The sequence below is a fragment of the Myotis nattereri genome, assembly GCF_964212035.1.
Source record: "Myotis nattereri genome assembly, chromosome: 2".
NCBI classification, from domain to species: Eukaryota; Metazoa; Chordata; class Mammalia; order Chiroptera; family Vespertilionidae; genus Myotis; species Myotis nattereri.
This window is the reverse complement of record NC_138076.1, coordinates 207675808-207747587: the sequence shown is the minus strand read 5'-3', so window position 1 is coordinate 207747587 and position 71780 is coordinate 207675808. Positions and strand designations below refer to the sequence as shown.

Sequence of the window (71780 nt, the reverse complement as noted above, 5' to 3'; positions counted from 1 at the left end):
CCCATATCTTCCATGGTGGCATTTATAGCTCTAAGATCTTGCAAAAGTCTCCATTTGCCTGATTTCTTTTTTATTACAAATATAGGTGTGTTCCAGGGACTATTTGATGGCTCTATATGTCCCTCTGCTAATTGCTGATCAATTAATTGTCGGGCTGCTGATATTTTCTCAGATGTTAAGGGCCATTGCTCAACCCATACTGGCTGTGATGATTTCCAGACTATGGGATCAGCAGTCCTAGGGGCAATGACCCCAATTATAAATCCTGATATCCAAGTCCCTGTCGAGGAGTGTGAGGTATTACTTCTATAGGATATAGTCTTCCTTGCTCTTCTTTTCCTAATCCCTTTTCTGGATTAAATCCCATGTCTACCATCTGTGATGTTACTCTATCACTGGGGCTATATAACAGAACTCCCATTTGAGACAAGATATCTCTTCCCCATAATGTAAAGGGGATAGTCGTAATTACATAGGGACAGAATGTTCCTGAATGTTGATCTTCATCAGTCCAAGTTAGAATCTGAGAACTCTTTTTTACATTAGATGCCTTGCCTAGTCCTATTAGGGAAGTGGGGGTGATGTGCGTGGGCCACGAAGAGGGCCAATCCTTCTCTGCTATGCAGGAAACATCTGCTCCTGTATCCAATAGACCTTCAATTGGTTTTCCTTGAATTTGTAAAATTTTTGTAGGTTTAGCAGCATGGATTTCTTGTATCCAAAATGCTGCATCACTAGATCCAAAGCCTCTGGCCCCTCAGGCTTCCTGGGTAATAGCTGTCCCTATTTTATGTATTGGTAACAGGAGTAATTGGGCAATTCTCTGGTTGGGCTGAATCTGTATAGTTGTGGTGGGTGGGGAAAGTAAAATCTGTATTTCTCTTGTGAAGTCTGCATCAATAACTCCTGGGATGACTAAGATCCCCTGTAACGAGGTGGAGCTCCGTCCTAATATTCAACCTACAGTCCCTGCAGGCAGCGGCCCTGACACACCTGTAGGAATGGCTGCTACCAGCGATTCTGGGGTTATTATCGCGTGGGTGGTGGAATGGAGGTCCAATCCTGCACTGCCTGGGGTTGCCCTGAAGAGGTCACTGACTGACTGAAATTTGCAAAGGGGTTGAGGGTTGATGCCCCTATTATTGCAGGGGCCTGGGGCTGGCCCCCTCTCAAGTTTCCGATTGAGGTAATATGATAGAACCTCCTTGGGAGCAGTTTGTAGAATCTAAAAACTGACCATTTTTATTGTATTTTGATCTGCATTCCTTTGCCCAATGAAATCCTTTCTGACATCGGGGACAAATAGTTTTTGGAGGATTAATATTGTTCCCTGATGTATTTCCAGACTGTTGAGGAGCCTGAGTATTGTTTTTAGTTGGGCATTCTCTGCTAAAGTGTACAGATTGACCACAAGAGTAGCAGTTCATATTTCTTTTATTATCTGTATTATTGTTGGCTTGTCCTATACCCTGTATATATTGAGGGTATGTCTCCCCCTTGAGGGCTGCAGCTATAGCTACACCCTGTATAAATGCTGGACTTACATCAGCACACTATTTTATAAAATCATTTATAGTTCCTGTTTTGCGAATTGGCCTTAATAAAGCCTGACAGGAATTATTAGCATTTTCAAAAGCCAGCTGTTTTATTAGGATATCGGCTGCCTCTTCATTAGTGATTACTCTCTTGACTGCCTGTATGAGGCGAGAAAGGAAATCCTGATACGGTTCATCGACCGTCTGTTTAACCTCTGTAAGGGTGGTTGTTTTTCCTACTGTACAAGGTAGGGATTTCCAGGCATTTACCTCACAACTGTTTACTTTAGTAAGCGCCTCTTTGGGCATATACATTTGCTCCTGAGCCGTGATATAATCACCTTCTCCTAATATCATGTCTAGGGTTATTCCTTCTCTGGAATTTCTGCTAGTGGCTACAGCTCTCTTAGCAAGGTCATCATATTCAGTTTTCCATAATAAGTAATCGCCTCCTGAGAGACAGGCTTTACAAACCTGTGACCAATCATAAGGAGTCATCCATTTACTGGTTAGGGCTTCCACCAAGGTTTGTGTGTAAGGAGCTAGAGGTCCATATTCAGAGCAGGCCAATTTTAATTCTTTAAGTATTTTGTAAGGTATAGGCTCCCAGGTGGGGTTTTCATCCTCACCAAACTCATTCTCATATGCAACTGGGAAGCAGAGTGAGAATTCAAGATCTCCATTAGCTTCAGCTTCTCTTATCGCCCTTTGAAATTTAGACATGGAGCTCATAGGAGCCGGAGGACCTGGTTTAGGCTTCTTTTCTGATTTTGGGAGCCTGTTTTGAATGGGAGGGCTTTTCTCCTCTCTACTGACTGGAAAGGACCAAGGGTCATGTTTATGATATTTATTCTCCTTCCGATCAGTAGGCATAGCTAAATTGCTCTTAGATTGAACTGGAGACAATAATGATGTGTTCTCTCTAGGTGGAGCTGAGGGACTATTTACAGTTTGAGAAAGTTCAACCGTTTCTGCCTCTGGTGCCAAAGTGTTACGAATTAAATTCCAGAGGGAAAGGATATCTGCCGGGACCTTCTCAGATCCATGGTAGCTGTAATAATTTTTTTTAAAAATATATTTTCATTGATCTCAGAGAGGAAGGGAGAGGAAGAGAGAGACAGAAACATCAGTGATGAGAGGGAACCATCGATTGACCGCCTTCTGCACGTTGGACCGAGCCTGCAACCCAGGCATGCGCCCCTGACTAGAACTGAACCCGGGACCCTTTGGTCCACAGGCCGACGCTCTATCCACTGAGCCAAACCAGCCAGGCTGTAATAATTTTTTAATTGCTGTCCTACTTCAGTCCAGGTTTCTAAATTAATAGTTCCTTCCTCAGGAAACAATGAACAGACTTCTTGTATAAAACGTTCTGTCTGACTGTGAGTAACCTTAACTCCTCTGGTAGCAAACATATGTGTTAAAAGATCAATACAGAGTCTCCTTTCTTTAGCCTCAGTATGGCCCATCTTCTCAATTTAAGTTCTGTACTATCCACCCACTTACCCTACTTATCCTCTATAGGGGGGTCTGCAGCACCCTACAGTGGAGTCCTATCCGTCCCGAGTGCGGGGGCGGGGGGGGGGGGCTTACCTAGGGGAATCCTGTTCTGCGCCAAAATGCTGGGGTCCAGCCCCAGCGGGTCCAGGGGTTCCCAAAGGTGTGGACGGAGTCGGCGAGAAAGAAAGACATGGAGGCAGTGTTCAGGTGATCATCATAGCCAGGTTCCTCTTTTTATTGTCATCTAGCATCTGTATTTATACTATGTGGTCCCAATCCTATCCATTCTATACAAAAGGCCAGGGGGCTTCCCATCTCCATTCAAAGGTCACTCTATTGCTCCACTAAGCTACAAGGAAGTAACTGAAGGAGGTCACTCCAAGCAAAGATCAAAGCGACCAACCACCCTTCTGGGGAAACAACCTTTCTCAGGCAGGTGGTCCTGTTTAAACACATAGCTGTTAAGAGGGGAGCAAACATATTAAGAACAATATGCCATATATGCCAGGTCCCTTGAAACATCCCTGCAGGGACTGCCTCAAGCAGCCAGGGTGGATCGGCTTCCAACAGTGGACTGGTACACTGAGCCTTTCTGGTGTGGATTAGTGGGCTCACCTGGGCTCTGGGTGCCTGGCTTCCCTTCCCCATGAGCCTGTCCTCCAGGAACTCAGGGAGCAAATCTTCCATTGCTCCTCCTGCTTGCTCACTGGGCTCCCACTCTCCTGTCCAGTGAAGCCCCTGAGACCTCGGTGCCCCGTAAGCTCCACCAGGACACTCGGGGGAAGCTTCTGCACAGGTGGCTTGGGCTGAACACAGCTGGCTTCCTCTCCCGGCAGCTGGGGCCCCGGATCCACTGTAGGACATGAGGCTGATTAAGATCAGAAAGGCCTGTTTGCAGGGGTGACAGAGGGTCATCCGTAAACAGAGAGACACAGCAAAGATTTCTCCCAGCTACCCTCACATTTTCCCTCCTTCAAGAGCTTCCACACGTCTTCCTGTGTTTGCCCTTGTGGCACTGCCCCTGCCCTTGTCCACAGGGATTCAGAACAGCCCTTAGGAAACAGATCTTATCCAGCCCCTGCTTCCAGCTCCTCAAGGGCTCCCCATCACTCTGCACAAAAGCCTGAGGCCTCCACCAGCCAGAAGTGACCTGTTGGAACCTGGGGTCCCCCAAGGGCAGAGCTGAGACAAGGCTCACTGAGGGTTGATTTGGGAAGTGATTCCCCGCAGCTGGACTGAGGGACACTGCCCCCAGAGGAGCACTCATGGGCTTTGCCCTCCGTGGCCACAGCGAGGACCAGACCCGCACAGACAAGGAAACGCCGGCTCTCCGCGATAGGAGCCAGGTGAGTCACCAAGGAAAACAGAACAGGGGAGAAGGTTCTTTCCGGGACACTCAGGTCAGCACGACCTTGACCTCCCTGACCTCAGTGGGACAAGCTGGGAACACACCGAGGCTTCCTCACTAGGCCCAGTGTCCGACACCCTGTGGAGAGCACAGGATGTGTGAGCAGCCTGTGGGGCGAGGTGCCAGGTCTCAGGAGGCACATGAGGACTGTGCTTGCTCTTTGGAAAGGCTTTGACCCGTGGGTATCGATTCTTCTGGATCCTCCATCACTTCCTGCCAGCCCAGCATTAAGGAGGGAGCTCTTATATCGGGGGCTTGGCTTAGTGTGAGGAGTCAAGGAAGGCTTCCCTGAAGAGGGGGCACCAAGGGTTGAAGAGGATGGGAGGAGAGTGGGGGTGAGAGTATTTAGGGCAGGGGATCTCACCTGCAGGGGCTCTGGCTGGGAGGGGGGCCACGCTGAAAGGACCCTGATGGAACTGCAGTGTGGCCACGCGGCTTCCCTGCCAGGACTCCTGTGAGTAGGGCTGTGGTCGGAAAGCTGGGCGTTGGAACACTGGACACTGCCAGCAGCCTCTGCAGGATGGGAGGTGGTGTGGTTGGCACAGACACCACTGCTGCTGGAGCTATGTGCCTGCAGCCCTGGGACCTGGAGGACAATGGACAGAGCTGCTGCTTTTGAGGTCAGCAGTAACAGGAGACCCTAGAGCCAGAGGTCGGGGTTGGGTTTGGGAGCAGTGATGGCTGCACCAGGAAAGGGCCAGGGTGAGAGCACAGCTCACGCTGCCTGGGGCCCCTGAAACTGTGAGAAGAATCCAGTAGGTCCTGGAAACCAGCAGAGCAGGAAGGGTAGAGCCAGAGAAATACTTTGGCCCATCAGCTGGAGGCCAGGGCAGCAGGTCACATTCACGGTCACCATCCATACTGAGAGCAGGGACTCACCTCCTGGCAGCGCTGGCTGTTGGCCTCCAGAGCACAGTGGCCAGGATCAGTTGGGTCGGGTCCAGATGAGCAGGGGCAGAGGGCTCCTCCAGCCTCGGCCCTGCACACTGACTCAGATCTCACGCCATGCAGGCCCCTCTGTGTCCTCCTGGTCGCCCTCCGCCTCCTGCCCCTCCTGTTGTCTACCCCATCCCTCTGGGCTGGGCAGTGGTTCTCAAAAGCATTGTGGTAGTCACTATGGCTGTTGGTCACATTTTTCTGGTCCTTCCCTCCCCCTTCTAGACACATGGTAGGATTAAATTCCTTTCCTTCTAGTTGGGTGGGATGTGTAACCAGAGCTCTGACCACTGTCTTCTTTTGTTGTTGTTTATTTGTTTTTAAATATATTTTTATTGATTTCAGAGAGAAAGAGAGAAGGAGTGAGAGATAGGAACATCAATGACGAGAGAGAATCATAGATGGGCTACCTCCTGCGCATCCCCTACTGGGGATGGAGCTAGCAACCTGGGCATGTGCCCTGACCAATAATTGAACCATTATATCCTAGTTCATAGGTCAATGCTCAACCACTGAGCCGCGCCAGCCGCTGACCACTGACTTTTGAATGGAAATAATATGTGTCAATTCTAAGCCACAGCATCTAATGCTGATAGAAGACTCCTTTCCTCGGCCGGCAATGTTCCAGAGACTGGCTGCTCCAATGTCCTGGCTCTGGGAGGTAGGACTACAGGAGCAGACTGCATGATGATCAGGGGGTACCTTTGTGGCTCACGTGGAGAGTGTTTGTTACTGCAGCAAAACCTAGACTAGCCTGGCTGACACAATCAAAACCCCAGGAAACATGGTACTATTTGTAGAGCACTGTGAAAGGTGTATATCTTTAACATCTCATATAAACTAGAATAATTATTAAATAATAATGAATACCACTTATTGAGTGCTTAATATGCGTCAGGCATTATACGAGGTTCTTTGGCAAATGTTTTCTTATTAATCTCCACCACAGCCCTGTGTATTTGGTAACACAGACCTGTGTAGTATAATTAGTCTCATCAATAGAGATGAAGGTGTTGTATCGCAAATCAGCAAGCTAGATACCAGATGCCTTAACAAGCCAATTAGTTAGGAGTCTTTTAGTGCACGCAAGTTCAGAGCAGATTACCTCTGTCAAATTCTGAACAAACACAGGAAGGAGTATTTCCTTTTTATATCCTTCTAGTTCTTTGTGTAAGTTATTCTCGTAGACAGCTTGTAACCTTGAGTACATATCATATCTAGCAAACACCTGTCATATCTATACAGACAACTTGTAACCTTGAGTATCATATCTATACAGGCACCTGGCATCAATATCAGCATATCAGTCCCTTATGTTAGATGACTAGCTTGCAAGGTCAGACAATTAAGTTTATCTTATCTTTTCTTTTTTCCCCCAAGATATAATTACACTTTATTTTTTTTAATTAAATCTTTATTGTTCAGATTATTACATTTATTCCTTTCTCCCCCCATATCTCCCCTCCTCCCAGTTCCCACCCCACCCTCCGCCCTCACTCCCCACCCACTGTCCTCATCCATAGGTGAACAATTTTTGTCCAATCTCTTCCCGCATCCCCCACACCACTTTCCCACCCCCAAGAATAGTCAGTCCATTCCCTTTCTATGTCCCTGATTCTATTATAATCACCAGTTCATTCTGTTCATCAGATTATTTATTCACTTAATTCTTAGATTCACTTGTTGATAGATGCATATTTGTTGTTCATAATTTGTATCTTTACCTTTTTCTTCTTCTTCCTCTTCTTAAAGGATACCTTTCAGCATTTCATATAATCCTGGTTTGGTGGTGATGAACTCCTTTAGCTTTTCCTTATCTGTGAAGCTCTTTATCTGACCTTCAATTCTGAATGATAGCTTTGCTGGATAAAGTAATCTTGGTTGTAGGTTCTTGGTATTCATCACTTTGAATATTTCTTGCCACTCCCTTCTGGCCTGCAAAGTTTCTGTTGAGAAATCAGCTGACAGTCGTATGGGTATTCCCTTGTAGGTAACTGAGTTTCTTTCTCTTGCTGCTTTTAAGATTCTTTCGTTGTCGTTTGCTCTTGGCATTTTAATGATGATGTGTCTTGGTGTGGTCCTCTTTGGATTCCTTTTGTTTGTGGTCCTCTGCACTTCCTGGACTTGTAAGTCTATTTCTTTCACCAGAGAGGGGAAGTTTTCTTTCCTTATTTCTTCAAATAGGTTTTCAATATCTTGCTCTCTCTCATCTTCTGGCACCCCTATAATTCGGATGTTGGTACGCTTGAAGCTGTCCCAGAGGCTCCTTACACTATCTTCGTATTTTCGGATTCTTTTTTCATTTTGCTTTTCCGGTTGGGTGTTTTTTGCTTCTTCACATTTCAAATCTTTAACTTGATTCTTGTGCTCCTCTGGTCTGCTGTTGGGAGTCTGTATAATATTCTTTATTTCAGTCAGTGTATGCTTCATTTCTAGTTGGTCCTTTATCACAACATCGAGCATCTCATTAGATTTCTTGAGGATCTCACTATATTTATTGGGGGTCTCACCAGTCTTTTCGAGGGCCTTCCTAAATTTATCGGCGGCTTCTAGACAGTTCTTGAGAGACCTTAAAAGTGTTGTTTTGAGCTCTATATCCAGCATTTTGCCTTCCTCCATTTCTGTCCTGTTTCTTTGTCTCTGCTTTCTTGGTGCACCCCCTAGTGGTCTTTGTGCGTTGTCTTGTTGTAGTTAAGCCTTGATTGTTGTAGGTAACACTGGGGGGGATTTGACCTCCAGGCCAACTGGCTGTGAGTATCAGCTGTGTCTGCAGTGGGAGAACTTCTGTCCTCTAGGGAGGTGCTAATCTAGCCTTTGCCTTAGGCTAACCAGCAAATGCCTCTGTGCAGGGCTTGGGCAGGACGGGTCCCAGGGGATCAACAGGGCGGGCCGAGCGAGCAGTATGGCTGCTCTCAGTGCTGTCCCCAGAGGCTCTGCCTCTCAGTGTCCCAGCGACCGCTGCAAGTATCTCGGAGAGAAAGCTGCCCTCGAGTTCCGACCAATGCCAGACAGTCCCGCTTTTCCCGTTTGAGTCTGGGTCCCCAGAGACTCGCCTGGAACTGGAGCCCAGAGCCTGAGACTCCCTCCCAATTGAAAACAACAACCGCGCCCTCAGCCGCCAGCCCACTCCACACGCACCTCCACACCTTAATATTTTACTTCCGCACTGCGCCCTCTCTGAGTCTCGGTATGCTTTTCTCTTTCCTTCTAGGTGTAGAATTTCCCCTCAGCCAGCTTTATTGTGGTTTTACAGTCTAAAGATAACAGAGGGAAAAAATAGAAGAGAATTTCAAAACAGCAGAGAATTCTAAAACAGCAGTTTCAAACAGCAATAATAATCCAAAAGAGGGATTACTTTTATGCTTCAAAGGGACTGACACTAAGGGAGACTGAAGGTCAACACCAGAGCTAGTAAGTGGTAGAATTGAGATTAAAATACAGGGTCATTTGAGCCCCAGTCCTCAATCTTTCTACCACTAAACTAGGCAGAGGAAGGAAAAATAACCATGCATTCTAAAAAGAAATAATCTTGTAATAGGAAAAACATTAACATCTGCCTTTTCTTTTCTTTTTTTTAAATAAGTCTTTATTGTTCAGATTATTACAGTTGTTCCTCTTTTTTCTCCCCATAGTTCCCCTCCACCCAGTTCCCACCCCACCCCATGCCCTTACCCCCCCACCCCATTGTCCTCATCCATAGGTGTTCAATTTTTGTCCAGTCTCTTCACAAACCCCCCACATCCCTTTCCCCCTGAGAATTATCAGTCCACTTTCCTTTCTATGCCCCTGATTATATTATATTCACCAATTTATCTGTTCATCATATTTTTTACTCACTTGATTTTTAGATTCACTTGTTGATATATGTATTGGTTGTCATTTTGTTGTTCATAATTTTTATCTTTACCTTTTTCTTCTTCTTCCTCCTCTTAAAGAATACCCTTCAGCATTTCATACAATACTGGTTTGGCAGTGAAGAACACCTTTAGCTTGTTGTTATCTGTGAAGCTCTTTATCTGACATTCAATTCTAAATGATAGCTTTGCTGGGTAGAATAATCTTGGTTGTAGGTTCTTGCTGTTCATCACTTTGAATATTTCTTGCCACTCCCTTCTGGCCTGCATAGTTTCTGTTGAGAAATCAGCTGAGAAATCAATACGGAGGGCTGGACGCAGCGGTACTCCTGGTCCTGACCTGCGGCCACGACGGTGGCCGGGGTCCCTGGTTCGTGCGGCAGTAGGCTGCACTGGGTTTGTCTGTCTGGTATTTGTTTGTCTTGGTGTTTATTGTCAAAAAGTTGTCTGCTTCTGTGTACACCCTGCTGCAATGTTTTTTGAAAATTTTCAGGACTTCAAGGAGCGAGCTTCAGGTTCCGGGCAACCTTAGGTTGCATTTGGCTGGTTTGTTTTGTCTCTGATCTTTGTTGTCTTTGTCTTTGTCAAATGGGATAGGGTCAGTCATCTTCGTCGACCCCCTATCAGTCAGGCCCACTTCGAGTGAGTGGAAGGGGAGCTTGATCACCTCCCGGGAAGCTATAGAGCTTCCTCAGGAATTGGGAAATTGTTAGGAATTGGGTGGATTGTTTAAACTCTGAGTGAATGTCTGGTGAAAGTGTATGAGTGTGGAGGGAGGGGGCCTGCCCTCTCCTCTCCTTTGTGTGGCTCCATGACTTCGGTCAGGCGGGCATCTGCATGAGGATCTGTAAAAACAGGTCACCCCCTCCCTTGTCTGTCTCTCGCCACCAATCATCATGGGGTCGGGACAAAGTTTGTGTGGGACTAGCCAAATTACTACAGAGAAGGGGGACTGGATACAGCTCCAGCCTGGGCTGGTCTACTAAGAAAGTGTAAATCATTACTGTTCTGTGTGAAGTAAAAGCTACTTTGATTTATTCTACTTTCTATTGATACGCTTGGCTTAACGTTTGGGCTGGGCCCTTAATAGTCTTTCAAAAGCCTCTTGCAGCTGCGAGAATTATTTTTTTCTCAGAGTCTTTTGCTCACTATTAAAGGGGAATCAGCCCACTTAGCTAATAAAGATTTCTATCAGTTGCTCTTACCTGGGTTGTAATTTACTGTATTAAACTGAAGTTCTAGGGTAGATTTAAAGGTTATAATGTTAATGCTTTTGATTTACAGCGATTCTGTAAATGGGAGTGGCCCACTTTCCAGGAGGGGTGGCCGGATGCAGGGTCTTTTGATCTGACCACTGCCTACCGGGTCCATTATGTCATATACAGCAGCCCAGGGCATCCTGATCAAATTCCTTATATTCAGGTTTGGATTGACATATTGTCCAAGAAACCCCGGTAGATGAGGGCTTGCCTCCCGGGGGGAAAATTGGGACAGAGACAGACAATTTTTTGGCCGGGCCCAAGAAGGGAAAGGCTCCCCCGGTCCTTCAGGGAGAGCAGGAAGAACCCATTAGCTGGCTGCCCCACTATGGTCCCCAGGCACCGGATCTGGGTGAGCCCTGGCCTCAGGCCCAGGCCATGCCACCAGCTCTTGACCCGGAGCCCCTGCCTCCCCCATGCCAGTTGTCTTCCCTCCGCACCCACCGACGGGAGGGGTTTTGTTGTCCTTCAACCCCTTCAGTCCATCCCATACTAGACAGGGAGAGCGTATGGAGGGAGAGAGAGAGAGGGGGAGAACCTGCAGGACCCTGCGACATCTGCCAGTCCTGCAGTTCCTATGTTGCCACTACGGCAGGCCGGTCCTCTAGATCTGGGGCCAGACGGGCAGCCCTCTGGGGATGCAAGGCGGATCGAGACGCTATTCCCCAGCTCCAGACTAGATTGGGGAGTGAATGATCAAAGAAGGGGGGCTGGATGCCTGAGCTGCCTGCAGTGGCCCTGAAAAAAAAGCAGCAGCAGCAGCAAGAAAGTAGAGAACAGCAGAAATTTACCTGACATTAGAGCTGCCCTGCTGCTGCCCAGTAAAAAATGAATGTTTTACAACAAGCAATACAAGACTTGGGCCTTTGGCTTGCAGGCTACAGCAGTTAAGCCAGAAGCCAGTGACTAGTACTAGCCTTCCTACAGCCCCAGAAAGCGTAGCAAGCCTGAGATCTATGAAAGCTGCAGATAGAGCTAGTAAAAGCTCCCTGCTTGCAAATGTACTGAAAGGGTTTAGTACCTGTTGCTGCTGGAAGAGGACGGGCTGATATCCCCTTCCAGCACACTCCCTTCAAAGAGGCCTGGTCGCTGCTCTGCCATAAAGGGGACTGGTGGGAAGACAAGGAAAGCAGGGCCCTGTAACTAATAAACAGAGCTAAGAAAAGGGCACTCTCCCTGGACCTGGGAGCCATCAGGGCTTTGAAATTCTCCAAGAGAGGAGGAGTCTGACTCAGAGACTAGCCGAAACCTCGTTGGGTTAGGAGGACCGGAGGCTGCATATTGAACTTATAGACTGCAATTTGCTAGACAGAGGTCCAAGCCCAGTTGTATAGGGGTTAAGCTACCTGTATACTGTCTTACAGGCCTGTGTGACCATGCCCATGTCAGGGGTGGCACAAAACCTCAACTGTAAGAAACTGGGGAAGGCCTGTCTAGAACAGAGGGGGTTAGAAAGTAGTGAATACTGGCCCTCTGTTACAGGAATTACAGACCCTGTGAGGTCCTGTGACATGTAAGACCCTATAAGGAAATAAAGCTCCTTTAGTCCATTCTGAGAGAACAAGTCAAATAAGGGGAGCCCTACTACAGGGAACAGCTATAACTATCTATTTAATTATAGAGACATTGTGAATTTCTTCTTACCATTTAAAGATAGATTAAAGGCTATGTTTCCCTCCAGGCAACCCAACTGAAACCCCAATAGTGACAGGGGAAAGGAGGCTCTCGATCAGTATCGCCAGACTCTATTAGGGGGCATCCGAGCTGCTGCTTGGAGACCCACAAACCTCTCTAAAATGACAGAGACAGTCCAGGGGCCTAACCCTGATGCCCCAGAAAATCGGAGGGCTGTCAATGTTGCATTTGTTTCCCAGTCGACCCCAGATATTAAGAAATTACAGAAGTTAGAAGGCTTTGAGGAGAAATCAATCTCTGAGTTGGCTGAGGTGGCCCAGAAGGTTTTCAACAATCGGGAGGACCCGACGGCAGGTTTAAACACCCGGATGGCCAAGGTCCTCCTGGCCTTAAACAAACAAACAAAAAAGGCCCAAGAGGCCAGAGAAACAACAAGGGCCAAGAAAAGCCTTGCGGGAGAAAAGGAGTCCAACCCCAGCTTGGGAAAAATCAGTGTGCATTTTGCAGAAAGGACGGACATTGGAAACAAAAATGCCCTAAAAGTGTGAGGGAACCGACTCCCATGTTGGTGAAGGAGGTGGATTAGGGTTGTCAGGCCCCCAAGAACCCAGGATAACCTTGACAGTGGGGGGGCCAAAAGGTGGACTTCCTCGTGGAACTCATAGCACTCACTCAGGCCCTCTGGTGGGAAAAAGGAAAAAGAGTGAACATTTCAGCTTCCTGAAAACAGCTGCCTTGAACCCTGCCACACTCCTCCCTGACGTGGAGGCAGAGGCCCCTTTGCATGACTGCGAGGAGACACTGACTACCCTCACTTCCCTCCATGAGGACCTTGTGGACCAGCCCCTGCAGAATCCGGATGAAACCCTCTACACAGACATCACCCGGTATGCGGTATGCGGGGGCGGCAGTAGTGACATGAGGAGGAGCCAGGGGAGATCTAAGAAGCCCTGGTGAGCGCCCCGGCACTGGCCCTGCCAGACCTACCCAGGGACTGCAAGGATATATCTCCTTACACTGCCCTTACAGGAGGCCAAGGAATTGGCTAAAAGACCAGTAGGGCCCCTAGAAGTTCTCATAGCCCTGCCAGCACAAAGGCTCCCAGAGAAGCCTACTCATCTGCCAGAGGAGCAGAGGCTAGCTGAGAAACTAAGGGCCCGGGAAGGAGAGGCTGGATGGCTAATTCTGCCAGACGGAAGGCCTATAGTGACAGAAGCCCTGGGGCGAACCATCGCTTCCCAGACCCACCAGAGTACCCACCTTGGGGGAACAAAACTATCAGATTTGATTAGAAGGTGCCAAGTATGTGCCCGAGTAAATCAAGGGCCCCTTGTTGTGGCCATGCCGGGGCAGCGAGTCCGAGGTCAGAACTCCGGAGAACACTGGGAAGTGGACTTCACTGAGACACCAGGAGGACAAGGAAGGCAGAAGTACCTGCTGGTTTTCACTGATACCTTCTCTGGCTGGCCTGAGGCACACCCAACCAAGGCAGAGACAGCACAGGCCGTAGTTAGGAAACTCCTCACTGAAATTGTCCCCCAGTTTAGCCTACCACTATACATGGGGTCTGACGATGGCCCGGCGTTTATCGCCAAAGTTACACAATCCATAGTTAAGGCCCTGAGAGTTCCTTGGAAATTGCATTGTGTTTATAGGCCACAGAGTTCTGGACAGATAGAATAAATCGGACCTTAGAAAAACATTAACTAAGTTAAAATTAGAGACTGGCAAAAACTGGGTAAGTCTCCTTCCTTTTGCTCTCCTCAGAGCTAGGTGCATCCCATATGTTTGGCAGGTCGCCACCTCTCCTTCCCCGCCTAAGGGAGGAAGATCTTGCCCGGCTGTCTACCCGAAATTTGCTTAAGTCCTTACAGGCTTTGCAGAGCAGCGCCACGTCGGCACGACGGGTGGTGAGAGCCGTACAGGAGGAGGATGCACCGAGATCCAGTTCAACGCAGCCTGCCTTCTCTCCGGGAGATCTCATCTGGGTGAAACGTCATGACCCTGGCAGCCTGGAACCTAGATGGGGTGGACCCTACCAGGTGGTGCTGAGCACTCCAACCGCCATCAAAGTTGCAGGAAAGCGGCACTGGATTCATCGCACCCAAGTGAAGGCGGCTGACAGCCCCCGGAGGTGGAAAGTGAAACTAACCCAGTACCTGCATCATGATCTATCTACTGCTGTTTGCTGTCATGTGGAGGTTCGGTAAGCCCCTTTCCCACCAGGCCCCACATTATGCCTGGGAGGTGATCCGCACCACGGACGGGGTAGTACTGGCCCGAGAAACGGGCACCGGTGAACCGACTCTCTGGTTTGACCTGTGTAGCCTCTTTGGGGAGGATTGGAACCTGCCCCAGGACAGACCCAGGCTCATGAATTTGGGCCCATCCGGGTCGCAGCTGGGGATCCCCGGGGAATGGCTACACACAGGGCTGCAACCACCTATGGCTGCGGGACCTGAGGGACTGAGCAGCAACTTTGGCATACTCCCCTATATGTCTGCCTGCGCCAGCCCCGGATTCCCTTTCTGAAGTGTGGAGACCAGGAAAATTATTATTGTGGACAGTGGGGCTGTGAAACCTATGCCAAATGGCCCCCAAAGCTTCCGGACAGGGACATACGATTCACCCGACAGGTGCGGCCAGGGGCTCCGGAAAGGAACTGTACTGTTGGAAACTGCAACCCCATTGTCATCAAACCAGTGGCCTATTGGGCTAAAGACTGGACCGGGGGAAAGACATGGGGATTAAGGCTATATGTCTCTGGACCAGACTCTGGGGTACTATTTACTATCCCCAACCTCCTGATCGCCCTGCGGCTCTGTGTGTGACAGAGCAGGGCCGATTGGGGCGCCGCCCCCTGTCACACTCAAGGCAGGATCGATGAGGAGGGTGTGGCACCACCCCCTGTCACGCACAGAGCAGGGCCGATCAGGGGGTTGGGGAGCTCCCCTCTGTCACGCATAGAGCAGGGTCAATCAGGGGGTTGGGGAGCTCCCCCCTGTCACGCACAGAGCAGGGCCCATCAGTGGGTTGGGGAGCTCCCCCCTGACATGCACAGAGCAGGGCCCATCAGGGGGTTGGGGCGGCGCCCTCTATCACCCACAGAGCAGGGCTGATCAGGGGGTTGGGGCGCCGCCACTCTCACACTCAGGGCAGGGCCGATGGGGAGGTTATGGCTCTACCCTGTCACACACAGAGCTGCAGGGCGATCAGGAGGTTGGGGAGCTCCCCCCTATCAGGCACAGAGCAGGGCCGATCACGGGGTTGAGGCGCCTTCCCCTGTCAGGAAGAGAGCAGGGCCGATAGGGAGGTTGTGGCCCCGCCCCCTGTCACACACAGAGCTGCAAGGCGATCAGGGGGTTTGGGCGCTGCCCCCTGTCATGCTGATCCCTGTGCCGGGAGACCTCGCAGCTCCACTGATCCCGGTGCTGGGAGGCATATTACCCTTTTACTATATAGAATAGAGGCCTGGTGCATGGGTGGGGGCTGGCTGGTTTGCCCTGAAGGGTGTCCCGGATCAGGGTGGGGGTCCCCACTGGGGTGCCTGGCCAGCCTGGATTAGGGGATGATGGCTGTTTGCAGCTGGTCACACACCCTTCAGGGTGGGGGTCCCCACTGGGGTGCCTGGCCAGTCTGGGTGAGGGGCTGAGGGCTGTTTTCAGGCTGGGACTGAAGCTCCCAACTGCTCCTTTTTTTCTTTTTTTTTTCTTTTCTTTTTATTCTAAGCCAGCTTTAGCTCTGAGGCTCCAGCTCTTAGGCCTCCGCTCCTGAAAGCAGGTATCTGGTTTGTTTAGGTTCTACAATCGAAACTCTGTATCAACTCCAGGTCTGAGATCCCAGCTAGCTGAAAGCTGGTTTCTGGGGTTTTGTTTAGCTTCTATTTTTATAACTATGTTTCAAACTGCCAGCTCAGAGGCCGGCAAGGCAGGTGGGAACGTTGCAGTCCTCCATCTCTGAAGCAAGCAAGCCTCATGTTAGTTTCAAGCTGCCTGGCTGCCGGCCGCCATCTTGGCTGGCAGTTAATTTGCATATCTCCCTGATTAGCCAATGGGAAGGGTAGCGGTCGTACGCCAATTACCATGTTTCTCTTTTATTAGATAGGATTTTATTGATTTTTTTTACAGAGAGGAAGAGAGGGGAATAGAGAGTTAGGAACATCGATGAGAGAGAAACATCGATCAGTTGCCTCCTGCACATCCCCTATTGGGGATATGCCCACAACCAAGGTACATGCCCTTGACCAGAATCGAACCTTGAACCCTTCAGTCCGCAGGCTGATGCTCTATCCACTGAGCCAAACCAGCTAGGGCTGGTTTTCCTTCTTAAAACACCAACTGTGGACAGACTACAGCTGGAGGAGACTGAGCCCAGATCCCTGTGTCTATACAGCAGAGACACACCTGGGAGCTGCTGCCTTATTCACACCACATCCCTCCTTAGCCTCCAGCACCAGGAGGTGTGGCCTCTACTCTGCCCGCAGGGGCTGCCTGAAGCTGGGCAAGCCCCTTCCCTGAGAATGATTTCTTCCTGTGTCTCCCCACGTTTAAGAATTTGGGTTCAGTCTCACCAAGTTGATCTGTAGGCTCCTGTGTGCTGTGGACAGCGAGTCACCTGTGGTCCACGTACCTACTGCACACAGTGGCCCAGCCTTTCATGGTCTGACTTGGCTGATGGTAGCCTTTGCAGTTTGCAGTTTTGAAGAGGACAAGTCAATCAAAGTTTCCCTTTATGCTTCTGGAATTTGTGTCTTGAGTAGCAATGTTTCTGCAACTCAACATGAGTTTTGTGTTTTGTTTTAATAAATCTTTATTGTTCAGATTATTGCAGATGTCCCCCCCCCCCCCCCGCCCCATAGCTCCCCTCCACCTGGTCCCCACCCCACCCCATGCTCTTATCCCCTGCTACTGTCCTCATCCATAGGTGTAAGATTTTTGTCTAAACTCTTCCTGCACCTTCACACCCCCTACCCCCTGAGAATTGTCAGTCCACTCCCTTTCTATGTCCCGCTTCTATTATATTCACCAGTTTATTCTGTTCATCAGACTTTTTTTATTGACTTAATTTTTAGATTCACTTGTTGATAGATATGTATTTGTTGTCCCTTTGTTGTTCATAATTTTTATCTTTACCTTTTTCTTCTTCCTCTTCTTAAAATCTACCCTTCAGCATTTCATATAATCCTGGTTTGGTGGTGATGAACTCCTTTAGCTTTTTCTTGTCTATGAAGCTCTTTATCTGACTTTCAATTCTACATGATAGCTTTGCTGGGTAGAGTAATCTTGGTTGTAGGTTCTTGCTATTCATCACTTTGATATTTCTTACCACTCCCTTCTGGCCTGCATAGTTTCTGTTGAGAAATCAGCTGACAGTTATATGGGTACTCCCTTGTAGGTAACTGTTTTTCTCTTGCTGCTTTTAAGATTCTCTCTTTGTCTTTTGCCCTTGGCATTTTAATTATGATGTGTCTTGGTGTGGTCCTCTTTGGATTCCTCTTATTTGGGGTTCTCTTCACTTCCTGGACTTGTAAGTCTATTTCTTTCATCACGTAGGGGAAGTTTTCTGTCATTATTTCTTCAAATAGGCTTTCAATATCTTGCTCTCTCTCTTCTTCTGGCACCCCCAGAATTCGGATATTGGTATGTTTGAAATTGTCCCAGAGACTCCTTACACTATCTTCATATTTTTGGATTCTTTTTTCTTTTTTCTTTTCCTGTTGGGTGATTTTGCTTCTTTGTATTTCAAATCTTTGACTTGATTCTTGGGATCCTCTAGTCTTCTGTTGGATCTCTGTATATTATTCTTTATTTCAGTCAGTGTATGTTTAATTTCTGACTGGTCCTTTTCCATTTTTTTGGCATTCTCATTAAGATCCTTGAAGGTCTCACTAAGTTCCTCGGAGGTTTGTAGAAGATTCTGAGTAACCTTATAACTGTAGTTTTGAACTCTAAATCCAGTAATTTGCTTTCCTCCATCTTTCATTTGTGACATGTTTCTTTGTCTCTGCATTTTGGTGCTTCCCTGTGTTGATAGAGTAGCTTTGTGTGGTAGGTGTCCTATTGGGCCCAGTGGCTCAGCCTCCCCAATCACCAGAGGTGGACAGTCTTGGTGCACCCCATTGTGGGCTATGTGCACAGTCTTGTTGTAGTTAAGCCTTGATTGCTGTTGGTATCTCTGGGAGGAAATGACCTCCAGACCAATTGACTGCAAGGACCCACTGTGTCTATAGTGGAAGAACTGCTGTGCTGGAGACACCCTTAGGGGGCAGGACTTGCTTCAGTGGGGCTTTGGTGCTCACTGTGTCTGCCTCTTGAGTGTGTCACTTATGGATGTGAGGAGTTGAAATTTGTTATCTGACCACTGGGTACACTGGCTCCTGGATCTCCAAGGAGGTGCAAATTCAACCACTGTGTGAGTCTACCCAGCAGGAGCTACAGTGAGAGCTGCAGATTTCTCCTCTTTGTTTGGGGCTTGGAAATTTTGGAGCTCTCTGACCCAGCTGCAGTTTGTTAGGTTAGGCTGCAAAAGGACAGTCGATTCATTTGTGCCGCTGCACACAGCTTGGGTGGGTTGTAAATTGAGTGGGGTGAGGTCTCAGAGAATCACTGGGGCAGAGCAAACAGTGATGGTTGTCATCAGCTGTCTCCAGATCTCAGAGTCTCTGCGTCCCCGAGTCCCCGAGTCCCACACCCTCACAGTAACAATGATCCCTGCGAGCAGTTCTGCAAGAAAGCCACCCTCGCTTTCTGACCTGATGTCAAACAGTCCAGTTTCTTGCCTGTAGGAGTCTGGGTCCCTAGAGTCTCACCAGAAATGAGTTCAGTGCAGTCGGGAGCTTGTATCTCCCAATTGAAAAGAACGGCGCACCCCGGTTTGTGCGCCTCCGTACCTCTGCTCTTGGCGCCTCCGGACCTCCTACTCAGCCTCAATGCGCTTTTTTCTTTCCTTCTAGTTGTAGAACTTCCACTCAGCCAGCTTTCCCGTGGTTCTGGATGATCACTGTTTTGTCTTTTAGTTGTAGTTTTAATGTGGTTGTAGGGGGCGGCATGTACAGGTATATACCTTATGCTGCCATCTTGGTTATCCTCAACATGAGTTTTTTTTAAAATATATTTTATTGATTTTTTACAGAGAGGAAGGGAGAGAGATAGAGAGTCAGAAACATCGATGAGAGAGAAACATCGATCAGCCTCCTCCTGCACACCCCCCCCGCCCCCGGGGATGTGCCCGCAACCCAGGTACATGCCCTTGACCGGAATCGAACCTGGGACCCTTCAATCCGCAGGCCAACGCTCTATCCACTGAGCCAAACCGGTCTCGGCCTCAACATGAGTTTTAACGTCCCCTCCCCCCAACCCACATTTATTGTTAGTTTTTATTGTCATTTTTAAATTCTCACCTCCTTTTTTCATTGATTTTTAGAGAGAGTGGAAGGGAGGGAGAGAGATGGGGAGAGAAACATCAGTCTGAGAGAGGTACATCAACCTGTTGCCTCCCCCACCTGCACTGTGCCTGACTTGGTTCGTGGATAGAACCTATAACCCAGGTCCATGCCCTTGACCAGGAATCGAACCCTTGACCTTTCAGTGTATGGGATGATGCTGCAACCAGTGAGCAACACCAGCCAGGGTTGGGAAAGCCTTTTGTTTCTTCTTCCTCCTCTTCTTGGTCTGCATCTGTGTCTTCTTCCTAATGCAGGACATATTTAATGGTACCTACAGCCTTCAAGGAGCCTCTGGTGCAGGAAGCAAAGTGCCTGGCAGCAGGTAGTGAGCAGGAGTGGGAGGGGCTGGACGGAGCTGAGCCTGAGCCCCAGACCTGGGCGCCCCCTGACCCTGGGGGAGGGGCAGCTTTGGGATGTCCTGCTCAAGGCCAGGCATCAGAATCAGATTTTCACAGGGACCCATGTTTTTCACATTCCTCTCTTCCTATCTCTCTCTTCATATATGAAAATGTGATGGCTGCAGGAAGGAGACAGGAGGAAATAAATGGAACTCTCAGAAAACTGATAGACTGTCAGTCAGAAGAACATTATATCAGTGGGGTAATTTGTGTGACACCCAAGTCATCATTTTTCCATCAAGATTGACAAGTAAACCTAATGGAATAACTCAGGTGTGAGTGAAATGAGCTGTGCTGTGTGGTCCTGTGGCTGGTTGTTCCGTGTCCCCATCATGGGACACACCCCAGGCTTTAGCCAGCGGTGCCAGGAGGGCAGCAGGTGCCTGGGGACAGGAGGGACACCAGAGAATAGACCTCGCCCTGTGCTTTCAGATATAACTGGTACACAGTTCAAAGGTATTAGAAGAATGTGAGCATCATGGTGAGAATCTAATGTGAGAATCAGTAGCATTCCGCGCAGAGCAAAGACCATGCATATCAGCCATGTTAATCATTGGCTATAATTATACTGCAAGTCCCTTTGCTATCTGTTTAAGGCAGGTCTCAGGAGGGGTACTTGATAAATGCTGTTTGCCTTCTCAAAATAACCCCTAAAGGCAATCAGCATTTCCTTTCTTCCCTGGGTTCCTAAGGCAAGATAGTCCCAGGCAGAACTGGGAGAATCCTCTCCATGGGAAGATCTGTTCCCATCATGTTAGTTCATAGAACAGAAATGATCCAGAGTGTTTTTGACTATTTTTTTAAAAAATATATTTTATTGATTTTTTACAGAGAGGAAGGGAGAGAGATAGAGAGTTAGAAACATAGATGAGAGAGAAACATCGATCAGCTGCCTCCTGCACATCTCCTACTGGGGATGTGCCCGCAACCCAGGTACATGCCCTTGACCGGAATCGAACCTGGGACCTTTCAGTCCGCAGGCCGACGCTCTATCCACTGAGCCAAACCGGTTTCGGCTTGACTATTGATTTGAGATTGAGAGGGAGAAACATCAATCATTCCACGTATTTATGCATTCATTGATTGATTCTTGCATGTGACATTCATATGTGCGTTGTATGATCAAACCCAGAAACTTGGCATACTGGATCGATGCTTTAACCAATGAGCTACCCAGCCAGGGCCAGAGTGTGTTTTCACAATGATGGCCCTAAGACCTGACTGCCTTCCCTTTACCTGCCCGTTCCTTTTTGGGAAAATTTGGCCTCAACACAGAGCCCATGATTACAGTATTGCCCCGTCCCAATGGTCACCAACACAAGGTGGACACTGACACTTCCTAGGAAAGAGCCCTCCTAGCGCTGTGAGACCACGCTATCTAACCAAAAGGTTTATCATCTGTGCCTCCTTCAAATTGATTTATGCTCAAAAGGGGGACCGTGGATGAAAAATGGATTCTATGCCAAGTAACCTCACAGGGTAATGTGATTATAAATTTCTAACTGTGCAGGTCATGGCGGGGGGTCACATCCCAGGCATATAACTTTTTAGTAAAAAGTTTATGTTTTCCTTAAGGAAGCCCTGTCCATTGTATCTGTGCATCCAGGTTAACATGCCTTTGAAACAACCACCCTCAAGAGAGCACAATCTTGTGTGACCATTGTGGCTCAGTGGTCACCTACTTGGGGAGGGGTGACCTGTTTTCACAGATCCTCACTCAGATGCCCGCCCAACCGAAGTCATGGAGCCACACAAAGGAGGGGAGAGGGCAGGCCCCCTCCCTCCACACTCACACACTTTCACCAGACATTCATTCAGAGTTTAAACAATAACAACTTCCCAACTCCTGAGGGAGCTCTACAGCCTCCCCCAATCTCCTTGAAATGATCAATCACAATACCCAAAGGAGCAGTCTGAGTCCATCCCATAACATCCGTTCAGTAAGTCCACAGAAAACAGAAAAACACAGACAGAGAAAAACAGAGGGCCCCAAAGAACAGCCTTCCAACTCCATGGAAGCAAAACCAAAATAACCTTCCGACTCCGCGGAAGCCAAACTGAAAGCTAGATGATGGCCTTACGCCAACCGGCAGGAGCGACCTGCCTCGTCTCAGATCCTGAAGGGGGTTACACATCCCTCCGTGAGGGGAATACGCATCCCTCGTGAGGGGAATACGCAACCCTCCTGAAGAGGAGAACGTCTTCCGACTCTCCCCGCCCGTGGTCCTTCAGCAGTGCGTCCACGTAGACTGCTTTGGGAACTACAGAATTTCAGAAGTGAGCTCACACAGGACAGAACATATAACACACAGAACAGAATACACAACACACAGACACCTACCACGGCCAGTCAGACTCTCTGGATCAGGCAGGGGTCCCTCGAGGGTCTTGGGATCCCGGATGAGCCCCCAAATGTTATGCCCAGATTTCAAGATCTCCAATAGACCACCAGGGAGCCAGCCGAGTCTGATGCAAAAGCAAAGATTCTTTATTCGAGCTAGCTCAGCTACCCGTCCACACTCACTGGTGCAACAGCAAGCCAAGTGGCAGAGAGCGAGAACTCTGTGTGGAGAGAGGTTTTATAGGGGGTTTGGAGTAAGGGAAGGGAAAGGACTGTGGGCCCTGCCGATTGGCCAGGCACAAGTCAGTGTCTTGTTACACAGGATGTGGTCATATCTATGGCGCGCACTTCCCTTGTCATTGGTTAGTTTAAAGAAGTCCTGGGTGTGGCTAACAGAGGCTTAGGCTTCCGGGAAGAAGCTCCTTGCCGAGCACATGGCTGCCCCAAAATGGAGGATCCAGGGTAAGATGGAGGGCGTAGTCCTTACCCTGGGGCAAGTTGGAGGGCATAGCCCTCGCCCTTTCATTCTCCCCTTTGTCTTGGAACTTCCGACTCAATCATGAGGCGGACGCTTTTTGACATATTGGACTAGTCAAAGGCCGGAAGTCCACAGCATTAGGAGGATTACAAGGGGTCCAGCGAGGTCTGCTGTCTTCTTGAGGGTGATCTGCAGCGGGTGTGTCTGGTTAGAGCAGCTGTGGGCAAACTATGGCCCGCGGGCTGGATCCGGCCCATTTGAAATGAATAAAACTATAAAAAAAGACCGTACCCTTTTTTGTAATGATGTTTACTTTGAATTTATATTAGTTCACACAAACACTCCATCCATGTTTTTGTTCTGGCCCTCCAGTCCAGTTTAAGAACCCATTGTGGTCCTCGAGTCAAAAAGTTTGCCCAAACCTGGGTTAGAGGTCATCTTCCACTCAGGCTCCCTGCTGTCCTGGGCACAGAAGGAGCTGGGCTTGTGACCTGGCAGAGACAAACTATAACAAATGGTCTGGTGGAAGGGAAAGAAACCATTTTAGCTTTAACAACTTCTATTGAAATAGAATTTTTCTTCTTAAAATTCCTCTATAGCTATCAAAAAGCCAAATCAAGACTAATTTATCTACTGTATTCAATTTGGCCTGATGTTTGCATAAACACAAGAAGAATGGTAACTGACTACCTTTGCTGGAATTTCATGATTGAATTTTAATGTGCCCTGTAGGGCCAGGAAGCCAAGCCATCCAGCTGCCATCAGGCCTGCCTGCAGTATCTTCTGAGTTAGGTGAATCCCTCACCTGCAGCAACTCCACCTGAGCCCATGCTCCAGGCTTTAAGGCCCATCTCAGTAGCCCTCCTACTCGTTGCAGCCCAGAGTGTGTGGGGTTTCCGCAGGGACGCAGAGGCATCCTTATTGTTCCCCTTCTACTCTGACCAACCGCCAGTGATGGTAGGGCATGAGCCTGACGCTTCAGTGCCAGCCATCTTCAGGGCTCCCAAGCAGGATACCAGGCTTTCTTTGTGGCATTCTTAGTGGCTTTAAGTCTTTAGAGCTCAGACAGGGCTCTTTAAAACATGATACTCCAGTCAAAGTTTTCCGTTAATAAAACCACTATTAGGAACCAGTCTTATTGAATATATGCAAAGAAATGTATTGCCATGACTTATTTAGCATTACCAAATTTCGGAGGAATTACATAAGGAGAAAAACATACTGATCTGCTCTAAGATTTTCTGATTTTTCTTGCCAATTACTTTTCATGCAGTTATAACAAAACAGTAACTGTTGGCATTAAACCTTTCTATGCATAACCATGTCTCAGACCTTCTATTCCAAACAGGCCTTTCCCAGCTTTCTACAGTTGAGGTTTGTACTACCCCTGACATGGGTATGGTTACGCAGGCCTGCAAGACAGTATACAGGCTTCCAACCATCAACTGTCTCTCAACAGAGACCAAAACCTGATGGGCACTCTTCCCTGCCCAGTTGGGCACCTGCCCTCTTGGCAGCTAGACACCCTTTACTTTTGGGGGTCACACCACACAGTCCCCTTCCAGGATAGCCAACATACATTCAAACCTGCAAGAGAATCAAAGGTCAATATAACATATGAATACAATGAAACATAATATTGGCATCATGGCCACTTCAGGCAGCCAAATCTTACTAAAGTCTATCCTTGACCTTCCTATAAATTGTCCTTTTCTCTTTGGAGCCATGTCCATGAAGATGCAGGCATCATCTAAGTCTATTATACGGTATTGTGGGGGCTACTGGTAGCAGGAGTGATCGTGAGCAAGGTTACCAGCATCAGGCAGGTCGAGCACGCCGTAGCTTGAGCTTGAGCGGGTTGCGTTGATCTCGATCGACGCTCCATTTGTTGACGAAGTCTTCCCGGATCACGGATGGGTCCGCTGACCGGACATGAGTGTGATGGACCCAGGTCACGATGCCGTCTACCTTGAGAGCAGTGGGAGTCGTCAGCACCACAGTGTAGGAACCCTTCCAACGTGGCTCGAGGGTCTCCCGGTGGTGCCTTCTGACGTAGACCCAATCTCCTGGTCTGTGCTGATGAGGGGTTGGGGTTGGGATGGCACGGAGGCACAGCCAAATGTCCTCGTGTGCCCTCTGGAGCCCTCTAGGGGCCTGGCGATTTTGGCGAAACCCGGTATCCAGAGGCGGCAGTAGCCGGCTGATCCTAGGAATTCCCTTACTTTTCTTTGAGAGGTGGGAGTAGGGATTTTCAAAACAGTCTCTTTTCTGGCATCTGATAACTGCCGCTGCCCGCCCTTTAGGATGTATCCCAGGTCTTACTGGACCTTCTCCTGGCTTTAGTTCTACCAGGACTGGGGCTCTGAGGGCAGCCAGCGCCCCCCCCATTCCCCCCCCCGCCCCCCCCCCCGCCCCCCCCCGCCCCCGTCTCTGCCCAAGCTGTTGGGAATTCTTGTAGCCATTTGTCCATACTGCCCTCTACTGGGGAAGCCTTCTGATGGAAGCGATACTCATCCTCTAGCCTCATGGTCAGGACCTGAATGGGGTGGCCCCTCCCATCGGTGACCTGAGGCCCCCCTTGTCTGAAAGTTATTTGAGCTCCAATTTTGGTCAGTAGGTCCTGCCCCTAGTGGGTAGGGGCATTCTGGTATCACCATGAAAGAGTGGGGATACCCGGCCCGTTCCTAAATCTACTGTTCTTCGGGTAGTCCATGAATACTGGCTCATACCAGTTGCCTCTTGCACCCAGGACTTTTTGTTCGCCAGTTTTCCTTGCGGGGTGCAGAGGACCGAATGTTGCGCCCCAGTATTGACAAAGAAGTCAATGGGAGTCCCCTCCACTTTAAGAGTTATCCTGGGCTCTTGGAGGGGATCCGAACCCCGACTCCCCTAGTCACTCAGTTCATCCAGCTTTATTCCCAGCCATTTTTACAGATCCTAGGGCCCATTACCTTCCTTTAACCAGCAAGCCAAATGACACTGGCTTGTATTATTTAATTCAGCACAGGCAGGGGGGCCCATAAAATATCTGCCCTGAGGAATTGTGAGCCCTACCCCTAAATGTCCCAATCAGACTAGAAAAGTTACAAATACCTTTTATTTATTTATTTATTTTTATATTTTATTTATTTTTTACAGAGAGGAAGGGAGAGAGATAGAGAGTTAGAAACATCGATGAGAGAGAAACATCGATCAGCTGCCTCCTGCACATCTCCCACTGGGGATATGCCCGCAACCCAGGTACATGCCCTTGACCGGAATCGAACCTGGGACCTTTCAGTCCGCAGTCTGACGCTCTATCCACTGAGCCAAACCGGTTTTGGCTACAAATACCTTTTAAATCTACCCCAGAATTCCAAAATTCCAACCCAGCACAGAATATCACATAGCAAATCAAAGTTCCCAGCAAACAAACAGACAGAGATGTTTACTAGTTAGGCGGGCCGATTCCACCTCTGACAGAGAGCAAGCACCCTTGGGGAAAGATCCCAGTGGTCGCTCAGGGCGTTTTGCTATTGGTCAGAGCACTCAGCCTCAAAGAAATCAAGCGTGTGGTTTTTTTTTTCTTCCGCAGACTTCCACATTTACATGAACAAATAGATTTTTAAGAGACACAAACAGAAATCTCATTAGTTAAACAACTTTAAACAACAAAGATACCTATTTAAGTAATAAAGACAGATCAATTTACAGAAGCAGAGACAGCATGCAATCCAAACCACAGTTTTGGGTAAACACATTATCTAGAGTCCTTGGGTAACCTAGGTTAAACTTAGGCATGTTATCTAAACCACAGTTTCTACCTGAAATAATTGTCATCACACTTTACTTTAGAAATTGGATTACTGCTATCAGTCCCTTTTAATTGTCCTTAGTTTAAGGAAAGCAGGGTTTTCTATATTTAAGAGATTAGCTCAAAAATAAATCCGAGAGGCAAGCACACTTCCTGCCCCATCCACATTTCTGCAGCAAAACTCTGCCTTAAAGCTCCACCCCTGACTAAATCAGAGGGAGGGGCTTTTGCTGTTTCAAGATGGCGGCCCCCAGGGGAGCGGCAAGTCATGTGGCTGTACTGCAAACAGAAATCTCATTAGAATCAGACCAATAAGCAAAGGCATTTAGTTAAAACAATTACACAATTTTTCCCAATTCAATCTGAACCTTAAACTTTTAGCTGGCAAGTTAAATATTTAGCATTTCTCAATACTCAACCAACAGATTTAATTCTGTCCTCTAGATTTTTCTAGAGGCAAATTAGAGTAAACTTTACTTTTTACTTTCAAGCGGCTCTGGAAAACCACATTTGAGCCTTGCAAAACAGGTTCTGGCCTACCTGGTCTTTTCAGATATAAATTGACCACATTCTTTCTTTTAAGATTTTGCTACAGGTGGGAAACGACTAGCCCCTTCCTTCATTAGAAATTGCCTTGGAAAGCCAGCCTTAACACCCTTTGTTAGCATTTAAAAACTGTTCTTTATTATGGAAATGCCAATTTTTTCTGCTAGAATCTAGCTAGCATCTTTTTTTCCCCTTTGGGTAAATAATCCGTCTTGGGCTCCATCCTGCACCTTTGCAAAGAGACTCCAGCTCAAAACTCTATCCAAAATCGGGCTATGCGCGCATTCGTTTTAAGCCAGCTTTTCTCTTGACATGTGCACAGAAATACCAGACGCATTTACTTGGGGAGGGGTGACCTGTTTTCACAGATCCTCACTCAGATGCCCGCCCAACCGAAGTCATGGAGCCACACAAAGGAGGGGAGAGGGCAGGCCCCCTCCCTCCACACTCACACACTTTCACCAGACATTCATTCAGAGTTTAAACAATAACAACTTCCCAACTCCTGAGGGAGCTCTACAGCCTCCCCCAATCTCCTTGAAATGATCAATCACAATACCCAAAGGAGCAGTCTGAGTCCATCCCATAACATCCGTTCAGTAAGTCCACAGAAAACAGAAAAACACAGACAGAGAAAAACAGAGGGCCCCAAAGAACAGCCTTCCAACTCCATGGAAGCAAAACCAAAATAACCTTCCGACTCCGCGGAAGCCAAACTGAAAGCTAGATGATGGCCTTACGCCAACCGGCAGGAGCGACCTGCCTCGTCTCAGATCCTGAAGGGGGATACACATCCCTCCGTGAGGGGAATACGCATCCCTCGTGAGGGGAATACGCATCCCTCCTGAAGAGGAGAACGTCTTCCGATTCTCCCCGCCCGTGGTCCTTCAGCAGTGCGTCCACGTAGACTGCTTTGGGAACTACAGAATTTCAGAAGTGAGCTCACACAGGACAGAACATATAACACACAGAACAGAATACACAACACACAGACACCTACCACGGCCAGTCAGACTCTCTGGATCAGGCAGGGGTCCCTCGAGGGTCTTGGGATCCCGGATGAGCCCCCAAATGTTATGCCCAGATTTCAAGATCTCCAATAGACCACCAGGGAGCCAGCCGAGTCTGATGCAAAAGCAAAGATTCTTTATTCGAGCTAGCTCAGCTACCCGTCCACACTCACTGGCGCAATGGCAAGCCAAGTGTCAGAGAGCGAGAACTCTGTGTGGAGAGAGGTTTTATAGGGGGGTTGGAGTAAGGGAAGGGAAAGGACTGTGGGCCCTGCCGATTGGCCAGGCACAAGTCAGTGTCTTGTTACACAGGATGTGGTCATATCTATGGCGCGCACTTCCCTTGTCATTGGTTAGTTTAAAGAAGTCCTGGGTGTGGCTAACAGAGGCTTAGGCTTCCGGGAAGAAGCTCCTTGCCGAGCACATGGCTGCCCCAAAATGGAGGATCCAGGGTAAGATGGAGGGCGTAGTCCTTACCCTGGGGCAAGATGGAGGGTGTAGCCCTCCCCCTTTCAAAACCTATGGGGTAGAGGGAGTAATTTACCCAGGATCCCACTGTCTGTCTGTGGCAGGTCTTCCTTCTAGAAACCTGAGGGAGGCAGGATGGGTAGAGCCGAGAAAGACCTGGGAGGTCAGACCTGGGGTTGCTCCTCTAAGGGGTCAGCAGGCAAGGTGGGTCTGGCCCAGGGTGGCGCTAGCCTAGGGTTGGATAATGTGCATGGTCCCAAGCTTCTCAGAACTTGGGCATTTGCTTTCATTTTTGCTTTCCTGGTACCTTGGCCCCAGGTGTGTCTGGTGTTTGTGCAGACACAGCTGCAGAGTGGTTCTGCACAGCTAACAGCAAATGGATCTTGTTCCAAATCAGACAGAAGGAGAATCTTGGTAAGTTGGGAGGGTAGGAGCCCCTCCCTCATCTTCTCATCCTCACAACACTTTCTAAGACAAGGATTATTGTCATTCTTTTTTACATGAGGGAAACTGAAACTCGGGGGGATCCGGGGCGGGGTGTGGGGGTGGTAATGGGCCCAAGGGTGCATGTAAGCAGTAGCAGAGGCCGGTTTGGAACCCAGGTTAGTCTGAGGGTTCTTCTCTCCCCTGACCACTTAGCAGTGGAGACGAAGGGGGACACTGCCTAGATGGATACCCAATGACCCCTCCAGCTCAGCACAGTCTTGGCTACCTGAGACAGGAGCCAGTGAGCCAAGAGGGGGATGTAGAAGTGATGTGGAGGAGGCAGAGGGGGTGGGTGTGGGGGATGTGGAGGAGGCAGAGGGGGTGGGTGTGGGGGATGTGGAGGAAGCAGAGGGGGTGGGTGTGGGGGGATGTGGAGGAGGCAGAGGGGGTGGGTGTGGGAGGATGTGGAGGAGGTAGAGGGGGTGTGTGTGGGGGGATGTGGAGGAGGCAGAGGAGGTGAATGTGGGGGGATGTGCAGGAGGCAGAGGGGGTGGATGTGGGGAGATATGGAGGAGGTAGAGGAGGTGGGGGATGGTAGGTGAGTAAGAATCTCTGTTCCTTGTGGCCTCGAAGCCCTGAGGCTGCCCCTGGGGCTGCTGCTGAGGATGACAGGGGCAAAGGATTTCCTCTGAGACTGCATGAATCAGGCATTGTTTCACCTACCCTGTGACCTTAGTGCCTTTGCCTGTGGGGAAACTGAGGCCCTGAGAGGGGATTGACTTGCCCCGGGCACCATGAAGGAAGACTGAGCAGGAAGATGGGTTCACTCTGCCTCCCTGCTCCTGGCCCACCCTCATTGAGGACCGTGGGGGGTGGGAGACATAAGAGGTGGTCCTGTGTGTCCAGAGTCGGGGAAAAGCCCTGACCTAGAGTCTGAGACAGGCGTGTGGCATGACCCAGTTTTCCTTCTTAAAACACCAACTGTGGAGACTACAGCTGGAGGAGACTGAGCCCAGATCCCTGTTTCTATACAGCAGAGACACACCTGGGAGCTGTTGCATTATTCAAAGCACATCCCCCTTACCCTCCAGCACCAGGAGGTGTGGGCTCTCCTCTGCCCCCAGGAGCTGCCTGAAGCTGGGCAAGCCCCTTCCCTGAGAAAGATTTCTTCCTGTGTCTCCCCATGTTTAAGAATCTGGGTTCAGTCTCACCACGTTGATCCATAGGCTCCTGTGTGCTGTGGACAGCGAGTCACCTGTGGTCCATGTACCTACTGCACAAAGTGCCCCGGCCTCTCATGCTCTGCCTTGGCTGATGGTAGCCTTTGCAGTTTGTAATTTTTAAGAGGACAAATCAATCAAAGTTTCCCTTTATGCTTCTGGAATTTCTGTCCTGATTAGCAATGTTTCTGCAACTCAACATGAGTTTTAACATTGCTCCCCGCCCCCACTTTTATTGTTAGTTTTTATTGTAATTTTTAAATTTTCACCTGATGATATTTTTCCATTGTTTTTTAGAGAGAGTGGAAAAGAGGGAGAGAGAGGGGGAGAGAAACATCAGTCTGAGAAAAGTACATCAACCTGTTGCCTCCCCCACCTGCACTGTGCCTGACTTGGTTCGTGGATAGAACCTATAACCCAGGTCCGTGCCCTTGACCGGGAATCGAACCCTGGACCTTTCAGTGTATGGGCTGATGCTGCAACCAGTGAGCAACACCAGCCAGGGCTGTGGAAGCCTTTTGTTTCTTCTTCCTCCTCTTCTTGGTCTGCATCTGTGTCTTCTTCCTAATGCAGGACATATTTAATGGTACCTACAGCCTTCAAGGAGCCTCTGGTGCAGGAAGCAAAGTGCCTGGCAGCAGGTAGTGAGCAGGAGTGGGAGGGGCTGGACAGAGCTGGGCCTGAGCCCCAGACCTGGGTGCCCCCTGACCCTGGGGGAGGGGCAGCTTTGGGATGTCCTGCTCAAGGCCAGGCATCAGAATCAGAATTTCACAGGGACCCATGTTTTTCACATTCCTCGCTTCCTCTCTCTCTCTTCATATATGAAAATGTGATGGCTGCAGGAAGGAGACAGGAGGAAATAAATGGAACTCTCAGAAAACTGATAGACTGTCAGTCAGAAGAACATTATATTAGTGGGGTAATTTGTGTGACATCCGAGTCATCATTTTTTCCATCAAGATTGACAAGTAAACCTAATGGAATAACTCAGGTGTGAGTGAAATGAGCTGTGCTGTGTGGTCCTGTGGCTGGTTGTTCCGTGTCCCCATCATGGGACACACCCCAGGCTTTAGCCAGTGGTGCCAGGAGGGCAGCAGGTGCCTGGGGACAGGAGGGACACCAGAGAATAGACCTCGCCCTGTGCTTTCAGATATAACTGGTACACAGTTCAAAGGTATTAGAAGAATGTGAGTCATTAGTTGTAAAGTCGTAAAGCAATCCGGGCAGAGCAAAGACCATGCACATCGGCCACGTTAATCATTGGCTATAATTATACTGCAAGTCCCTTTGCTCTCTTTTTCAGGCAGGTCTCAGGAGGGGTAGTTGATAAATGCTGTTTGCCTTCTCAAAATAACCCCTAAAGGCAATCAGCATTTCCTTTCTTCCCTGGGTTCCTAAGGCAAGATAGTCCCAGGCAGAACTGGGAGAATCCTCTCCATGGGAAGATCTGTTCCCACCATGATAGTTCATAGAACAGAAATGATCCAGAGTGTTTTTGACTATTGATTTGAGATTGAGAGGGAGAAACATCAATCATTCCACGTATTTATGCATTCATTGATTGATTCTTGCATGTGACATTCATATGTGCGTTGTATGATCAAACCCAGAAACTTGGCATACTGGATCGATGCTTTAACCAATGAGCTACCCAGCCAGGGCCAGAGTGTGTTTTCACAATGATGGCCCTAAGACCTGACTGCCTTCCCTTTACCTGCCCGTTCCTTTTTGGGAAAATTTGGCCTCAACACAGAGCCCATGATTACAGTATTGCCCCGTCCCAATGGTCACCAACACAAGGTGGACACTGACACTTCCTAGGAAAGAGCCCTCCTAGCGCTGTGAGACCACGCTATCCAACCAAAAGGTTTATCATCTGTGCCTCCTTCAAATTGATTTATGCTCAAAAGGGGGACCGTGGATGAAAAATGGGTTCTATGCCAAGTAACCTCACAGGGTAATGTGATTATAAATTTCTAACTGTGTAGGTCATGGCGGGGGCTCACATTCCAGGCATATAACTTTTTAGTAAAAAGTTTATGTTTCCCTTAAGGAAGCCCTGTCCATTGTATCTGTGCATCCAGGTTAACATGCCTTTGAAACAACCACCCTCAAGAGAGCACAATCTTGCGTGACCATTGTGGCTCAGTGGGTGAGTGTTGGCCCATGAACCCAGAGGTCAGCATTTCCATTCCCAGTCAGGGCACATACTCAGGCTGTGGGCTCAATTCCCAGTAGGGGGTGTGCAGGAGGCAGCCAATGGATGCTTGTCTCTCTTCCATGTTTCTATCTCTCTCTCCATTTCCTTCCTCTCTGTAAAGCAAATGAAAACATTTCAAAAAATATATGTTTTGTATTGCCTTCAGAGCAGAAGGGAGAGAGAGAGAGAGGTAGAAACGCCAATGATGAGAGAGAATCATTGATAGGCTGCCTCCTACACACCCCACACCGGGGGTGGAGCCCGCAACCCGTGCATGTGCCCTGACCGGGAATTGAACCGTGACCTCCTGGTTCATAGGACCACACTCAACCACTGAGCTGCACCGGCTTTGCAATAAAAACATTTGTAAACAAGAGAGCACCATCTTGTGAACCATCCTGTAATCCAATCCCCTCCTTGCTTTCTCCCACCTTCATGTCATCTTCCTCACATAATTGCAATCCGTAGGAAAAACTGAGGAACTGTTATTCTCCCGAGCATAAGGGAATTCTGGCCTATGTTCCAACAGGCATGGAGCTTGAGGACACCATGCTGAGTGAAGTAAACCAATCTCAGAAAGATAATCCCTGTATGAGTCCACTTAGGTGAGGCACTCAAATCTGTAGAGACAAAAAGTAGAACATCAGTTTCTAGGGACTGGGAGGAGAGAGAATGGAGAGTTATTATTTAGTGGGTAGAGTTTCTCTTTTGCGAGAGGAAGAGAGTTCTGGGACTGGTTGCACAGCAATGTAAATAGAATTTGACACTATTGAACTCTACCCTTAAAAATGGTGAAGGTGGTAAATTTTATGTTGTGCATTTTTAGTGTAATAAAATGTTTTAAAAGAATGAAAGATGTGTTTCTTTAAAAAAAACCTACTATGAACTAGAAGGTGAAAAAGATGGACACCTCATATTTTGTGAGTATAAGTGTAAATTGGCACAGTTTGTTAACATAACAATGTGGGATAGGTATGAATTTTTATATGGCAATATCCTCTGACCCAGTCATTCTACTTCTAGAAATACCTTAAGGGAAACAACCTTAAAGCAGGATAACTCATATGCTAGAAGAGTGTTTTTGCACTATTTTCGTAAAGAACTAGAAACAAGAAAAGGTCCAAAGGTGGGTGAGGACAGCAGAGAGAACCTGGCACCTTCAGGAGGGCTCACATTTGACCCCACAATTTGTTTTCTCTTCCTCAAGGATACAGACTGGTGAGCTGAAGGGGAAACTGAGATCCCACTGCAGACCTCTCTGTGGTCAGCTTAAGTCTCCCCCACCCTCTAAGAGTCTCTGGATGAGGGTCTAATGCTCCACCCCCACTTTTCCTTGTTCATCCCTGGAGTTCCCACTCCACAAACACTTTGGTGGTGATGGGTCCACCCGCCCTTGAGTGAGAAGCCGTCTTTATCAAATACTTACCACTTAATGCCTGGCCATATGGCTCGGTGTTGGAGCATCAACCTATGAATCAGGAGGTCAGGGTTTGATTCATGGTCGGGACAGGTGCCCAGGTGTGGATTCGATCCCCAATAGGGGGCATGCAGGAGGCAGCCGATCAATGCTTCTCTCTCATCATTGATGTTTCTATCTCCCTCTCCCTTCCACTCTGAAATCATTAAAAGTATATATATTTTAAAAAGCAATACTTACCACTTAAGAGCACCCTAAGAGATTTTCCATATCTATTCCCTGTCTCAATAAGTATTATGGAGCATCTACAAGGTACAAAATATGTGTTAACATTGAAAGAAAAATTCCTTACATTTGTAAAATTCTTTTCTATTTGACTTAGTGTCCAAGCTCTGTGATTATGCAACATGGGTCTTATTGGGCCCATTTTATGGAAAAGCTAACTGTCTTGGTTAATCCCCTGTCCTTCATGATTGCAGGGATGAGGCAGATGCACTCTATGCAGACTTGCGCCAGCTGGAAACACTCATGGCCGTGGAGGCCAAAGACATGCCCTCAATAGACCAGCTGCATGGGGAGAGCTTTATGAAGGTGTTTCCTCAGGTGAAACAGGACCTTGAGGAACGCATAGGAAAGCTCTACGCACTTGAAGATGAGGTTGACAAGGTGCACAGGTACTGTAACATCTCCAAGGTGGCGGCCTCTTCCACCCGTGTTGTGTCTGCCATTCTGAACATCACTGGCCTGGCTCTGGCACCTGTGACAGCAGGAGCTAGTCTGTTGCTCTCGGCAACTGGGATGGGACTGGGAGCAGCAGCTGCTGTGACCCGTGCGACCACCCGCATCGTGGAGTATTCAAAGAACGCGTCAGCTAAAGCCAAAGCCAAGCGCCTATTGTCAACCGGCAGAGACACAGAGAAGGTGGTCATGGCGGTTGTATATCACAGCAAACACCAAATTGACTCCTTAGCAAACAAGTTCCCCCAATCCCTGCAAGACATTATGAAGAATGCCAATGCCTTCAAGGTGGCCAAATCCAATTGCAGCTTAGCAGCCAAGGCCAAGAGCTTCTTGCGCAAGGGGGCAATCTCAGTCCGAAGCGGCAAGCTGCTTCAGAAAGCTTTTGGAGGCACTGCTCGGGCGAAAGTCAAGAAAGCCATCCTCGATGATTTTACCACTGCAGGTATATCCCTTCTGCAGTCTGTGTTCAGCCTTGTGGAGGAGGCAAAGCGCTTGCATAAGGGGTCAATGGCACAGTTGGCTGAACAGTTGAGGCAGCAGGCCCAGGCGCTGGAGAGGAGGCTGGGAGTACTCACCGATATTCACAAAAGTCTACAGGAGGCAGAGCTGGAAGACAGGAGGAAGCAGCGCTCACTGGCAGTGGCCGCTGGGAAGAAGCTGGAGGTGGACCTGATGGACCTGGAGGGCCATCTTGACTTGGCCAATGAGAGCTGTGACGAAGCCATCGAACAGCTGTGGAAGCTGCAGGTGAGGTCAGGCCCGACCACAGCAGATCGGGCCTCACAGTGGCCCTGGGCTCAGCATGGCCCTGGGAGTCTAGTGGGGTGGCCAGTGAATGGGGGTGATTGCCGCCTTCCCCTATCCCAGGAAGGTATTGGTACCCTTAGCCCATCTCACCCATAGAGACTGGGTTGATTGGGGAACAAATGTCTGAGAGCTACTTGACAAAGATCTTTAGGATTAAAACAGTCGGCAGGAGAAGAAGAAAGGAAATGTGCTCCTGTGTGTGGTTGGGATAACCTGGCAGAGTAGCAGGTGTGTGTGTGTGGGGGTGAGGCAGGGGAGGGGGCGGGGGGGGGGGGACCGGGAAGGAGGGAAGGGGATGGTGCCGAGCGCAGGATTCAAGCCAACAGGCAGTTGTAGGAAGTGAAACACTAGCCACGTGGATCCTATGGACACGATGACTGATACCATCTAGACTAGAGTAGATCCTGACAGTCAACAAGTATAAAATGCTGTAGGGTAAAGAGACATTTTCTCTTTCGTAACTGTTTTTCCCTTTTAGTTAAGCTGGTTATCTGTGCTGTGAAGGTGAAAAGCAGCCACAGCTCCGCTTGGCCATGGTCCTTGGGAGGGGGTGGGAGGTGGGATGGTGGGGTAGGCAGGATATGAGTGGCTGCTGGGGTTGTGATGGAGGTACCAAGTGACTCTCACCGCTCCTCCCCCCAGGCCCAGGTGAAGGACTACATGCATGAGCTGGATGACATTGACATGAACGCCTCCTAGAGGAGTTCCTGGCACAGGCCAAGGAGAACGAGAAGAAGCTGAAGAGCATGGAGGCTGAGATGATTCAGCTGCAGGAGGTTTTCCACACTCAAGGGGATACTCAGGATCACTGCTCCACGGGGCCAGCTTTGGGCACAGCTCAAAACAAGCTAGGGGAACTCCAGGAATTAATTTGGGGTGGTTATTTTTTGCTTTTTATTTATTTATTTTTCTAAATATATATATATATATATTTTTATTGATTTCAGAGCGGAAGGGAGAGGGAGAGAGAAATAGATACATAAATGACCATAGGGAATCATTGGTCCACTGCCTCCTGCAGGTCCCCTGCGGGGGATGAAGCCTGCAACTGGGTATGTGTCCTGACTGGGAATCAAACCATGACCTCCTGCTTCATAGGTTGATGCCCAACTACTAAGCCACACCGGCCAGCTAAATGCTATTTGTACCCCTGCCCGCCACTCCCCACCCCTCCTGTGTTCTGATCTGCTGAACTTGAGGCTGCCTCCTCTCATCCTTTGTTCTGGGCAGAGTGCCTTTCCACTTACAATCATTAATCGAGATACATTACTCCATTTCCTGTTTTAAATTGACATCCAAAATTTGTCAACTCTGAGAATGTGCCCAGTTCTCTTACACATTGCAAGAATGTTAAAATTAAATGGAGTATTTGTCTGGACTTCACTAAGATTGTGGGTTTGAGTTTTGTCGTCTTTATTCTTAGTCCTGACCCTTCCTACGTTGACCTTGTTACTCACCTTGAGAAGGCTCACCCCTATTTTGTAAAACTACTTTTTGGAATTCTCTGCTATTCTTTAGACGGCCTCTTATTCTAAAATATAACTTGGCTTTCTAGCCTGCTTTAGCCTGCTTGAATAATGAGGAAGATAAACTTAGCTGTCTGACCTTGTGGGCCAGAGACTAGATACGCCCATACTCTCCAGGCCATGCCAGGTGTATATTTTAATTGGATAGAACTGTGTAGGTTTCCAGGCCACCAGTGAGATAACCACTAAGCACACATAGGGCTGGATCTTTAATAAGAGGGGAAGTTCTGCTTGTAGCTCTGCTTAGAATTTGAATTCATTTTCTCTAAGCCCACCGCGCTGAATGAAGTGTAACTCCATCTCTCTGAGCATTGCCTGGTTCTTCTCTGGTCATTTGTAACAACCGCAGGCCCAATTTTGCCACCTGAAGAAAGATAAGAAGGTTATTTCCTGGGTGATGCTGGCAGACTGGCAAGGAGGGGCTGAGACCAGTGGCCACTTCCTGTGAGTTTGGCAGGTGCTGTTGGCATGGAGTGCAGTGCCCTGCGCTCTGCAGCCCAAGGTGTCTGTCGGCAAGCCACTCTGATGATGGCACCAGCTCCCCTGGGTTACATGCTCCTGCCCACTCCCACTGCCCTGTAAACAGGAGGAGGACAGGGAGATGGAGGTCCCTGTTCTGGACACTAAACTCTTCGTGTCCAGCGTGTCTGAGCCAAGCTCCCCTCCCCACGTGTTGGAGAGACTGGGCCGGGCCGGGCGAGGGTGCTGGCTGAGCGCCTCCAGCTGGTGACTCCTCCAGGCTCCACCAGGCGATGCTGGTGGCAATGCCAGACCCCTTTCCCGGTGATTTTGGGGTTACTTTTCCCCTGAGGGGGGATTTTCCTCACAGTGGGCTGAAAAGGCTTATTGACCAAAGAATTTGGCCAAGACCCCACCTCTGAGCTGTCATCATTCCAGGTGACCTTTCTTGTGATGTCGGGGGTCCAGCTGAGCCCGACTTAATAGTCACTGGGTCTTTTGGGTCCCTAAGTGGGGTGATCTCAGCTCATGCCAAGATGCGCCCATATCACCTCATGTGGCTTTGTAGCCCCCACCCCAGGTGTTCCGCCAGGAGACCGTGTTCACCGAGGCCACGGGTGTCTGTCTGTGGTCCTGTCTGCGTTCTTATCAGAGGGCCCTTTGGACAACGGGACTCGGCTCCTGTGGGTCTGGCATGACTCTGCACCTCACAGGGGGTGTCGGGGTGACCAGTGGCAACCAGGGTAGTGAAAAGGAGAGGAACCAGGAGGAAGGCAGGTTACAGGAAAAACAAGACAAAAAATAACTTAATATATATATATACATATATATATATATATATATACATATATATATATATATATATGTATATATATATATATATATATATATTATTGATTTTTTACGGAGAGGAAAGGAGAGGGATAGAGAATTAGAAACATTGATGAAAGAGGAACATTGATCAGCTGCCTCCTGCACACCCCCTACTGGGGATGTGCCCGCAACCAAGGTACATGCCCTTGACTGGAATTGAACCCCCTCTCCCCTCCCCCTTCCCACACACACAACCCAGCACAGTGCGGGGCCAGGTACCCTGGATTTGAATCTCGCTCCGCCATTAGTAGCCATGGCACATTGGACAGGTTCCTTAGCCTCCCTAAACCAGTCTATGAAATGTGGGGGGGGGGGGGGGGGGATAATAGTACCTCCCTCCTGTGGCTGTTGTGAGGATCAGATGGGCAAGAACTTGCAAAAAGTGCTTAGGACAGCGGCAGGCACAGAAATATTCTCTCTGCTCCTGCCTCACCCCATGCTGCAGGCAGAAGCGCTGGGTCGGCTGCTCTCAGGTCTCCAACCTTGCGAAGGGGCTGCATTATTTCCCCGCCCCAGCACATCACCTGGCCAGCCAATGGGAGAAAAGACAGTGTAAGCACGTGGGCAGCCCAGCACAAACAGGTCCTGGCAATGCACGCACCCTCCCCCCCGCTCCCCCCCCCCCCCCCCTTCCAGGAAATAGGGAGAAATAATAGGAAAGAGTCGTTTAGGACGCTGGCAGCTTTGCTGGGAAACAGAGGGTAACACAAAGGGAAGACGTTTCCTTCTCTCTCTTTCTTCCGAAGATACCTCTGAAGGGACTTCCTGGCCACCACACGGTTTAGGAGGCGGCCCAGCAGGACTTTGCACAGAGGACAGGCGCCAACAGCCGACTCGCCGCCAGAGGGCGCGACTGAGCTGCCGCCGCGCTCGCAGGCGGAGCCGGCAGGGACTCGGGACTAGTCCACATCCTGCGATTTCTTGGAAAACGCGAGGAAAGCGTGGCACTTTCTGTAATGCACTGGGTGGGAGTCTCAAGGGTTTGTGATTCATGGCATTTCTGTGGCTGTGACTTCATTGCCCTGCCAGCCAGGGGGACAGCGGTCACGTGACCCCGTCTGTTCCCAGGAGGGCTGTGGCTGAGATCCTTGGAGCCAGGCTTGGGGTGCCTCTGCCCCTCCCTCCAATCCCTGCATAAGCAGGACCTTAGATCTGATCGTGCTGCCTCGCTTTCCCTGATGTCGCCCAGGGAGCTTTAGCGCTGCAGACCCCTCTTCGATACCTGACTGAAGGCAGCCCCTGTGAACACGCAGGGTCCTATGGGTAAAGGACCTGCTGATAAATGACCCGGGCATCGCCAGCTTGGCCTCTCTGCTAATGAGGCTTCATTTATGTCTAGGTGACCGACACTGGCCAGAGAAGGCTGGAGGGAAAGGAGAGTATTCGGATAAAAAGTGACACCTTGTGGGGTTTTGTTAAAATGCTCCCTCCCCTGGCCCCCCCCCCCCCCCCCATTCTTCATTAACTCTCCAGCCAGGGTTTCTAGACCAAGCTGGTGCCCTCAGATCCCAGCCCTGCCTGGGAGGTCAGGTCAAGAGGTAGTTCCTGTCCCCTACGCTCTAGTTCATCAGGACCTCATGCTAATCAGACCCCACAGGCCCCTCTGTGCTTGAAGAGAGGCAGGTTGTGGTCAGGAAAGGAGCTTGGGTTTTGAAAAGAGTAGACTTGGGACCAGGGCTGGAATCTTGCTTCCGCTAATAACAGCATGGCCCTGCTTACTTCATAAGCTCTATGAGCCTCAGTTTTCTCGTCTGTACGATGGGCATCATAATACCTACCTCTTAGGATTAAAGAAGATGTGTGTGCAGTGCCTCGTACAGAACCTGACATGTAGCACACAGCCAATAAATGTTTGTTGCATAAGTGAATCATTTATTCACCTATAAATATATACAGTATTTAACTTAGAATATATATTTGTTTATATATAAACTAGGGGCCCGGTGCACGAAATTCGTGCACTGGGTGTGTGTGTGGGGGGAGTGTCCCTCAGCCCAGCCTGCCCCCTCTCACATACTGGGAGCCCTCAGGCGTTGACCCCCATCACCCTCCAATCGCAGGATCGGCCCCTTGCCCAGGCCTGACGCCTCTGACAGAGGCGTCAGGCCTGGGCAGGGGACCCTCATTTCCCCCCATCACTGGTTCTGCCCCTAGCCCAGGCCTGATGCCTCTGGCCCAGGCGTCAGGCCTGGGCACAGGACCCCCAGACCCCTCCGATTGCTGGCTTTGCCCCTTTCCCAGGCCTGATGCCTCGGCCAGAGGCGTAGACCCCCATCACCCTCCGATCGCCTGATCGGCCCTTGCCCAGGCCTGACGCCTCCACCAGAGGTGTCAGGCTTGGACAGGGGACCCCCATCTCCCCCCGATCACTGGCTCTGACCCCCGCCCAGGTCTGAGGCCTCTGGCCCAGGAATCATGCCTGGGCAGGGGGCCCCCATCTCCCTCTGATCGCTTGCTCCACCCCCCGCCCAAGCCTGACTCCTCTGACCCAGGCTTCAGGCCTGGGCAAGGGGACCATCATATCCCTCCAATCCCTGGCTCCACCCCCCACCCAGGCCTGATGCCTCGGCCAGAGGAGTTGACCCTCATCACCCTCCAATCACCAATCACCGGATCGGCCCCTTGACCAGGCCTGAGGCCTCCGGCAGAGGTGTCAGGCCTGGGCAGCGGATCCCCAGCTCCCCGCGGTTGCAGGCTCTGCCCCTGCCCAGGCCTAACGCCTCTGGCCGAGGCATTAGGCCTGGGCAGGGGACCCCCAGCTCCCCGCGATCTCCCGCTCTGCCCCTGCCCAGGCCTAAAACCTCTGGCCGAGGCGTTAGGCCTGGGCAGGGGACCCCCAGCTCCCCGCGGTTGCAGGCTCCACCCCTGCCCAGGCCTAACGTCTCTGGCCAAGGCGTCCAGCCCAGGCAGCGGGGACCCACAGCGGCAGCAGCGCGTGATCTCCCGCTCTGCCCCTGCCCAGGCCTAACACCTCTGGCCAAAGCATTAGGCCTGGGCAGGGGACCCCCAGCTCCCCGTGGTTGCAGGCTCCGCCCCTGCCCAGGCCTAACGCCTCTGGGCTAGGCGTCCGGCCCGGGCAGCGGGGACCGGCAGCGGCAGCGGCCCCGCGATCGTGGGCTCCACTTTAGGCCCAGGCAAGGGACCCCTAGCTCCCAGGACTGCCAGCTTCGACTGTGCCCAGCTCCCATCACTGGCTCCACCCCTACTTCCTGCTATCACTGGCCAGGGCGGCAAAGGTGCCTGATTCTCTGATCATGGCTGGGGGACCTGGGGCCGCCTTTGCCCTGCCCCCCACCTCTTACCTCCCCCCTGGGTTTCTGATCACTGTCAGTGGCAGGGGGCTTCTTCCTGCTTTCCCTTTCGCCTCCCTGCATTGTGCCTACATATGAAAATTAGCCACCATCTTTGTTGGCAGTTAACTGCCATCTCAGTTGGCAGTTAATTTGCATATAGCCCTGATTAGCCAATGAAAAGGGTAGCGCCGTACACCAATTACCATTTTTCTCTTTTATTAGTGTAGATGAAGTAACCAATTAATATTGTAGATAAGTTGAATGTCAACATTATAGACCCAAAGATCTGGGAGCACCTCAGAAATCAGGGTCCAGCCCCTCATAGTAGATACTTAGAGTCTTCCCAGATCCAATTATCATGGCAGAGAAGGTATGATGTGGATGAAGGGTCAACTTGTTTGGTTCAAACTCCTGCTGAGACACTAAGTAGAGTGTGACCTTGGGCAAGTTACTAAATCTCTCTTTGACTTTTTCCTCACCTATAAAATAGGCATAATCATAGCTGCCTCACAGGTTGCTGAATAGATGAATGAAAGAATATCTGAAAGCCCTGGCCAATGTGTCTGAGTTGGTTGGAGCATCGTCCTGTACACCAAAAGGACACAATCAGGCACATACCCCGATGGTGAGTTGGATCCTGGTTGAGGTTCGGGTCCCAATTGATGTTTCTCACATTGATGTTCCTCTCTCTCTCCTTTCCTCTCTCTGAAATCAATAAAAACATATATATATATTAAATGTTAGTTGCAATGTAGAATCTGAACCATGTCAATGAATTTTTCTTACTCTTTTGCATTAAAATCCATTGAGCTCACCCTGGCCAGTGTGGCTCACTTGGTTGGAGCATCGTCCCGTACACCAAAAGGTGGCAGGTTCGATTCCCAGTCAGGGCACATACCTAGGTTGCAAGTTCAATCACCAGTTGGGGCCCTTACAAGAGGCAACAGATCAATATTTCTCTCTCACTCTCTCCCTTCCTCTTTCACTAAAATAAGTACTAGTAATCATGTCCTCAGTGAGGATGAAAAAAAATCCATTGACTTATCTTGCATTTTAATCTATCTTTTATTCATGTATGATTTTGGAACATAATACATTAGTCGTGTTAAAAGATATCGAGCCACTGACTCATGCAAATCTTTGAAACATTGACACATTTCATAACTAGAGGCCCCGTGCATGACATTTGTGCACTGGGGCAGGGGGGTCCCTCAGCCTGGCATGCGCCCTTTCGCTGGCAGTCAGACATGCCCCAAAGGGTCCTTATTGCTGCTGTTGAGGTGGGTGAGGCTCCCACCACTGACACTGCGCTCACCAGCTGTGAGCCTGGCTTCTAGCTGAGTGGCGTTCCCCCTGTGGGAGCACACTGACTCTTTCGTTGAGTGTCTGCCCCCTGGTGGTCAGTGTGCAGCAGAAAATTCTTTCAGTATTGGGAAATCCATGGTGTCAAATTTCCAACATTTATATTTTTGCTCAAAAACTCAAATTTTATTGGAAACAGGTAGCTGTCAGTTGATTTCCTTGAAGTCACAGAGTCACTATGTCCATTTTCAAGAAAATGCCTGCCAAATGCCGAAATCTGAATAATCATATCCATATTTTTAACAATTACCCTTCAAGTGAAAATGGTGCTCCATGACAAATGCCTAGTTTTATCTGCAGCTCAAACGATGGCACAAGTGCTTTTCCTGGAGATCACCGTGGTACTGCAGTTTGAGCAGAAATGTTTTATGCATATTTCCCATTCATTCAGACATAACATTAGAGAAAGGCACATACTGGCCCTGCCTGGTTTTCTCCTAGGTTAGAGCATCGACCCACAGACCAAAGGGTCTTGGGTTCGATTCCCAGTCAAGGGCAGGTACCTTGGTTGCAGATTCCCCAGCCCCAGTGGGGGCATATACAGGAGGCAACCAATCGATGGATGGGTCTCTCTCACCTGGATGTTTCTCTCTCTCTCTCCCCCTCCTCCCTCCCTTCCCTCTGTCTGTCCCCGTCTTCTCTCACTTCTACTCTCTTTAGAAATCATGGGAAAAGCCCTAACCCAGTTTGGCTCAGTAGATAGAGTACCGGCCTGTGGACTGAAAGGTCCCAGGTTCGATTCCAGTCAAGGGCATGTACCCTGGTTGCCGGCACATCCCCAGTAGGAGGTGTGCAGGAGGCAGCTGATCAATGTTTCTCTCTCATCGATGTTTCTAACTCTCTAGCCCTCTCCCTTCCTCTCTGTAAAAAATCAATAAAATATATATATTTTTAAAAAAGAAATCATGGAAAAAGTATCCTCAGGTGAGGATTTAAAAAAAATTTTTTTTTAAAGTCCTGTACTCAAGTGTCAAGGCTTAGTAATACAATAATTTTACTGTTTCATCAAGGAATGTTTCCTCTTTGATAGTATTTAACAGTACTTGTGAAAAAAAACCCTCGTTTGAGGTATGTTTAATGAGTTTCAAGAGAAAGGAAGGGAGAGAGGTAGAGGAGCATTGATGTGAGAGAGAACAAGGAGGACAAGGGAAGTAAGGAGACCAGTGTCCCCGCAGTTGCAAAAGGGGGAGGGAGCAGAGGTTTTCCTCAGAGAAGGGAGATGGCACCCACTTGACGCGAGGTGTGGACTCCAGCCGTGAGCCTGGGCCACTGGCCAGCAGGGCTGCTAAGGACAGCTGGGCGCCGCTGGGCAGGACATTCTTTATATATATATGTATTTTTATTGATTTCAGAGGAAGAGAGAGAAGCATCAATGATGAGAGAGAATCATTGATCGGCAACCTCCTGCCGCCTCATACCAGGAATTGAGCGCGCAACCCGGGTATGTGCCCTTGGCCAGAATCAAACCCCAGACCCCTCAGTCTGCAGGCCATGCTCTATCCACTGAGCCAAACCGGCCAGGACAGGACATTCTTTTTTTTTTTTTTTTTTAATGTGTGATATATATATATATATATATATATATATATATATATATGCCTCCCGAAGGGGGCTTGTGCCCTGACAGGGGTTTGAACATTGACCTCCTGGTTCATAGATTGATGTTCAACCACTGAGCCAAGCTGGCCGGGCTGGACAGGACATTTTGACCGCCACCCCCCTCCCCCCGCCCCAATTGTTCTGCCAGGAGAGTGTTTGTGGGTTCACGGAGCCCACAAACATCTGTCTGGGGTCCTTTCTGCGTTCTTATCAGAGGGCCCTTTGGACAACGGGACTCCGCTCCTGTGGGTCTGGCGTGATTCTGCTCCTCACAGGGGGTGTGGGGTGACCAGCGGCAGTCAGGCCAGTGAAAGGGAGAGGAACCAGGAGGAAGGCAGGTTACAGGAAAAACAAGACCAAAAATAACTGTAAACAGCGCCAGAGGCCAACTGTGACACTTGCTCTGAGTCTTGGCCCCTCCCCTGAGTGGCCTGGTGCAAGGCCCACCTCTCCCCTCACCTTGGCTTCCTCTTCTCTGAAAACAGGCCTTTGCTGGGGGATCATGTCAGGCTCAGGTGTGTGGTCCTCATGCAATACTGTCATCACTCTGCCGCCCCTCCCTGAAACACTGGGGGAAGTGGCCATGGCAACTCATGGATATTGGTCTAAAATGAGCAGGCCTCATGGAGGGGCCATGCTGGCCTCTGGGGTCCATGCCCAGCCCCCGCCTGGAAAGGGGGGCGGGGAGCAAAGCAGAAAAGCCCAACAGCGGCACCACTTACAGGCGGGGCCATTTCCCTCCTGTTTCTTGATCTGGAAAATCCAGGTGGTGATTCCTGGAGCCGGTGTGAGAATCAAACAGGAAAGGCCGGGAAGGTGCCCGCACGGTGCCTGGCACGCACTCAGCCCTGCGTCCCTTTCATTTTCGGACTTTTCTGTGTGACGGCGACACTGGGCTTCCTATAAAGAGATCTGCTGTCAACAGGAAAGGGGCCCAGAGAGGAAACAGCCAGCTTCTCTCTGCCGACACCCACAAACTTGTGCTCCCACAGATGGCCATGGCCACCAGGGAGGGCCTCCTTGGATAGGTCGCTGTGGTTCCGAGGCTCTGACTCTGCCACCAGGGACAGGCTCAGAGGGGCCTGATCTAAAGGGTCAGGGGAGACGTGGACACAGTGGCCTTGGGCCTCCCCCAGGGGCCAGGGGAGCAGAGCCTGCAGGGGACAGTGGCCTCTGGGAGAGGAAGATGCTGGAGGGCTTCTCAGAGGAGGTGATCCCAGAGTTGGGCTTTGAAGGATGAGCATGTTGTTCCAGGTGGAGAAGCAGGTGCTCCTGGCAGAAGAACCTACAAAAGCAAATGTCTGGAAACTGCCTCGCCGGGGCCTTCAATAGGAGTAGGTACCAAGGCAATGCAAGGAGGCAGTGAGCATCTGCTGTGCTCAGGGATGTGCTCATTGCTGGGGACAGAAGGGTGAGTAAGGGGGGCATTTGAAGGTGTGTGGGGGAGGAGGAGAGAGGAGGATTCTGGGGACAACCCCATGGGGTGGAGGGAGAAAGCTGCCCAGGATCCCACTGTCTGTCTGTGGCAGGTGTTCCTTCTAGAAACTTAAGGAAGGCAGGATGGGCTGAGCGGAGAAGGACCTGGGAGGTCAGACCTGGGGTTGCTCTAAGGCGTCAGTAGGCAGAGCAGGGCTCGCCTGGCACAGTGCAGGTTCCGTAATGTGGTTGATCTTGAGCTTCTCAGAACCTGGACATTTGCTTTCGGTTTTGCTTCCCAGATACCTTGGACCCTTAGGTGTTTGTGCAGACACAGCTGCCGAGTGGATGTGCACAGCTAAGAAAAGTGGGTCTTGTCTTTAATCTTCCAGAGGGAAATTCTAGGTAAGTTGGGAGGGTAGGAGCCCCTCCCCATCTTCCCATCCTCACACTTTCTAAGACAAGGATCTTGTCACTATTGTATAGATGAGGGAAACCGAAGCTGGGGGGCGGGAGGGAGTGGGGTGATAATGGTCCCAAGGCACATGTAGCAGTGACAGAACCCGGATTGGAACCAGTTTTGTCTGACGTTCCTCCCCACCCCAGTGCCCCTAAACAGGGGAGAGGAAGGGGGACACTGATCAGGTGGGTTCACATCCTCCCGCCGGCTCAGCTAGGCCTGGACTCCCTGACACAGGAGCCAGTGACCCCAAAGGAAGAGGGGTGCTGGGGGAAGCAGAAAAGTTGGGGGACGGTAGGTGAGTAAGAGCCTCTGTTCCTTGCGGCCTGGCTGCCCTGAGGCTGATGGGGCAAAGGGTTTCCTTTGAGAGTTCAAATCATGACATTTATTCACTCACCCTTTCAGCTTAGTGCCGGGCCTTGTGGGAAACTGAGGCCCTGAGAGGGGAATGACCGGCCTGGGTGCCACTTTGACACTCTGAGCAGGAGGTGGGTGGGCTCTGCCTCCCTGCTCTTGGCCGGCCTCGCTCATAGTCGTGGGGGATGGGAGACATACGAGGTGGTCCTGGGTGTCTGAGCTGGAGGAGCCTGAGCCCAGATCCCTGTGTCTGTACAGCAGAGACACCCCTGGGAGCTGCTGCCTTATTCACACCACATCCCCCTCAGCCTCCAGCACGAGGACGGGTGGGCTCTCCTCTGCCCCCAGGAGCTGCCTGACACTGGGCAAGCCCCTTCCCTGGAGCTATGTGTCTGCAGCCCTGGGACCTGGAGGACAATGGACAGAGCTGCTGCTTTTGAGGTCAGCAGTAACAGGAGACCCTAGAGCCAGAGGTCGGGGTTGGGTTTGGGAGCAGTGATGGCTGCACCAGGAAAGGGCCAGGGTGAGAGCACAGCTCACGCTGCCTGGGGCCCCTGAAACTGTGAGAAGAATCCAGTAGATCCTGGAAACCAGCAGAGCAGGAGGGGTGGAGCCAGAGAAATACTTTGGCCCATCAGCTGGAGGCCAGGGCGGCAGGTCACATTCATGGTCACCATCCATACTGAGAGCAGGGACTCTCACCTCCTGGCAGCACTGGCTGTTGGCCTCCAGAGCACAGTGGCCAGGATCAGTTGGGTCGGGTCCAGATGAACAAGGGGCAGAGGGCTCCTCCAGCCTCAGCCCTGCACACTGACTCAGATCTCACGCCATGTAGGCCCCTTGGTGTCCTCCTGGTCCCCTCTGCCTCCTGCCCCTCCTGTTGTCTACCCCATCCTCTGGGCTGGGCGGTGGTTCTCAAAAGCATTGTGGTAGTCACTATGGCTGTTGGTCACATTTTTCTGGTCCTTCCCTCCCCCTTCTAGACACACGGTAGGATTAAATTCCTATCCTCCTTCTGGTTGGGTGGGAATGTGTAACCAGAGCTCTGACCACTGTCTTCTTTTGTTGTTGTTTATTTGTTTTTAAATATATTTTTATTGATTTCAGAGAGAAAGAGAGAGGGAGCGAGAGATAGAAACATCAATGATGAGACAGAATCATTGATGGGCTACCTCCTGCGCACCCCCTACTGGGGATGGAGCTAGCAACTTGGGCATGTGCCCTGACCAATAATTGAACCATTATATCCTCGTTCATAGGTCAATGCTCAACCACTGAGCCACGCCAGCTGCTGACCCCTGACTTTTGAATGGAAATAATATGTGCCAATTCTAAGCCACAGCATCTAATGCTGATAGAAGACCCCTTTCCTCGGCCGGCAATGTTCCAGAGACTGGCTGCTCCAATGTCCTGGATCTGGGAGGGAGGACTACAGGAGCAGACTGCATGATGATCAGGGTGTACCTTTGTGGCTCACGTGGAGAGTGTTTGTTACTGCAGCAAAAGCTAGACTAGCCTGGCTGACACAATCAAAACCCCTGGAAACATGGTACTATTTGTAGAGCACTGTGAAAGGTGTATATCTTTAACATCTCATATAAACTAGAATAATTATTAAATAATAATGAATACCACTTATTGAGTGCTTAATATGCGTCAGGCATTATACGAGGTTCTTTGGCAAATGTTTTCTTATTAATCCCCACCACAGCCCTGTGTATTTGGTAACACAGACCTGTGTAGTATAATTAGTCTCATCAATAGAGATGAAGGTGTTGTAACGCAAATCAGCGAGCTAGATACCAGATGCCTTAACAAGCCAATTAGTTAGGAGTCTTTTAGTGCACGCAAGTTCAGAGCAGATTACCTCTGTCAAATTCTGAACAAACACAGGAAGGAGTATTTCCTTTTTAAATCCTTCTAGTTCTTTGTGTAAGTTATTCTCCTAGACAGCTTGTAACCTTGAGTACATATCATATCTAGCAAACACCTGTCATATCTATACACACAACTTGTAAACTTGAGTATCATATCTATACAGGCACCTGGCATCAAAAACAGCATATCAGTCCCTTATGTTAGATGACTAGCTTGCAAGGTCAGACAATTAAGTTTATCTTTTCTTTTCTTTCTTTTTTCAAGATATAATTACACTTTATTTATTTTTATTTTTTTTTTATTTTTATTTTTTTTATTAACAGGTTTTTTTTTTATTGCTTAAAGTATTACAAAGGGTATTACATATGTGTCCATTTTATCCCCCCGCCCTAGACAGTCCCCCAGCCTCCCCTATCCCCCAGTGTCTTATGTCCATTGGTTATGCTTATATGCATGCATACAAGTCCTTTAGTTGATCTCTTACCCCCCTACCTCCTGCCCCCCAACCCTCCCCGGCCTTCCCGCTGCAGTTTGACAATCTGTTTGAGGCAGCTCTGCCTCTGTATCTATTATTGTTCAAAAGTTTATAATGGTCTCTATTATCCATGAATGAGTGAGATCATGTGGTATTTTTCCTTCATTGACTGGCTTATTTCACTTAGCATAACGGTCTCCAGTTCCATCCATGACGTTGCAAATGGTAAGAGTTCCTTCCTTTTTAGAGCAGCATAGTATTCCATCGTGTAGATGTACCACAGTTTTCTAATCCATTCATCTACTGATGGGCACTTAGGCTGTTTCCAGATCTTAGCTATGGTGAATTGTGCTGCTATAAACATAGGGGTGCATATATCCTTTCTGATTGGTGTTTCTGGTTTCTTGGGATATATTCCTAGAAGTGGGATCACAGGGTCAAATGGGAGTTCCATTTTCAGTTTTTTAAGGAAACGCCATACTGTCTTCCATAGTGGCTGCACCAGTCTGCATTCCCACCAGCAGTGCACAAGTGTTCCTTTTTCTCCACATCCTCTCCAGCACTTGTCGTTTGTTGATTTGTTGATGATAGCCAGTCTGACAGGTGTGAGATGGTACCTCATTGTTGTTTTGATTTGCATCTCTCGGATGATTAGTGACTTTGAGCATGTTTTCATATGTCTCTTGGCTTTCTGAATGTCCTCTTTTGAAAGGTGTCTATTTAGGTCCTTTGCCCATTTTTTGATTGGATTGTTTATCTTCCTTTTGTTAAGTTGTATGAGTTCCCTATAAATTTTGGAGATTAGGCCCTTATCAGATATGACATTGGCAAATATGTTTTCCCACACAGTGGGTTTTCTCGTTGTTTTGTTGATGGTTTCTTTTGCTGTGCAGAAGCTTTTTATTTTGATGTAGTCCCATTTGTTCATTTTCTCTTTAGTTTCAAGTGCCCTAGGAGCTGTATCAGTGAAGAAATTGCTTCGGCATATGTCTGAGATTTTGTTGCCTTTGGATTCTTCTAGAATTTTTATGGTTTCCTGTCGTACACTTAAGTCCTTTATCCATTTTGAGTTTATTTTTGTGTATGGTGTAAGTTGGTGGTCTAGTTTCATTTTCTTGCATATATCTGTCCAATTTTCCCAACACCATTTATTGAAGAGACTATCTTGGCTCCATTGAATGTTCTTGCCTCCTTTGTCAAATATTAATTGAGCATATTGGTTCGGGCCGATTTCTGGGCTCTCTATTCTATTCCATTGATCTATATGCCTATTCTTGTGCCAGTACCAGGCAGTTTTGAGAACAGTGGCTTTGTAATACAACTTGATATCTGGTATTGAGATCCCACCTACTTTGTTCTTTTTCAGGATTGCTGCAGCTATTCGGGGTCTTTTTTTATTCCAGATGAATTTTTGGAGAGTTCGTTCTAGATCTCTGAAGTATGCCGTTGGTATTTTAATGGGAAGTGCGTTGAATTTATAGATTGCTTTGGGTAGTATGGACATTTTAATGATGTTGATTCTACCAATCCACGAACACGGTATGTTCTTCCATCTGTTTATGTCTTCCTCTATATCTTTTTTCAACGTCCTGTAGTTTTCTGAGTAGAGGTCTTTTACCTCTTTAGTTAAGTTTATTCCTAGGTAGCTTAATTTTTTAGGTGCGATGGTAAACGGGATTGTTTTTATAATCTCTCTTTCTGAAAGTTCACTATTGGCGTATAGAAATGCCTCAGATTTCTTGGGGTTAATTTTGTATCCTGCTACATTGCCAAATTCATGTATTAAGTCTAGTAGCTTTTTGATGGAGTCTCTAGGGTTTTGTATGTATAATATCATGTCATCTGCAAATAAGGACAGTTTTACTTCCTCTTTTCCAATTTGGATGCCTTTTATTTCTTCTTCTTGCCGAATTGCAATGGCTAACACTTCCAGTACTATGTTGAACAGGAGTGGTGAGAGGGTATTTTTATTTTTTTAATTAAATCTTTATTGTTCAGATTATTACATTTGTTCCTCTTTTTCCCGCCATAACTCCTCTCCTCCCAGTTCCTACCCCACCCTCCGCCCTCACTCCCCACCCACTGTCCTCATCCATAGGTGCACGATCTTTGTCCAGTCTCTTCCCGCATCCCCCACACCACTTTCCCCTCCCAAGAATAGTCAGTCCATTCCCTTTCTATGTCCCTGGTTCTATTATAATCACCAGTACATTCTGTTCATCAGATTATTTATTCACTTAATTCTTAGATTCACTTGTTGATAGATGCATATTTGTTGTTCATAATTTGTATCTTTACCTTTTTCTTCTTCTTCCTCTTCTTAAAGGATACCTTTCAGCATTTCATATAATACTGGTTTGGTGGTGATGAACTCCTTTAGCTTTTCCTTATCTGTGAAGCTCTTTATCTGACCTTCAATTCTGAATGAAAGCTTTGCTGGATAAAGTAATCTTGGTTGTAGGTTCTTGGTATTCATCACTTTGAATATTTCTTGCCACTCCCTTCTGGCCTGCAAAATTTCTGTTGAGAAATCAGCTGACAGTCGTATGGGTATTCCCTTGTAGGTAACTGAGTTTCTTTCTCTTGCTGCTTTTAAGAGTCTCTCTTTGTCTTTTGCTCTTGGCATTTTAATGATGATGTGTCTTGGTGTGGTCCTCTTTGGGTTCCTTTTGTTTGGGGTTCTCTGTGCTTCCTGGACTTGTAAGTCTATTTCTTTCAGCAGGTAGGGGAAGTTTTCTGTCATTATTTCTTCAAATAGGTTTTCAATATCTTGCTCTCTCTCTTCTTCTGGCACCCCTATAATTCGGATGTTGGTATGCTTGAAGCTGTTCCAGAGGCTCTTTACACTATCTTCGTATTTTCGGATTCTTTTTTCATTTTGCCTTTCCAGTTGGGTGTTTTTTGCTTCTTCGCATTTCAAATCTTTAACTTGATTCTTGCGCTCCTCTGGTCTGCTGTTGGGAGTCTGTATAATATTCTTTATTTCAGTCAGTGTATGCTTCATTTCTAGTTGGTTCTTTATCACAACATCGAGGGTCTCATTAGATTTCTTGAGGATCTCACTATATTTATCGGGGGTCTCACCAGTCTTTTCGAGGGCCTTACTAAATTTATTGGCGGTCTCACCAGTCTTTTTGAGGGCCTTACTAAATTTATCGGCGGCTTCTAGACAGTTCTTGAGAGACCTTAAAAGTGTAGTTTTGAGCTCTATATCCAGCATTTTGCCTTCCTCCATTTCTGTCCTGTTTCTTTGTCTCCGCGGGACTGTCTGGCATCAGTCGGAACTCGAGGGCAGCTTTCTCTCCGAGGTACTTGCAGTGGTCGCTGGGACACTGAGAGGCAGAGCCTCTGGGGACGGCACTGAGAGCAGCCATAGCTGCTCCCTCGGCCCACCCTGTTGATCCCCTGGGACCCACCCTGCCCAAGCCCTGCACAGAGGCATTTGCTGGTTAGCCTCAGGCAAAGGCTAGATTAGTACCTCCCTAGAGGACAGAAGTTCTCCCACTGCAGACACAGCTGATACTCACAGCCAGTTGGCCTGGAGGTCAAATCTCCCCCATTGTTACCTACAACAATCAAGGCTTAACTACAACAAGAAAGTGCACAAAGACCACTAGGGGGTGCACCAAGAAAGCATAAAAAATGCGGAGACAAAGAAACAGGACAGAAATGGAGGAAGGTAAAATGCTGGATATAGAGCTCAAAACCACACTTTTAAGGTCTCTCAAGAACTGTCTAGAAGCCGCCGATAAATTTAGTAAGGCCCTCAAAAAGACTGGTGAGACTGCCAATAAATTTAGTAAGGCCCTCGAAAAGACTGGTGAGACCGCCAATAAATTTAGTAAGGCCCTCGAAAAGACTGGTGAGACCCCCGATAAATATAGTGAGATCCTCAAGAAATCTAATGAGACCCTCGATGTTGTGATAAAGAACCAACTAGAAATGAAGCATACACTGACTGAAATAAAGAATATTATACAGACTCCCAACAGCAGACCAGAGGAGCGCAAGAATCAATTTAAAGATTTGAAATGTGAAGAAGCAAAAAACACCCAACTGGAAAGGCAAAATGAAAAAAGAATCCGAAAATACGAAGATAGTGTAAAGAGCCTCTGGAACAGCTTCAAGCATACCAACATCCGAATTATAGGGGTGCCAGAAGAAGAGAGAGAGCAAGATATTGAAAACCTATTTGAAGAAATAATGACAGAAAACTTCCCCCACCTGGTGAAAGAAATAGACTTACAGGTTCAAGAAGTGCAGAGAACCCCAAACAAAAGGAACCCAAAGAGGACCACACCAAGACACATCATCATTAAAATGCCAAGAGCAAAAGACAAAGAGAGACTCTTAAAAGCAGCAAGAGAAAGAAACTCAGTTACCTACAAGGGAATACCCATACGACTGTCAGCTGATTTCTCAACAGAAATTTTGCAGGCCAGAAGGGAGTGGCAAGAAATATTCAAAGTGATGAATACCAAGAACCTACAACCAAGATTACTTTATCCAGCAAAGCTTTCATTCAGAATTGAAGGTCAGATAAAGAGCTTCACAGATAAGGAAAAGCTAAAGGAGTTCATCACCACCAAACCAGGATTATATGAAATGCTGAATGGTATCCTTTAAGAAGAGGAAGAAGAAAAAAAAGGTAAAGATTCAAATTATGAACAACAAATATGCATCTATCAACAAGTGAATCTAAGAATCAAGTGAATAAATAATCTGATGAACAGAATGAACTGGTGATTATAATAGAATCAGGGGCATAGAAAGGGAATGGACTGACTATTCCTGGGGGGGAAAAGCGGTGTGGGGGATTTGGGAAGAGGCTGGACAAAAATCGTACACCTATGGATGAGGACAGTGTGTGTGTGTGGGGGGGTAAGGGCAGAGGGTGGGGTGGGAACTGGGTGGAGGAGAGTTATGTGGGGGGGGGGGGGAAGGAACAAATGTAATAATCTGAACAATAAAGATTTAATTTAAAAAAAAAAAGAAGCAGGAGGAATCCTCTTTGCCTGGTAGTTTTACTCCATCAATGGTGTATGATCTGAAACATTACTTTTATATTTTAAAAAGTCCCAGAGGTAAACTATAGGGTAGAACGTAGAAATCACATGAATTTTTGAAACATAAGGAGGCTTCAACCTCATGTAAGGAAATGCCTGATGGGTGACCTTGGATGCCACCTGTGAGCTTTCTGCTTCTTGGCTTTGGGCATTCACTTGTCCTGAGTTTCACTTTCTTTTTCTGTGAAATAAGAATTATGTCCCGGAAAACCAAGATGGCGGCATAGGTAAATACCGGAGATTGCTGCCTTGCACAACTGCTTCAAGAATACAACTAAAAGATGGAATGGACATCATCCAAAACCACAGGAAGGCTGGCTGAGTGGAAATTCTACAATAGAAGGAAAGAGAAAAGCATACCGAGACTCAGAGGAGGTGCAGTGTGGAAGTACAGAGGTACGGAGGCGCAAGCGAAGAGGGCTTGTGGCTGAGGACACAGTTGTCTTTTTCAATCTGGAGGGAGTCTCAAGCTCTGAGCTCCAGTTCTGGGAGAGTCTCTGGGGACCCAGACTCATACGGGAGAAACTGAACTGTCTGGCATCGGTGGGAACTCGAGGGCGGCTTTCTCTCAGAGGTGCTTGCAGCGATTGCCTGAACACTGAGAAGCGGGACCTCTGAGGGCAGCCATAGCTGCTTGCTCTGCCCTGTTGATCCCCTGAGACCATGCCCCGCCCAAGCAGCAAGCCACACATGGAGGCTTTTGCATATGAAAGGCCTGGCCCTTTGCAATCTGAAAATTACCTAACAAATTGCAGCTGGCCCAAGGCCCCAGGCAACTTGCATTGCTTCACACCTGGCTCCTGCTGGATAGCCTCAGGCAGAGACTATATTAGCACCTCCCTAGAGATCCAGGAGCCAGTGTGCCCAGTGTTCAGAGTGGGACCATCCAGTTTGCAGCTCCTGGGATCCATAAAGGACACTCTCAGGAGGCAGAATCAGTGAGCACCAAAGCCCCACTGAAGCAAGTCTTGCCCCGGAGGGGTGTCTCCAGCACAGAAGATCTCCCACCGCAGACACAGCTGATTTTCACAGCCAATTGGTCTGGAGGTAAATCCCTCCCAGTGTTACCTACAACAATCAAGGCTTAACTACAACAAGACTGTGCACAAAGCCCACAAGGGGGGTGCACCAAGAGTGTTCTCCTCAGGTAATTGGGGAGGCTGAGCCACTGGGCCCTATAGGACATCTAGCACAGAAAGCCACTCTATCAACACAGGAAAGCAGCCAAAATGCGGAGACAAAGAAACAGGGCACAAATGACAGAAATGGAGGAAAGCAAACTACTGGATATAGAGTTCAAAACCACACTTTTAAGGTTTTTCAAGAACTTTCTAGAAACTGCTGACAAATTTAGTAAGACCCTCAAAAAGACAGGAGAGACCACCGATAAATGTAGTGAGATCTTCAAGAAATCTAGTGAGACCATCTAGGGTATGAAAAAGGACCAACTAGAAATTAAGCATACACTGACTGAAATAAAGGATATTATGCAGAGTTCCAACAGCAGACTAGAGGATCGCAAGAATCAAGCCAAAGATTTGAAATACGAAGAAGCAAAAAACACCCAACCGGAAAAGCAAAAAGAAAAAAGAATCCAAAAATATGAAGATAGTGTAAGGAGCCTCTGGGACAGCTTCAAGCGCACCATATCAGAATTATAGGGGTGCCAGAAGAAGAGAGAGAGCAAGATATTGAAAACATATTTGAAGAAATAATGACAGAAAACTTCCCCTTCCTGCTGAGAGAAATAGACTTACAAGTCCAGGAAGCACAGAGAACCCCAAACAAAAGGAATCCAAAGAGGACCACACCAAGACACATCATCATTAAAATGCCAAGAGCAAAAGACAAAGAGAGAATCTTAAAAGCAGCAAGAGAAAGACAGTCAGTTACCTACAAGGGAGTACCCATACGACTGTCAGCTGATTTCTCAACAGAAACTTTGCAGGCCAGAAGGCAGTGGCAAGAAATATTCAAAGTGATGAATACCAAGAACCTACAACCAAGATTACTTTATTCAGCAAAGCTATCATTCAGAATTGAAGATCAGATAAAGAGCTTCACAGATAAGGAAAAGCTAAAGGAGTTCATCACCACCAAACCAGTATTATATGAAATGCTGAAAGGTATCCTTTAAGAAGAGGAAGAAGAAGAAAAAGGTAAAGATACAAATTATGAACAACAAATACGCATCTATCAACAAGTGAATCTAAGAATCAAGTGAATAAATAATCTGATGAACAGAATGAACTGGTGATTATAATAGAATCAGGGGCATAGAAAGGGAGTGGACTGACTGTTCTTGGGGGGGAAAGGGGGTGTGGGGGATGTGGGAAGAGACAGGACAAAAATCGTGCACCTATGGATGAGGACAGTGGGGGGGCGGGGGTGGTGATGGCAAAGGTTGGATTGGGAACCAGGTGGAGGGGAGCTATGGGGGGAAAAAAGAGAAACAAGTGTAATAACCTGAACAATAAAGATTTAATTATTTAAAAAAAAGAAAAGAAAAGAATTATGTCCCTTGTGCAGGTATGGCAGGAAACATTTAAATTTCATCTCTGCACCGGCAAAACATACATGAGTCCCCAGTCCCTCATCTGCACTTCCATAGTTTCCAAATCCCTGGGAGTCACACATTTTTATACTTAATTTTTAAAAAAGGTTTTGATTTTTAGAGGGAGAGAGACAAGAGTGGGGGAGGGAGAGATGTGTTGTCTCTCCCTCACTCATAAGGACACCAGTCAGAAGGGATTAGGGTCCTACACCTATGACCTCATTTAACCTTAATTACAATATACAGTCACATGGGACCTGGCCAGGTTCGCTCAGTGGTTGAGCATCCACCCATGAACCGAGAGGTCACAGGTTCGCTTCCTGGTCAGGGCACAGGTCCAGGCTGTGGGCTCCATGTCCAGCAGGGGGCCTGCAGGAAGCAGTCAATAGATGATTCTCTCTCATTGATGTTTCTATCTCTCTATCCTTCTCCTTTCCTCAATAAAATAATAAAAATAAATAAATTTAAAACTACAGGCACCTGAAGGGGGTTGGGGGGGGGGGGGCCAGAGTTTCAACCTATAAAGTTTGGGGAACACACAGCACCAGGTGATTCCATCAAAAGTACCTCAGATTTTAGAAAATTGCCACAGGTGACAGCTGCTCTGGAAGATGAACATTTAACCTCCTTGTTTATACTCAGTGCCATTTATGTTTTACCATGATTTCTTCTAACCTCATTGTTTTTTCCTTTCCATCTAGAGGGCAAAGACTTTGTTGATGCCATTGAGTATTTAATGGACCCAAAAGACAAAGAGAAACTGCATTGCCTGCTCAGTGATGAATCCTGGGAGAGATTTGTGGCTGCGGCCAATGTGTCCAGGTAACCTCCGGGGATGCCTGTATTGTCACCCATCCCCCCTGCATCTAGATCCCTCTGGCAGGCGCACTCCTCCAGCAGGGTCCTGTGCTTGGGGTTGAACAAGTCCCTTCTCAACAGTCCATGAGGAACATTTCCTTCATATCAGTCCTTGCAGAGAAGGGCCCCAGGTTGAGAAGAGATGAGGCCTGCAGGGGTTAGGTTATGTGACCTTGGGCAGGTTACTTAACCACTCTCTGTCTTATTCATCTGTTCAATTTTATTGTGAAGAGAATAAGATCATGCGTGAAAACTGTTTAGCCTAATGCAGGCGTGGGCAACCCCTGGCACGTGTGCCAAATATGGCACGCCAGTAAATTTGCTGGCACACGAAACCCTCTCTTATAATCTTCCATTTACAATTGTGATTCTTTGTTCTCAGTGATGAATTTTGTTAAGTCTCGTAATAGGAGTAGCCTGATGGATGAAAGTAGTGGCTCGTGCATATCTCTGAAGGTCACGAAATATAAACCTGATGTAAAATCTCTGTCATCAGTGATGCAGCAGCAAAAGTCCCACTGATAATATCAAATGGAGTCATGAAGTTTTCTGTTGGACTATCAGTGTACATGTATACATTAAAAAATAAATGTATTTTTCATCATCATATACTGTGTTTTTGTCCCTCCAATGAATTTTATTATTTCTTCAAGGTTCTTCACATACGTACACCTTAAGAGATATCAAGGTAGGCGTAACATGTTCTCAAAAAATTAGGGTTGGAACACAGAAGAATTTTGAGTCAGAGATTTTGCTGGTTTTGGCACGCACTCACAAAAAGGTTGCCCAACACTGGCCTAATGACTGACACATAGTAGGTGGGCAGTTCACATGAACTTTTTTTTTTAATATATTTTTATTGATTTCAGAGAGGAAGGGAGAGGGAGAGAGAGAGAGATAGAAACATCAATGATGAGAGAGAATCATTGATCAGCTGCCTCCTGGAGGCCCCCTACTAGGGATCAAGCCTACAACCCTGGCATATGCCCTTGACTGGAATCGAACCTGGGAACTTTCAGTCTGCAGGCCGACGCTCTATCCACTGAGCCAAACCAGTTAGGGCAGTTCACATGAACTTTTTAAAAAAATTCTGGGAATAGACAGGGCCCAAGCTTCTTCTTGCTGGACGTGAGAACCACACAGGACTTCCTGTGGGACAAGCCAGAAAATTCCTGGCACAGTTTGTGTCCATGGGATTGTGGCTAGAGAGCCTTCTCTCCCTAAGAAAGGGATTGTACAGACTCTGCAGGGTCCTGCTGGCCTGGAAGGCGGAGAGCTGGAGTGAAGCAGCACTGTGTTGGGTTGAATCCTGAGTGTATTTCTGCCCGGCTCTGGGGGCTCTGGGGGCTCTGGGGGCTCTGGGGGCTCTGGGGGCTCTGGGGCTCTGGGGGCTCTGGGGGCTCTGGAGCTCTGGGGCTCTGGGGGCTCTGGGGGCTCTGGGGGCTCCGGGGGCTCTGGGCTTTTGTCATCTCCCTCTTCAATGGAATAGCAAGTTCATCTGATAGGACTATGGTGAAGGCCTTGGGGTGAACTGCAGGGTCAAAGCCGAGGAAGTAAGTGCAGTCATCCTGTCCAGAGGCCCAGAGAGGCCTGGAGCAGGGGCAGAGCCCAGGGTCTGGATGGAGCAAGCGTGGTCCAGGTGGGAGGATGGTAGGAAGGCGTGGCAGCAGGGCTGGACTAGAGTGAGGCAGCTGAGGCACCTGGCACAGGCCTGAGGAGGCCAGGGGCCTAGTGGAGGGCCGTGTGGGGGCAAGGGGACACTGAGGGGGGCACATTTCTTCCTTCCCTGATTTGATCCCCTCTCTGCTGGGGGTAGAGGGCCCTGGGTGATTATGTCCTCCAACCCTGCCTGCGAGCTGGAGGGCCCCTGACCTCCCTGTGGGACCCTCTTCTCTTCTCCATGGGGTAACCCTGACCAGAGGGAGGCAGTGAGGCTTAGTGACCGCTCCAGGCAGAATGGGGGCTGCCAATGTGGTGTAATCTGAGGGCTTCTGGGTAGACGCACACGTTCCCACCATAGAGGACAGGGCTTTCTGCACCAGCTCATCCAGTCGGGGCCTCAGCTCTAGGGATTCATACCCCTGCCGTCGTTAATCCCCCGTCCTTCACGATTGCAGGGGTGAGGCAGATGCACTCTATGCAGACTTGCGCGAGCTGGAAGCACTCATGGCCGAGGAGGATGAAGACATGCCCTCAGCAGAGCAGCTGCATGGGCAGAGCTTTATGAAGCAGTTTCCTCAGGTGAAACAGGACCTTGAGGAACGCATACGAAAGCTCTACGCACTTGCTGATGAGCTTGACGAGGTGCACAGGGACTGCACCATCACCCAAGTGGCAGCCTCTTCCGCAGGCACTGTGTCTGGCATCCTGACCATTGTTGGCCTGTCTCTGGCACCTTTCACAGCAGGGGTTAGTCTGGTGCTTTCGGCAACTGGGGTGGGACTGGGGGCAGCAGCTGCTGTAACCGGTGTGACTGCCAGCATCGTGGAAGCCTCAAAGGATGCGTCAACTAAAGCCGAAGCCAGCCGTCTATTGTCAACCGGCAGTGACACAGAGAAGCTGGTCGGGGAGGTTCTAAGTCGCAGCACACCCAAAATTGTTTCCTTAGCAAGTAGGTGCATCCAATCCCTGCAAGTCATTGTGAAGAATGCCCGTGCCTTCAAGCTGGCCAAAGCCAATCCTCGCTTAGCAGTCAAGGCCATGCGCTTCTTGCGCACGGGGGCAGTCTCAGCCCGAAGCGGCAAGCAGGTGCAGAAAGCTTTTGGAGGCACTGCTCTGGCCATGAGCAAAGGAACCAGGGTCTTTGGTGCAGCCACGGCAGGTATATTCCTTATTTTGGATGTAGTGGATCTGGTGAAAGAGTCAGTGCACTTACATGAGGGCGCAAAGGCTGAGTCGGCGGAAGAGTTGAGGCAGCAGGCCCAGGAGTTGGAGAGGAGGTTGGAAGAACTCACCCGCATTCACGAAAGTCTACAGGAGGAACTGACTCCGTGATCCCCAGACAGAGCAGGGAGCAGGGTGTGTGGGAGACAAAGGCGTGGACTTACCTTGTTAGAGGGGAAAAGCCAGCGAGATAAAATGGATGGACCTGCATGTTAAGGTGTTGAGCACAGCGAAGGAGGGGTTCCTGCAGATGGCAGGTGGGTCAAAGAGAAGGAAGGAACCTGGAGCCTGGAATCAGGGAAGAGAGGGGAAAAGAGGGGGGTGGGGGGGGGGAAGACTTTATTTTGACTAAAAAGACATTGGGGTCATGAATAAAGAAAGAGAAGTGGAGGAATAAGCACCGAGAAGGCCTGAACTACTAAAAAGTTGACAATGGGAGAAGGAGAAAGAGTTTGAGTTGCTGGGATATGGGAGTTACAGTGGCTCCTGGACTGGCCCTCCCCGGGTTCACCGTCCCAGCAGGAACCCCGTCTCTCCCTGGTCCTGGTCTCTAGCCCTGCTTTCCAGTTCCAGCTTGCCTTTGTCTTCCAGCGGTACATCTTAGGTAGGCAGTGACTTTTTTTTTCTAAACTACTATCTATAGTTTAATGAAAAATAGTAATGATTGTGTAACCAAAAACTAAAAGTATAATCACAGGTGTTTTAACAATTCCCTGATTAGTACCCAGTCCACAGAGCAACATGCCTATATGAATAGATCAAGTACATTGGCCTTGAAACACTATGGGTGGCCTAGGAGTGGTCCAGGCAATTATTCAAGAGACACAAGGACGGTCACATCTACCCAAGCAAAAGAAGAGATTACAGACATTTTCTTATGTCTCACATAGAAATTCACATGCTATTGAAGAGACAGTAGTTAGTGATTTATACTTCATTAAGAAAATAAATTCTAAAAGATAATGACTTGTTTATTATTCATTTTCTATACCTGCATAGGCACAAGCTAAAGGCATTGAAGTTCTCGCTATTAGAAATAAAAACCAATTACTATATGGTAATTCACGCTTCCTCTTACTTTCTCTCTCAGCCCCTACCAAAACCTTGCATTGTCAATGCAGTAAGAATGATGGAACACATTTTCAATTAGGGAGCTCAAGGCATAAGTCTAGAAACACACTATTAAATGTTTGGTGTTGGGGCTACATCAGGAAACAAAGATAAAGAAACCTTCATGGACCTTACAATCTCAGATTTGTGTTGAAATAGGTACAATTATGGCTTTTAGAGTTATGAATAAAGCTGCTCAAATACATATTCATAATAAAGTATGTTCTTAAAGAACCGAATTAGTAGTCAGGGGATTTGCATGTTCTTTTTTTAAAATTTAAATTCTTTATTGTTCAATGTATTACATAAGTCTCCTTCTTCCCCCTTGACCTCTCCCCACCTGCCCCCACCTCCTGGCAGTGACATTAAAAAAATTTTTTTCAAATCTTTCAATTACAGTTGACATACAATATTATATTAGTTTTGGGTGTACAATATAGTGATTAGAAAGTGATCAATCATTAAGTCTAGCAGACATATGGCATCATTCCTAGTTGGTACAATGTTATCCACTATAGGCAGTGATGTCTTTTTGTAAAATATATATTTTAATTGATTTCAGAGAGGAAGGGAGACTAATAGAGAGATAGAAACATCAATGATGAGAGAGAATCATTGATTGGCTGCCTCCTGCACGTCCCCTACTTGAGGGGGATCCTGCCTGAAACCCGAGCATGTGCCCTTGGCCGGAATTGAACCCAGGACCCTTTAGTCCTCAGGCTGACACTCTATCCATTGAACCAAATCAGCTGGGCGGCTGTGACTTCTTGATGATGATGACAATGGGGGCGCCGATGGTGGTGGTGATGACAGCGGAGTGGGTGGAACATTTGATTAGTGACTCGCAGCAGGTCAAGGGGATCTACCAATCAGGCTTGAGACACAGCCTCTCCATCAGTGGGGGAGGTGGTGTGGACACGATGATACTCTAGACCCTCTGTTTCTCCCCACCTTGTGTTCTGTCGACTTTGGTTCAATAAGGTGGACTGGTACACTGAGCCTTTATGGTGTGGATTACTGGGCTCATCTGGGCTCTGGGTACCTGGCTTCCTTTCCCCATGAGCCTGTCCTCCAGGAACTCAGGAGCAAATCTTCCATTGCTCCTCCTGCTCGCTCACTGGGCTCCCACTCTCCCATCCAGTCAAGTCCCTGAGACCTCGGTGCCCCATAAGCTCCCCTGGGACACTCGGGGGAAGCTTCTGCACAGGTGGCTTGCGCTGAACACAGGTGGCTTCCTCGCCCAGCAGCTGGGGCCCAGGACCCACTGTAGGACATGAGGCTGATTAAGATCAGAAGGGCCTGTTTGCAGGGGTGAGAGAGGGTCATCGATAAACAGAGAGACAGGGAGACAGGGAGACAGCAAGCATTTCTCCCAGCTACCCTCACATTTTCCCTCCTGCAAGAGATTCTAGACCAGTGGTTCTCAACCTTCCTAATACCGCGACCCTTTAATACAGTTCCTCATGTTGTGGTGACCCCCAACCATAAAATTATTTTCGTTCCGACTTCATAACTGTAATTTTGCTGCTGTTATGAATCGTAATGTAAATATCTGATATGCAGGATGTGTTTTTGAACGACCCCTGTGAAAGGGTCCTTTGACCCCCAAAGGTTGAGAACCACTGTTCTAGATGGTCTTTCTGTGTTTACCCTTGTGGCACTGCTCGTGCCCCCGCCCCTTGTCCACACGGAGCCAGAACAGCCTTTAGGAAACAGATCTTATCAAGCACCTGCTTCCAGCTCTTCAAGGGCTTCCCATCACTCTGCACAAAATCCTGAGGCCTCCACCAGCCCGAAGTAAAATGTTGGAGCCTGGGGTCCTCCGAGGGCCGAGCTGAGACAAGGCTCACTGAGGGTTGATTTGGAAAGTGATTCCCCGAAGCTGGACTGAGGGACACTGCCCACCGGTGTCCCAAGTAAATCCCGAAAAAAGATCTGGGGTGTTATCTAAGGTGTCCCTTGAGCTAAGCCTAACAGTGCAAGTATTGGGACTTTTAAGTAGTTGCTAGTGAAGAGACTGCAGGACCGAGGGTAGGCTTAGGACCAAAAAGGCCAAAAACCTTAGTTTCAGTTTCAAGCATACACATAGTAATTTAATTAAGTGCTGGAGGAATTACACCACATAGAAACATGCAATTGCAAATCACACAGCATTTTATTACTCACAAAAGTTTCTGATGCTGCGGGAACAGGCTTAATGGGGTCCCGGTGGTGGTGTCTTCTGGTGTTCGGCAATTGGGCTGATCCGGTCCGATCCAGTCCGGTCCGGTCCGGATGCAGGGGGCTGGCATTCCTCACCTGAGTGCTCAGTCGCATCTCAATTACGTCAATGCACACATGTTGATCTTAACAGGGCGAGGGGCTACATGTGACTCTCAATCAGGGTGTGCACTCGAGGGTGCATATCACTCACGCATATGGCTATCCTAGCAAGTCACTCTAAGTCACTAATCAAAGTTCAAGTCCTTATCTGTGGGATACAAACGTTTAGGGCAGTGGGGTATGTGTCCTTAATAGCACGCTTTAAGTTTCAGGAAAGTTAACTCAAACATTTTAAAACCTTTTTAACATTCATACATATATTACTACTACAACCGGAGAGCACTCATGGGCTTTGCCCTCCGTGGCCACGGCGAGGCCCAGACCCGCACGGACAAGGACGCCGGCTCTCCGCGATAGGAGCCAGGTGAGTCACCAAGGAAAACAGCACAGGGGAGAAGGTCCTTTCCGGCCTCTCAGGTCAGCACGACCTTGACCTCCCTGACCTCAGTGGGGCAAGCTGGGGACACACCGAGGCTTCCTCACTAGGCCAGTGTCCGACACCCTGTGGAGAGCACAGGACGTGTGAGCAGCCTGTGGGGCGAGGTGCCAGCTCTCAGGAGGCACATGAGGACTGTGCTTGCTCTTTGGAAAGGCTTTGACCCGTGGGTATCGATTCTTCTGGATCCCCCATCACTTCCTGCCGGCCCAGCATTAAGGAGGGAGCTCTTATATTGGGGGCTTGGCTTAGTGTGAGGAGTCAAGGAAGGCTTCCCTGAAGAGGGGGCACCAAGGGTTGAAGAGGATGGGGAGGAGAGTGGGGGTGAGAGTATTTGGGGCAGAGGACCTGCGCCTGCAGGGCTCTGGCTGGGAGGAGGGCCACTCTGAAAGGACCCTGATGGAACTGCAGTGTGGCCACTCGGCTTCCCTGCCAGGACTCCTGTGAGAAAGGGGCTGTGGTCGGAAAGCTGGGCGTTGGAGCACTGGACGCTGCCAGCAGCCTCTGCAGGGACAGGAAGTGGTGTGGTCGGCACAGACACCACTGCTGCTGGAGCTATGTGTCTGCAGCCCTGGGACCTGGAGGACAATGGACAGAGCTGCTGCTTTTGAGGTCAGCAGTAACAGGAGACCCTAGAGCCAGAGGTGGGGGTGGGGGCGGTGGTGGCTGCACCAGGAAAGGGCCAGGGTGAGAGCACAGCTCACGCTGCCTGGGGCCCCTGAAACTGTGAGAAGAATCCAGTAGGTCCTGGAAACCAGCAGAGCAGGAGGGGTGGAGCCAGAGAAATACTTTGGCCCATCAGCTGGAGGCCAGGGCAGCAGGTCACATTCATGGTCACCATCCATGCTGAGAGCAGGGACTCTCGCCTCCTGGCAGCGCTGGCTGTTGGCCTCCAGAGCACAGTGGCCAGGATCAGTTGGGTCGGGTCCAGATGAGCAGGGGCAGAGGGCTCCTCCAGCCTCGGCCCTGCACACTGACTCAGATCTCACGCCATGCAGGCCCCTCGGTGTCCTCCTGGTCCCCTCTGCCTCCTGCCCCTCCTGTTGTCTACCCCATCCTCTGGGCTGGGCAGTGGTTCTCAAAGCATTGTGGTAGTCACTATGGCTGTTGGTCACATTTTTCTGGTCCTTCCCTCCCCCTTCTAGACACATGGTAGGATTAAATTCCTGTCCTTCTAGTTGGGTGGGATGTGTAACCAGAGCTCTGACCACTGTCTTCTTTTGTTGTTGTTTATTTGTTTTTAAATATATTTTTATTGATTTCAGAGAGAAAGAGAGAAGGAGTGAGAGATAGGAACATCAATGACGGGAGAGAATCATAGATGGGCTACCTCCTGCGCGCCCCCTACTGGGAATAGAGCTAGCAACCTGGGCATGTGCCCTGACCAGGAATTGAACCATTACATCCTAGTTCATAGGTCAATGCTCAACCACTGAGCCACGCCAGCCGCTGACCACTGACTTTTGAATGGAAATAATATGTGTCAATTCTAAGCCACAGCATCTAATGTTGATAGAAGACCCCTTTCCTCTGCCGGCAATGTTCCAGAGACTGGCTGCTCCAATGTCCTGGCTCTGGGAGGTAGGACTACAGGAGCCGACTGCATGGTGATCAGGGGGTACCTTTGTGGCTCATGTGGAGAGTGTTTGTTACTGCAGCTAAACCTAGACTATCCTGGCTGACACATTCAAAACCCCTGGAAACATGGTACTATTTGTAGAGCACTGTGAAATGTGTATATCTTTAACTTCTCATATAAGCTGGAATAATTACTAACAATAATAACTTATTGAGTGCTTAATATGCGTCAGGCATTATACGAGGTTCTTTGCAAAGGTTTTCTTATTAATCCCCACCACAGCCCTGTGTATTTGGTAACACAGAACTGTGTAGTATAATTAGTCTCATCAATAGAGATGAAGGTGTGGTATCGCAAATCAGCAAGCTAGATACCAGATGCCTTAACAAGCCAATTAATTAGGAGTCTTTTAGTGCACGCAAGTTCAGAGCAGATTACCTCTGTCAAATTCTGAACAAACACAGGAAGGAGTATTTCCTTTTTATATCCTTCTAGTTCTTTGTGTAAGTTATTCTCCTAGACAGCTTGTAACCTTGAGTACATATCATATCTAGCAAACACCTGTCATATCTATACAGACAACTTGTAACCTTGAGTATCATATCATATCTATACAGACACCTGTAACCTTGAGTATCATATCTATACAGGCACATGGCATCAATATCAGCCTATCAGTTCCTTATGTTAGATGACTAGCTTGCAAGGTCAGACAATTAAGTTTATCTTTTCTATTCAAGCCAAAAACAAAGTTATTTTACAGTCTAAAAATAACAGAGGGAATAAACAGCAGAGAATTTCAAAACAGCAGAGAATTCTAAAACAGTAGTTTCAAACAGCAATAGTAATCCAAAAGAGGGATTACTATTATGCTTCAAAGGGACTGACACTAAGGGAGACTGAAGGTCAACACCGGAGCTAGTAAGTGGTAGAATTGAGATTAAAATACAGGGTCATTTGAGCCCCAATCTTCAATCTTTCCACCACTAAACTAGGCAGAGGAAGGAAAAATAACCATGCAAACTAAAAAGAAATGATCTTGTAATAGGAAATTAACATCTGCCTTTTCTTTTCTTTTTTTTTAAAATAAGTCTTTATTGTTCAGATTATTACAGTTGTTCCACTTTTTTCTCCCCATAGCTCCCCTACACCTGGTTCCCACCCCACTCCATCCCCTTACCCCCCCCCCCCACCTCATTGTCCTCATCCATAGGTGTTCAATTTTTGACCAGTCTCTTCCCGCACCCCCCCACATCCCTTTCCCCCCTGAGAATTATCAGTCCACTTTCCTTTCTATGCCCCTGATTGTATTATATTCACCAGTTTATTCTGTTCATCATATTTTTTATTCACTTGATTTTTAGATTCATTTGTTGATAGATATGTATTTGTTGTCATTTTGTTGTTCATAATTTTTATCTTTACCTTTTTCTTCTTCTTCCTCTTCTTAAAGAATACCCTTCAGCATTTCATATAATACTGGTTGGTGGTGAAGAACTCCTTTAGCTTGTGCTTATCTGTGAAGCTCTTTATCTGACCTTCAATTCTACATGATAGCTTTGCTGGGTAGAGTAATCTTGGTTGTAGGTTCTTGCTATTCATCACTTTGAATATTCCTTGCCACTCCCTTCTGGCCTGCATAGTTTCTGTTGAGAAATCAGCTGACAGTCGTATGGGTATTCCCTTATAGGTAACTAACTGTTTTCTCTCACTGCTTTTAATATTCTCTCTTTGTCTTTTGCCCTTGGCACTTTAATTATGATGTGTCATGGTGTGGTCCTCTTTGGATTCCTTTTGTTTGGGGTTCTCTGTGCTTCTGGACCTGTAAGTCTATTTCTCTCAGCAGGTAGGGGAAGTTTTCTGTCATTATTTCTTCAAATAGGTTTTCAATATCTTGCTCTCTCTCTTCTTCTGGCACCCCACTATTTCAGATGTTGGTATTCCTGAAGTTGCTCCACAGGCTCATTACACTATCTTCATATTTTTGGATTCTTTTTTCTTTACTGGTTGTTTGGTTTTTGCTTCTTTATACTTCAAATCTTTGACTTGATTCTTGGGATCCTCTAGTCTGCTGTTGGATCTCTGTATATTATTCTGTATTTCAGTCAGTGTATACTTAATTTCTATTTGGTCCTTTTTCATATCCTTGAGGGTCTCACTAAATTTCTCGGAGTTTTCTAGAAGATTCTTGAGTAACCTTATAACCGTTGTTTTGAACTCTATATCTAGTAGTTTGCTTCCCTCCATTTCTTTCATTTGTGACATGTTTCTTTGTTTCTGCACTTTGGCTGCTTCCCTGTGTTGATAGAGTGGCTTTGTGTGCTAGGTGTCCTATAGGGCCCAATGACTCAGCCTCCCCAATTACCTGAGGTGGATGCTCTTGGTGCACCCTTTTGTGGGCTGTGTGCACAGTCTTGTAGTTAAGCCTTGGTTGTTGTAGGTATCACTGGGAGGAATTGACCTCCAGACCAATTGGGTGGGAGGACCAGTTGTGTCTACAATGGGAGAACTGCTGTGTTGGAGACACCCTTATGGGGCAGGACTTGCTTCAGAGGGGCTTGGTGCTCACTGAGTCTGCCCCCTGAGTGTGTCTCTTATGGATCTGAAGAGTTGTAATCTGGTGTGGTCTCAGTCTGACCACTGCGTACACTGGCTCTTGGATCTCCAAGGAGGTGCAAAGTCAGCCACTGCCTGAGGCCACCCAGTAGGAGCTGCAGAGAGATCCACAGATTCCTCCTCTTTGTTTGGGGTTTTGAGGTGCCCAGACTAGGTGCAGCTGTGAAGCAATGCAGGCTGCTGAGGAAGCTTAGGCCTTCTGTTGGAAGCTCTGGGGTTCTTTGACCCAGCTGCAGTTTGTTGGGTTTTAGATTGCAAAAGGCCGGGCCATTCATATGCAAAAGCCTCTGTGCACAGCTTGAGTGGGGTTGTAAATTGGGTGGGGCGGGGTCTCAGGGAATCACAGAGTGGTGCAAACAGCAATGGTTGTCCATCAGCCCTGCTCCAGATAGGTCCCTGGGTCTCTGTGTCCCATGGCCCCGTGCAGGAACAATGATCACTGTGAGCACCTCTGAGAGAAAGCTGTCCTCCCGTTCTGGCCCCATGCCAGACAGTCCAGTTTCTCCCCATATGAGTCTGGGTCCCCAGAGTCTTGCCCAGAACTGGAGTTCAGAGCAGTTGGGAGTTTGTATCTCCCTCCCGATTGAAAAAGACCACAGCGCACCCAGTTTTCACCCCTTTGTACGCACCTCCGTGCCAGCTCTTCTGCACCTCTGCACCTCCTACCAGTCCAGATGCGCTTTTCTCTTTCCCTCTAGTTGTCGGACTTCCACTCAGCCAGCCTTCCCGTGGTTCTGGATGATATCCGTTTTGTCTTTTACTTGTAGTTTTGATGTGGTTGTGCAAGGCAGCAAGTTCAGGTGTTTACCTATGCCACCATCTTGGTTTCTCCAACATCTGGCTTTTCTTTAAATTGAACGAGAAAGATGAACTTAACAGGCTGAACAAAGGTGCCAGCTCCCTGGTGGGATGTCTCACAAAGGAATCTTCGTGCTTTTACCCTTCCATTGTGCTCGCTGACAGGTGAGCAGTAGCAGCCACAAAAGGTAGAAAAAAAATTTTGAAAGAGGACAATTTTGTCCATCACTTTTAAAATGTTTCTGTGCACGCTGGGCAATAGCCCGCCTCATGCGTTCATGCATTAGAATGGTCTGCGTCTTGAGGACCTGCCCCACCTCCTCATGCTGCCTGTCCTGTCTGCCTCAGACGCCCTTCCTCACTGCCGACCTGTTAACCCTCCAGGGTTCAGCTCCAGTGTCGCTGCATTGGCAGCCCTTCCTGTCCCTGTCCCGCCAGGCTGGGCTGTCCTCTGTCACCGCCGTGTCAGGTGTGTGGTGGGGTCTCGCTCCCTCACTGTGAGCTCTTTGAGGACAGGAACTGACGGAGCTGAGTGTCTGCAGCCGGGGACCCGGAGGACAGTGCCACGGAGCTGCTGCTTCCACGTCAGCAGTGACAGGAGGCCCGGGAGCCCGAGCAGGGAGGGGCCGATGCTGGCTTCCTTTTTAAAATAAATATAGGGTGTCCCAAAATTCATGCAAGATTTGCAATTGAATTGCAAAACTTGCATGAATTTTGGGACACCCTATATATATTCTTATTGATTTCAGAGAGGAAGGGAGAGGGAGAGAGAGATAGAAACATCAATTGATGAGAGAGAATCTTTGATTGCCTGCCTCCTGCACGCCCCCTACTGGGATTCCCGCAATCCCTGCATATGCCCGTGACTGGAATCAAACCTGGGACCCGTCAGTCCGCAGGCTGAGGCTCTATCCACTCAGCCAAACCTGCTGGGGCCACATAGTGTTTTCTGGGTGTCCAGTCCTTGTCTGCCCCCGGGGAGGAGAACATGAGTAACGCCTGGTCCTCATTCTCAAGGACGTTGCTATTGACGAGGGAGCTTCACGTGTGTCTCTCTCCTCTCACCTGGCCACACGCATGAAGCAGGGGCTCCCCGGGCCTGTGGGGCTCAGGGAGCCAGGGCCCAGCTTCAGGATAATATGGATGATGCCAGCAGCCTGGCAACGAGGGCTGGGACCAGTGGCCACTTCCCGTGAGGTTGGCAGGTGCTCTTGGCATGGAGTGCAGTGCCCTGCGCTCTGCAAACCAAGGTGCCGTCGGTGAGCCACCGTGATGACGGCACCAGCCCCCTGGGTTACATGCTCCCTGCCCACTCCCACTGCCCTGTAAACAGGGGGACAGGGAGATGGGGTCCCTGTTCTGGACACTAAACTCTTCGTGTCCAGCGTGTCTGAGCCAAGCTCCCCTCCCCACGTGTTGGGGAGACTGGGCCGGGCAGGGTGAGGGTGCTGGCTGAGCGCCTCCAGCTGGTGACTCCTCCAGCCTCCACCAGGCGATGCTGGTGGCAATGCCAGATCCCTGCCCCTGTGATTTTGGGGTTACTTTTCCCCTGAGTGGCGATTTTCCTCACATCCTGAGGGAGGCAGACTGGGTGGGGCTCACGTGGGGGCTGAGAAGGCTTATTGAACAAAGAATTTGTCCAAGACCCCACCTCCGAGCTTTCGTCATCCAGGTGATCTTTCTAGTGACATTGGGGGTCCATCTGAGCCCTACTAAATAGTCACTGAGTCTTTTGGGTCTCTAAGTGGGGTGATCTCAGCTCATGCCAAGAGGTGACCAGATCACCTCATGTGGCTTTGTAGCCCCCACCCCGGTTGTTTTGCCAGGAGACCCTGTTCACCGAGGCCACGACGTCCGTCTGGGGTCCTTTCTGCGTTCTTATCAGAAGGCCCTTTGGACAACGGGACTCCGTTCCTGTGGGTCTGGCATGATTCTGCTCCTCACAGGGGGTGTGGGGTGACCAGCGGCAGTCAGGCCAGTGAAAGGGGGAGGAACCAGGAGGAAGGCAGGTTACAGGAAAAACAAGACCAAAAATAACTGTAAACAGCGCCAGAGGCCAACTGTGACACTTGCTCTGAGTCTTGGCCCCTCCCCTGAGCAGTCTGGTGCAAGGCCCGCCTCTCCCCTCACCTTGGCTTCCTCTTCTCTGAAACCAGGCCTTTGCTGGGGGATCATGTCAGGCTCAGGTGTGTGGTCCTCATGCAATACCATCATCACTCTGCCGCCCCTCCCTGAAGAGGGGGGAGGTGGCCATGGCAACTCATGAACATCTGTCTGGGATAAGCAGGCCTCATGGAGGGGCCATGCTAGCCTCTGGGGTCCATGCCCAGCCCTGCCTTGGCGGGGTAAGGAGGGCAAAGAGGAAAAGCCCAACAGCTGTGTTAGGTTAGGTGGCTCAGGAGGCGGCGCAAGAAATAGAGTCCAGTGAATCAGAAAAGAAAGGA

General features: G+C 48.7%; 1 protein-coding gene across 1 annotated transcript; it reads left to right on the top strand.

Moving 5' to 3' along the window:
* Window positions 1-38095: 38095 nt before the first annotated feature.
* LOC308514018 (apolipoprotein L2-like) lies at window positions 38096-60586 on the top strand (the record flags this gene model as incomplete). The annotated part of the gene is made up of 3 exons (XM_081084047.1): window positions 38096-38174; window positions 57436-57556; window positions 59710-60586. The coding sequence occupies 3 exons, from the start codon at window positions 38096-38098 to the stop codon at window positions 60584-60586; spliced, it is 1077 nt and encodes a 358-aa protein (XP_080940173.1).
* Between the last annotated feature and the right edge of the window lie 11194 nt (window positions 60587-71780).